Source organism: Staurois parvus, unplaced genomic scaffold (assembly GCF_062004578.1).
Source record: "Staurois parvus isolate SC_StPar_1 unplaced genomic scaffold, SC_StPar_1.0 ptg001173l, whole genome shotgun sequence".
NCBI lineage: Eukaryota > Metazoa > Chordata > Amphibia > Anura > Ranidae > Staurois > Staurois parvus.
The window spans coordinates 294-71,977 of record NW_028318969.1 but is presented as its reverse complement, the minus strand read 5'-3'; the positions used below and the strand labels follow the sequence as shown (position 1 = coordinate 71,977).

Sequence of the window (71,684 nt, the reverse complement as noted above, 5' to 3'; positions counted from 1 at the left end):
AGAAGCGTAGTCGAGAACAAGCCAAGGTCGGCAATGAGCAGTCGCAGGTTGAGATCAGGCAGAAGCGTAGTCGAGAACAAGTCAAGGTCGGTAATGAGCAGTCGCAGGTTGGGATCAGGCAGAAGCGTAGTCGAGAACAAGTCAAGGTCGGTAATGAGCAGTCGCAGGTTGGGATCAGGCAGAAGCGTGGTCGAGAACGAGCCAAGGTCGGCAATGAGCAGTTGCAAGTTGGGATCAGGCAGAAGCGTGGTCAGTAAACAAGCCAAGGTCGGTAATGGCAGTCGCAGGTTGGGATCAGGCAGAAGCGTAGTTGAGAACAAGTCAAGGTCGGTAATGAGCAGTCGCAGGTTGGGATCAGGCAGAAGCGTAGTCGAGAACAAGCCAAGGTCGGCAATGAGCAGTCGCAGGTTGAGATCAGGCAGAAGCGTAGTTGAGAACAAGTCAAGGTCGGTAATGAGCAGTCGCAGGTTGAGATCAGGCAGAAGCGTAGTCGAGAACAAGCCAAGGTCGGCAATGGGCAGTCGCAGGTTGAGATCAGGCAGAAGCGTAGTCGAGAACAAGCCAAGGTCGGCAATGAGCAGTCGCAGGTTGGGATCAGGAAGAAGCGTAGTCGAGAACAAGCCAAGGTCGGCAATGAGCAGTCGCAGGTTGAGATCAGGAAGAAGCGTAGTCGAGAACAAGCCAAGGTCGGCAATGAGCAGTCGCAGGTTGAGATCAGGCAGAAGCGTAGTCAAGAACAAGCCAAGGTCGGTAATGGCAGTCGCAGGTTGGGATCAGGCAGAAGCATAGTCAAGAACAAGCCAAGGTCGGCAATGGGCAGTCGCAGGTTGAGATCAGGCAGAAGTGTAGTCGAGAACAAGTCAAGGTCGGTAATGAGCAGTCGCAGGTTGGGATCAGGCAGAAGCGTAGTCGAGAACAAGTCAAGGTCGGTAATGAGCAGTCGCAGGTTGGGATCAGGCAGAAGCGTGGTCGAGAACGAGCCAAGGTCGGCAATGAGCAGTTGCAAGTTGGGATCAGGCAGAAGCGTGGTCAGTAAACAAGCCAAGGTCGGTAATGGCAGTCGCAGGTTGGGATCAGGCAGAAGCGTAGTTGAGAACAAGCCAAGGTCGGTAATGAGCAGTCGCAGGTTGGGATCAGGCAGAAGCGTAGTCGAGAACAAGTCAAGGTCGGTAATGAGCAGTCGCAGGTTGGGATCAGGCAGAAGCGTAGTCGAGAACAAGCCAAGGTCGGCAATGAGCAGTCGCAGGTTGAGATCAGGCAGAAGCGTAGTCGAGAACAAGTCAAGGTCGGTAATGAGCAGTCGCAGGTTGAGATCAGGTAGAAGCGTAGTCGAGAACAAGCCAAGGTCGGAAATGAGCAGTCGCAGGTTGAGATCAGGAAGAAGCGTAGTCGAGAACAAGCCAAGGTCGGCAATGAGCAGTCGCAGGTTGAGATCAGGCAGAAGCGTAGTCGAGAACAAGCCAAGGTCGGCAATGGGCAGTCGCAGGTTGAGATCAGGCAGAAGCGTAGTCGAGAACAAGTCAAGGTCGGTAATGAGCAGTCGCAGGTTGGGATCAGGCAGAAGCGTAGTCGAGAACAAGTCAAGGTCGGTAATGAGCAGTCGCAGGTTGGGATCAGGCAGAAGCGTAGTCGAGAACGAGCCAAGGTCGGCAATGAGCAGTTGCAAGTTGGGATCAGGCAGAAGCGTGGTCAGTAAACAAGCCAAGGTCGGTAATGGCAGTCGCAGGTTGGGATCAGGCAGAAGCGTAGTCGAGAACAAGCCAAGGTCGGCAATGAGCAGTCGCAGGTTGCGATCAGGAAGAAGCGTAGTCGAGAACAAGCCAAGGTCGGCAATGAGCAGTCGCAGGTTGGGATCAGGCAGAAGCGTAGTCGAGAACAAGCCAAGGTCGGCAATGAGCAGTCGCAGGTTGGATCAGGCAGAAGCGTAGTCGAGAACAAGCCAAGGTCGGCAATGAGCAGTCGCAGGTTGCGATCAGGCAGAAGCGTAGTCGAGAACAAGCCAAGGGTCAATAACGAGTGCTAGCAAAATATGGATAACAACAGAGAAGGCAAGGAGCACGATACTGGCTGGAGAGCACAATAATCTGGCAAACAGGAAGTGCAGAGACATGGCTTGTATCAGGAAGTTCATGGGAGGAGCAAGGGGTTCAAGGTTCATGACAAACAAGGTCCAGGTAGGATCATCCAAATAATTGTCAGGGAGCTGTCCAGCGTTCCAGGTGGCTCAGCAAGAAGAAACATTGCCTCTCACTGCAGAAGGCCCAGGTTCAGACTCAGACCCTGACAGTACTCCCCTCCTCACAGAACATCTTAGGACCAGGCTTGTGGGGAATTCTTTGTGGTGGAATTTGTGGTGGAATTCTTTTGTTAATCTAGGAGCATGAACCGCAGAAGGCCCAGGTTCGGACCCAGGCTCTGACAGTACTCCCCTCCTCACAGGACATTCCCTGGATGTCTTAGGACCAGGCTTGTGGGGAAACCTCTGGTAGAATTCTCTGGTTAATCTAGGAGCATGAACCGCAGAAGGCCCAGGTTCAGACCCAGGCTCTGACAGTACTCCCCTCCTCACAGGACGTCCCTTGGATGTCTTAGGACCAGGCTTGTGGGGAAACCTCTGGTAGAATTCTCTGGTTAATCTAGGAGCATGAACCGCAGAAGGCCCAGGTTCAGACCCAGGCTCTGACAGTACTCCCCTCCTCACAGGACGTCCCTTGGATGTCTTAGGACCAGGCTTGTGGGGAAACCTCTGGTAGAATTCTCTGGTTAATCTAGGAGCATGAACCGCAGAAGGCCCAGGTTCAGACCCAGGCTCTGACAGTACTCCCCTCCTCACAGGACATTCCCTGGATGTCTTAGGACCAGGCTTCTGGGGAAACCTCTGGTAGAATTCTCTGGTTAATCTAAGAGCATGAACCGCAGAAGGCCCAGGTTCAGACCCAGGCTCTGACAGTACTCCCCTCCTCACAGGACGTCCCTTGGATGTCTTAGGACCAGGCTTGTGGGGAAACCTCTGGTAGAATTCTCTGGTTAATCTAGGAGCATGAACCGCAGAAGGCCCAGGTTCAGACCCAGGCTCTGACAGTACTCCCCTCCTCACAGGACGTCCCTTGGATGTCTTAGGACCAGGCTTGTGGGGAAACCTCTGGTAGAATTCTCTGGTTAATCTAGGAGCATGAACCGCAGAAGGCCCAGGTTCAGACCCAGGCTCTGACAGTACTCCCCTCCTCACAGGACGTCCCTTGGATGTCTTAGGACCAGGCTTGTGGGGAAACCTCTGGTAGAATTCTCTGGTTAATCTAGGAGCATGAACCGCAGAAGGCCCAGGTTCAGACCCAGGCTCTGACAGTACTCCCCTCCTCACAGGACGTCCCTTGGATGTCTTAGGACCAGGCTTGTGGGGAAACCTCTGGTAGAATTCTCTGGTTAATCTAGGAGCATGAACCGCAGAAGGCCCAGGTTCGGACCCAGGCTCTGACATCACCCATCTGTCAGGGAAAGGTTTTGGAGGAGAAGGGACAGGCTAGTGATACACCATCCTGCATTGGAAACCTCTTCATTAGGCTCAGACTGGCCATGTCGCATTCCACCCTTGTAGACAGATGCTATTGATCCATCAGAATCTGCTCTATTGTACTAGTTGCACAGAACTGTCAGTGTTTTCCCAGCTTGGTGCCTTCCCACTAGGTTGTTTGTGTATTTGGGACATTCCTTCAATACAACGTCGCTATTCACAATCGGGCTGGTGCCACACCACCCTGCAACCACCCACAAGCCAACAGACATTTACAGCCTGGCAACACGTCCTAATGTGCGGAAAATCAGTTGCAACCATTTTTTTTGTAATGCAATGCACTGAGATGCACTACCATGGATCTCACAGTTGGTACCATTGGGTGCCATTTTAAATCTCCTGTCATCTCCATCATGTGATAATGGTTAAGGTTAGGGCAATTGAGCCCCAACTTCACCCTCAAGGCGTGCGTGCTCACCGCTTCTTCTTCTGCCATTCAGCCCAGAGGAAGCACCATCCCGTTGCTGCTCTTGCTTCTGCAGCACTTTGTAGATCATAGGGTCTTCAGTATCATTCCACTGATTGCCTTCAATGGCTTGGCCACCTCCAGCCAACAGTGAGCCTCATCGGTGCTAGTTGCTTTGGTTTGCGATTATGCAAGGTCTTGCCTCGCTTCGGGTCTAGTTGTTTTCCACCATGTGGTGTAACATGTCTTTCCAGAGACACACACAGAGGACAGTCCCGGTGTTATTATAGGGTCATCAAAGTCTTCTATAGCTCTGCCCACCCGTGTCCCCAGGGCCCCTTAGGAGCATTTTAGACCTTTTTTGGGGGCCTACTGCAATTAATAGGCTCACTGGGCATCTAAGCGTACTACCAAGGGCGGACTGACCATTTGGAAACTCGGGTACTGCCTGAGGGCCCGGGGTCAGTAGGGGGGCCCCATGAGATGCCCCTGGTACCTTTTTCATAGGCTTTTTTGAATTTGGGCAAGGACACAGGGGCCCCATGATCCCCTATTGCCTGAGGGGGCCCCATGAGATGCCCCTGGTACCTTTTTCATAGGCTTTTTTGAGTTTGGGCAAGGACACAGGGGCCCCATGATCCCCTATTGCCCAGGGGGCCCCATGAGTTGTCAGTCCGCCCCTGCATACTACTGAGTCTGACGTTGGCCCTACTGAGACTCTATCTCTACGTTGGCCCTACTGAGACTCTATCTGTACGTTGGCCCTACTGAGACTCTATCTCTACGTTGGCCCTACTGAGACTCTATCTCTACGTTGGCCCCACTGAGACTCTATCTCTACGTTGGCCCTACTGAGACTCTATCTCTACGTTGGCCCTACTGAGACTCTATCTGTACGTTGGCCCTACTGAGACTCTATATGTACGTTGGCCCTACTGAGACTCTATCTCTACGTTGGCCCTACTGAGACTCTATCTCTATGTTGGCCCTACTGAGACTCTATCTCTACGTTGGCCCTACTGAGACTCTATCTCTACGTTGGCCCTACTGAGACTCTATCTGTACGTTGGCCCTACTGAGACTCTATCTCTACGTTGGCCCTACTGAGACTCTATCTGTACGTTGGCCCTACTGAGACTCTATCTGTACGTTGGCCCTACTGAGACTCTATCTCTACGTTGGCCCTACTGAGACTCTATCTGTACGTTGGCCCTACTGAGACTCTATCTGTACGTTGGCCCTACTGAGACTCTATCTGTACGTTGGCCCTACTGAGACTCTATCTCTACGTTGGCCCTACTGAGACTCTATCTGTACGTTGGCCCTACTGAGACTCTATCTGTACGTTGGCCCTACTGAGACTCTATCTCTACGTTGGCCCTACTGAGACTCTATCTGTACGTTGGCCCTACTGAGACTCTATCTCTACGTTGGCCCTACTGAGACTCTATCTCTACGTTGGCCCTACTGAGGCTCTATCTCTACGTTGGCCCTACTGAGACTCTATCTCTACGTTGGCCCTACTGAGACTCTATCGGTGCCAGAGGTCCTATTGCCATCTCTAATTCAGATTCGGAGACCTCATAGTCTACTCTTGAAGAGCTTTTGAGCAAATTCCATATGACTCCATATGTTGTAGAACATCCTGCCCTGCGTTTGGAGAATCAGCCTGCTGTTGTAGGCCTTGGGTCCCTTAGATCTCTTATGACTGCAAACACCTTCTCCATCGGGGCTGGGACAAGGTGATGGTGGTGGGGAAGGGGGGAAAAGAGGGGCAGCTGCCCCGGACACTGTGGTCCTCATGTGAGGAGGGGGCTCAATGTTCAGAGTTCATGTTGCTTCGTCTCCATCACTACTCCTATCACCTTAGTGCTGGAAGTGGCAAACCAAATCCAGAGAGGAGGAGAGAGAAGGAAGGAGGTGCGGGCTGTGTTACCCTAACCCCCAGCTCCCCCCTCCCATCAGTGCAGCGCTCCTGGATTCAGGGGGGTAACAAAGGAATACAGATTGGGACAGCGCAGGGTTCCGTTACCCACCCCGTCCTGGCAGCAGAAAATGTGAGTAAGGGGGTGGGTAAGCAAACCCTAAAAGGTTCTGATCTGACAGCAAGTGGCATCACCAGCGTGGGTTCCCAGTGCTGCGATCCCCCCGCCATTGCAGCAATCGGCATCACCCTGAGGGAGATTTGGGGTTGGGGGGGGGATCTGTGCTAGGAAGAGGGATTGGGTGGGGGGAAAGGATGTGTGTGTTGAGGAGGGGTTTGAGGGAAGAGGATTTGTGCTAGGAGAGTAAACTTGAGGGGAGTTTTTGTACTGGGGGGTTTTGGGGTGGGGGTGTAATAGGTGGGGTTGTGGTGGGAGAGGGGATTTGAGGGAGGGGGGATTGTGTCAAGAGTGGTGTTTTTGTTGGGGGGGGGTTATGCCTAGAGGTGTGATTGAGGGGGGATTGGTGCTGGGAGGGAAGATTGGAGTTAGGATTACTGCCAGGAGGGGAGATTTTGGAGGGGGACAGTATTTTAGCTGGGAGGGGTATTGGGGAGGGGCACAGATTTGTACTGAGAGAGGGTATTTCAGTGGGGGGGGGGGATTTGTATTGGGAGAAGGGATTTGAGGAAGGGAGAATTGTTCTGTTTTTGGGGGGGTTGTGCCTGGAGGTGTGATTGAGTGGGGATTGGTGCTGGGAGGGAAGATTGGGGGTGAGATTACTGCTAGGAGGGGAGATTTGGAGGGGAGGGGTTGTGCACAGAGAGGAAATATGATGGGGGAGAGGATTTGTGCTAGGAGGAGTATGGGGGGGCAAAGATTTGTACTGGGAGAGGGTATTTGAGGGAGGGGCTGTGTCAAGAGTGGTATTTATATTTGGGGGGGTTGTGCCTGGAGGTGTAATCGAGGGGGGATTGGTGCTGGCAGGGAAGATTGGGGTGGGATTACTGCTAAAAGGGGAGATTTTGAAGGGGGAGAGTATTTTAGCTGGAAGGAGTATTGGGGGGGGCAAAGATTTGTACTGAGAGAGGGTATTTCAGTGGGGGTGGGAATTTGTATTGGGAGAGGGGATTTGAGGGAGGGGGGGACTGTGTCAAGAGTGGTATTTATTTTTGGGAGGGTTGTTCCAGGAGGTGTAATCGAGGGGGGATTGGTGCTGGCAGGGAAGATTGGGGTGGGATTACTGCTATGAGGGGAGATTTGGAGGAGGGGGGGTTGTGCTGGGGGAGGGGGATTTGTGCACAGAGAGGAAATATGAGGGGGAGAGGACTATTGCTAGGAGGAGTCATTTTGGAGGGGGGCAGTATTTTAGCTGGGAGGGGTATTGGGGAGGGGCACAGATTTGTACTGAGAGAGGATATTTCAGTGGGGGAGGGGGATTTGTATTGGGAGAAGGGATTTGAGGAAGGGAGAATTGTGCTGTTTTTGGGGGGGTTGTGCCTGGAGGTGTGATTGAGTGGGGATTGGTGCTGGGAGGGAAGATTGGAGGTGAGATTACTGCTAGGAGGGGAAATTTTGAGGGGAGGGGTTGTGCACAGAGAGGAAATATGATGGGGGAGAGGATTTGTGCTAGGAGGAGTATGGGGGGGGCAAAGATTTGTACTGGGAGAGGGTATTTGAGGGAGGGGCTGTGTCAAGAGTGGTATTTATATTTGGGGGGGTTGTGCCTGGAGGTGTAATCGAGGGGGGATTGGTGCTGGCAGGGAAGATTGGGGTGGGATTACTGCTAAAAGGGGAGATTTTGAAGGGGGAGAGTATTTTAGCTGGAAGGAGTATTGGGGGGGCAAAGATTTGTACTGAGAGAGGGTATTTCAGTGGGGGTGGGAATTTGTATTGGGAGAGGGGATTTGAGGGAGGGGGGGACTGTGTCAAGAGTGGTATTTATTTTTGGGGGGGTTGTGCCGGGAGGTGTAATCGAGGGGGGATTGGTGCTGGCAGGGAAGATTGGGGTGGGATTACTGCTATGAGGGGAGATTTGGAGGAGGGGGGGTTGTGCTGGGGGAGGGGGATTTGTGCACAGAGAGGAAATATGAGGGGGAGAGGATTATTGCTAGGAGGAGTCATTTTGGAGGGGGGCAGTATTTTAGCTGGGAGGGGTATTGGGCGGGGGGGCACAGATTTTTACTGGGAGAGGGGATTTCAATGGGGGGGGGGTTGGTATTGAGAGAGGGATATTTTTGTATGTAGAGAATGTATCCTCCGGGGGCACGGTACAGATTAGTGCTCAATTTTTGAGCATCATGTGACAGCAAAAATCCTCCCCCCCCAAAAAAATGGGGGGGACTTTTGCTGTCAAATGATGCTCACAAATCATCGGGGGGGGGAGGGCGCTGTTTGGCCCCAGAAGCTGGAGGGCCCCGTCCCGGCACTATTCCCAATACGGCATGAAATCCTCTCTCCAAGGACAGCGACCGGCCTGGGTTCGTCCTGACGGTAGGAAGACCCGCCCCCTTTTTTTCACTCGTTCCCCCAACTTTCATCCCATGTTACCCCCATATGTTCCATCTCCAGCCATCGGGCGGCGCTCTTACAGATCCCAGAGCCTCAGAGGTCAGCCGTCGTGCTAATACGTGACCTGAGATATCCCGCCCCTCCTCTCCTATAATTCGATGAATCCAATCGCCAGCCAATGGGGCGGTTCTCGGTTCGGTGTCCCCGCCCTTCTTGGATCATTTCATTCTTCAAAACCAAAAAAAAAACATTTCCTAGAAAAATCCAGACTTGTTCTTTAACATTCAGCGCTCTCCGACGATCGAGGAGGCGGGGGGGAGGGGGGGCGGGGGGGTCGTCCTCGGTGTCTTCGGATCCCTTTCCGTTTTACGGGAACATATTTCAGCCGAATTATCGGGCCGAGTTTATAAAAGTTCATCGCTCCCGATTTTGTCGCTGTATTTATCGGTCGTCTGGTACCGGCGCTTTATGGGCCGTCTGATGGTCCCCACATGGCCCTATCGGTGGTCGGATAATCCGGAGGAGGACATCTGGAAGATACAATGTCACAGGTCCTCCTTCTCCGTCCTCCTGGGCTGTAGCGCCATCTTCCGGCCACAACGAGGATTTCAGGACATGCAGCAGGACTGGAAGATGGGCACGGCGGAAAAATCGGTTTTGCTTCGGATCCGTTCGTTAAGTTGATTGTTTTGCTTCGTCCTATTCAATACGTTAGAATGTTACGTTTTCAGAACTCGTTTAGTCTATTTAGATTTGATTCGATTCAAATTCGACTCCGATTTGAATTTCAAAAGACGGCTCATCCTAACTTGCTCCTTCGAATTTTGGTAGACGGCTATATTCGTCTCAACTAGAGATGAGCGAATTATTCAAAAATTCGATTCGGCTGATTCGCCGAATTTGCGGCAGAAATTCGATTCGATGCGAATTTATTCGCCGCGAATTTAACTTATTAAAAGGGTTTCTAGGCTTCAGAGAGCCTTTATATTAGTGCAGAACACTGTACCTTTAATGTAAATGCCCTTGGAGTCTGCTGGGGAAGAGAAATAATACTGTCAGTCAGTATGACATGCAGATGAGTGCCGTCCATCTTAGAATCACCGCACACTTCACTCATTTGGGCAGTCACGGGGCACGACGAAGAAGAAGAAGAATGAAAAGAAGAATGAAAAGAAGAAGAATGAAAAGAAGAAGAAGAAGAATGAAAAGAAGAAGAATGAAAAGAAGAAGAAGAAGAATGAAAAGAAGAAGAAGAATGAAAAGAAGAAGAAGAAGAATGAAAAGAAGAAGAAGAATGAAAAGAAGAATGAGAAGAAGAATGAAAAGAAGAAAGAGAAGAATGAAAAGAAGAATGAAAAGAAGAAGAAGAATGAAAAGAAGAAGAAGAAGAAGAATGAAAAGAAGAAAAAGAAGAAGAAGAATGAAAAGAAGAAGAAGAAGAAGAATGAAAAGAAGAAGAAGAAGAATGAAAAGAAGAAGAAGAAGAAGAATGAAAAGAAGAAGAAGAAGAATGAAAAGAAGAATGAAAAGAAGAAGAAGAAGAATGAAAAGAAGAAGAAGAAGAAGAATGAAAAGAAGAATGAAAAGAAGAAGAAGAAGAATGAAAAGAAGAAGAAGAAGAATGAAAAGAAGAATGAAAAGAAGAAGAAGAAGAATGAAAAGAAGAAGAAGAAGAATGAAAAGAAGAATGAAAAGAAGAAGAAGAATGAAAAGAAGAATGAAAATAAGAAGAAGAAGAATGAAAAGAAGAAGAAGAAGAATGAAAAGAAGAATGAAAAGAAGAAGAAGAATGAAAAGAAGAAGAAGAATGAAAAGAAGAAGAATGAAAAGAAGAAGAATGAAAAGAAGAATTAAAAGAAGAATGAGAAGAATGAAAAGAAGAATGAAAAGAAGAAGAAGAAGAATGAAAAGAAGAAGAAGAAGAATGAAAAGAAGAATGAAAAGAAGAAGAAGAAGAATGAAAAGAAGAAGAATGAAAAGAAGAATGAAAAGAAGAAGAAGAAGAATGAAAAGAAGAAGAAGAAGAATGAAAAGAAGAATGAAAAGAAGAAGTAGAAGAATGAAAAGAAGAAGAAGAATGAAAAGAAGAATGAAAAGAAGAAGAAGAAGAATGAAAAGAAGAAGAAGAATGAAAAGAAGAATGAAAAGAAGAAGAAGAAGAATGAAAAGAAGAAGAAGAATGAAAAGAAGAAGAATTCCATTCCAGCAAAAAGTGTATCTGCAGAGAGCTCCGCTATTTCTGACAGTTCTCTGACAGTTCCTTCACATTTACAGCGGTTGAAACATTGTATCTATTTATTTCCGAATAAAAACATCTGTATCCTAAATGGAAACAAATAGATACAATGTTTCAACCGCTGTAAATGTGAAGGAACTGTCAGAGAACTGTCAGAAATAGCGGAGCTCTCTGCAGGGACACTTTTGCCGGCTGATCGGGGAAAATTCGATTCGTGCATCCGAAGTTTGCTAAAATTCGGATTCGATGCGAATCGAATTTTTCCTAATATTCGAAACAAATTCCACTTCGCCAAGTTCGATTCGCTCATCTCTAGTCTCAACACGTTCCTTTGAATTTTGGAAGACTTATTATATTCGTCTTATCGTCTTCATTCGAATTTCGGAAGATGTCTATATTGATCCTACCATGTTCCTTCGAGTTTTGGATGACGGCTATATTCGTCTTAATGTGTTCTTTCTAACTTTGGAAGACTTATTAGATTCGTCTTAGAGTCTTCATTCGAATTTCGGCAGATGTCTATTTTCACCTTAACTTGTTCATTCAAATTTCAGAAGGCTATATTCGGCTTGATGAGCTCTTTCGAATTGCAAAGGACGGATACATTTGTCTTAGCGTGTCGATTCGAATTTTGGAAGACAGCTATATTCAGCTTAATGTCTCCTCGGTCCTCCTGGGCTGCAGCGCCATCTTCCGGCCACACTGAGGATTCCAGGACATGCAGCGGGACTGGAAGATATTTATACAGATGGGCACGGAGGAAATATTGGTTTTGCTTCGGATCCATTCGTTAAGTTGATCATTTTGTTTCATCCTATTCAATACTTTAGAATGTTACGTTTTCAGAACTCGTTTAGTCTATTTGGATTTGATGCGATTCAAATTCAATTCCGATTTGAATTTCAAATCGGCTATATTCATTGTGACGTGCTCTGTCGAGTTTCGGAAGACGGCTATATTCGTCTTAACGTATTCATTCGAATTTCGGATGATGTCTATATTCACCTTACTGTGTTCCCTCGGATTTCGGAAGACGGCTATATTCGTCTTAATGTGTTCTTTCTAACTTTGGAACTCTTATTATATTCGCCTTAACATGTTCATTCGAATTTCGGGAGAAGGCTATATTCGTTTTAACATTTTCCTTAGAATTTTGGAACACGGCTTAACTAGAGATGAGCGAATCGAACTTGGCGAAGTGGAATTCGTTTCGAATATTAGGAAAAATTCGATTCGCATCGAATCCGAATTTTAGCAAACTTCGGATGCACGAATCGAATTTTCCCCGATCAGCCGGCAAAAGTGTCACTGCAGAGAGCTCCGCTATTTCTGACAGTTCTCTGACAGTTCCTTCACATTTACAGCGGTTGAAACATTGTATCTATTTGTTTCCATTTAGGATACAGATGTTTTTATTCGGAAACAAATAGATACAATGTTTCAACCGCTGTAAATGTGAAGGAACTGTCAGAGAACTGTCAGAAATAGCGGAGCTCTCTGCAGATACACTTTTTGCTGTACTGGAATTCTTCTTCTTTTCATTCTTCTTCTTCTTCTTCTTCTTTTCATTCTTCTTTTCATTCTTCTTCTTCTTCTTTTCATTCTTCTTTTCATTCTTCTTCTTCTTCTTTTCATTCTTCTTCTTCTTCTTTTCATTCTTCTTTTCATTCTTTTTCTTCTTCTTTTCATTCTTTTTCTTCTTCTTTTCATTCTTCTTCTTCTTCTTTTCATTCTTCTTCTTCTTCTTTTCATTCTTCTTTTCATTCTTCTTCTTCTTCTTTTCATTCTTCTTCTTCTTCTTTTCATTCTTCTTCTTCTTCTTTTCATTCTTCTTTTCATTCTTCTCATTCTTCTTTTCATTCTTCTTTTCATTCTTCTTCTTCTTCTTTTCATTCTTCTTCTTCTTCTTTTTATTCTTCTTCTTCTTTTCATTCTTCTTCTTCTTCTTTTCATTCTTCTTTTCATTCTTCTTCTTCTTCTTTTCATTCTTCTTCTTCTTTTCATTCTTCTTCTTCTTCTTTTCATTCTTCTTTTCATTCTTCTTCTTCTTCTTTTCATTCTTCTTTTCATTCCTCTTCTTCTTCTTTTCATTCTTCTTCTTCTTCTTTTCATTCTTCTTTTCATTCTTCTTCTTCTTCTTTTCATTCTTCTTCTTCTTCTTTTCATTCTTCTTTTCATTCTTCTCATTCTTCTTTTCATTCTTCTTTTCATTCTTCTTCTCATTCTTCTTTTCATTCTTCTTCTTCTTTTCATTCTTCTTCTTCTTTTCATTCTTCTTCTTCTTCTTTTCATTCTTCTTTTCATTCTTCTTCTTTTCATTCTTCTTCTTCTTTTCATTCTTCTTCTTCTTCTTTTCATTCTTCTTTTCATTCTTCTTCTTTTCATTCTTCTTCTTCTTCTTTTCATTCTTCTTTTCATTCTTCTTCTTCTTCTTTTCATTCTTCTTCTTCTTCTTTTCATTCTTCTTTTCATTTTTCATTCTTCTTTTCATTCTTCATCTTCTTCTTTTCATTCTTCTCATTCTTCTTTTAATTCTTCTTTTCATTCTTCTTCTCATTCTTCTTTTCATTCTTCTTCTTCTTCTTTTCATTCTTCTTCTTCTTTTCATTCTTCTTCTTCTTCTTTTCATTCTTCTTTTCATTCTTCTTCTTCTTCTTTTCATTCTTCTTCTTTTCATTCTTCTTTTCATTCTTCTTCTTCTTTTCATTCTTCTTCTTCTTCTTCTTCATCATCTTCTTCTTCTTCTTCGTCGTGCCCCGTGACTGCCCAAATGAGTGAAGTGTGCGGTGATTCTAAGATGGACGGCACTCATCTGCATGTCATACTGACTGACAGTATTATTTCTCTTCCCCAGCAGACTCCAAGGGCATTTAAATTAAAGGTACAGTGTTCTGCACTAATATAAAGGCTCTCTGAAGCCTAGAAACCCTTTTAATAAGTTAAATTCGCGGCGAATAAATTCGCATCGAATCAAATTTCTCCCGCAAATTCGGCGAATCAGCCGAATCGAATTTTTGAATAATTCGCTCATCTCTAGTCTTAACACGTTCCTTCGAATTGCGAAGGACGGATACATTTGTCTTAGCATTTTCATTCGAATTTCGGGAGACGGCTATATTCCTCTTAATGTCTTCTCGGTCCTCCTGGGCTGCAGCGCCATCTTCCGGCCACACTGAGGATTCCAGGACATGCAGCAGGACTGGAAGTTATATATAGAGATGGGCACGGCGGAAATATTGGTTTTGCTTCGGATCCGTTCGTTAAGTTGATCATTTTGTTTCATCCTATTCAATACGTTAGAATGTTACGTTTTCAGAACTCGTTTAGTCTATTTGGATTTGATGCGATTCAAATTCAATTCCGATTTGAATTTTTAAAAGACGGCTGTGTTCATTCTAATGTGCTCCTTCGAATTTAGGAGGGCGGCTATATTCGCCTTAACATGTTCCTTCGAATTTTTGGAAGAAGGCTATATTCGTCTTAACGTGTTCTTTCCAGCTTCGGAGCAGTTATTATATTCACCTTAACGTGTTCATTCGAATTTTGGAAGACAGTTTTATTCGCCTTAGTGTCTTCATTTGCATTTCGGAAGATGTCATTCATCTTTATTCGTCTTAACTTGTTCCTTCGAATTTCAGAAGACGGCTATATTCGCCTTAACGTGTTCTTTCTAACTTTGGAGCTCTTATTAGATTCGTCTTATCGTCTTCATTCGAATTCTGGAAGATGTCTATATTCAGCTTAACGTGTTCATTCAAATTTCGGAAGACAACTATATTCGCCTTAATGAGTTCTTGTGAATTGCCATCTTCCGGCCACAACGAGGATTTCAGGACATGCAGCAGGACTGGAAGTTATCTATAGAGATGGGCAGGATGGAAATATTGGTTTTGCTTCGGATCCGTTCGTTAAGTTGATCATTTTGTTTCATCCTATTCAATACGTTAGAATGTTACCGTTTCAGAACTCATTTAGTCTATTTGGATTTGATTCGATTCAAATTCGATTCTGATTTGAATTTCAAATCGGCTATATTCATCCTAACGTACTCCTTCGAATTTCAGAGGCTATATTCACCTTACCGTGTTCCTTCGAATTTTGGAAGACGGGTATATTCCTCTTAATGTGTTTTTTTCTAACTTTGGAAGACTTTATTATATTGGTCTTAGCGTCTTCATTCGAATTTCGGATGATGTCTATAGTCACCTTAACATGTTCCTTCGAATTTCGGAAGACGGCTATATTCGCCTTAATGCATTCATTCGAATTTCAGAAGAAGGCCATATTGACCTTACCGTGTTCCTTCGAATTTTTGGAAGACGGCTATATTAGTGTGTTCTAACTTTGGAAGACTTTATTATATTCGTCTTCGCGTCTTCATTCGAATTTCAGATGATGTCTATATTCACCTTAACGTGTTCGTTTGCATTTCGGAAGACGGCTATATTCGTTTTAATGCATTCCTTCGAATTTTGGAAGACGCCTATATTTGTCTTAACGTGTTAATTCGTCTTAATGTTTTCCTTCGAATTTCTGAAAACAGCTATACTCATCTTAATGCATTCCTTCGAATTGCGAAGGACGGATACATTTGTCTCAGCGTGTTCATTCGAATTCTGGAAGACAGCTATATTCGTCTTAATGTCTCCTCGGTCCTCCTGGGCTGCAGCGCCATCTTCCGGCCACACTGAGGATTCCAGGACATGCAGCAGGACTGGAAGATATTTATACAGATGGGCACGGAGGAAATATTGGTTTTGCTTCGGATCCGTTCGTTAAGTTGATCATTTTGTTTCATCCAAGTCAATACGTTAGAATGTTACGTTTTCAGAACTCGTTTAGACTATTTGGATTTGATTTGATTCAAATTCAATTCCGATTTGAATTTCAAATCGGCTATATTCATTCTGACGTGCTCTGTCGAGTTTCGGAAGGCGGCTATATTCGTCTTAACGTATTCATTCGAATTTCGGATGATGTCTATATTCACCTTACTGTGTTCCCTCGGATTTCGGAAGACGGCTATATTCGTCTTAATGTGTTCTTTCTAACTTTGGAACTCTTATTATATTCGCCTTAACATGTTCATTCGAATTTCGGGAGAAGGCTATATTCGTTTTAACATTTTCCTTAGAATTTTGGAACGCGGCTTTATTCGTCTTAACACGTTCCTTCGAATTGCGAAGGACGGATACATTTGTCTTAGCATTTTCATTCGAATTTCGGGAGATGGCTATATTCAGCTTAATGTCTTCTCGGTCCTCCTGGGCTGCAGCGCCATCTTCCGGCCACACTGAGGATTTCAGGACATGCAGCAGGACTGGAAGTTATATATAGAGATGGGCACGGCGGAAATATTGGTTTTGCTTCGGATCCGTTCGTTGATCATTTTGTTTCATCCTATTCAATACGTTAGAATGTTACGTTTTCAGAACTCATTTACTCTATTTAGATTTGATTCGATTCAAATTCGACTCCGATTTGAATTTCAAAAGACGGCTGTGTTCATTCTAATGTGCTCCTTCGAATTTAGGAGGGCGGCTATATTCGTCTTAAAGCATTGCTTTGAATTTTGGAAGACGGGTATATTCGCCTTAACATGTTCCTTCGAATTTTTGGAAGAAGGCTATATTCGTCTTAACGTGTTCTTTCTAGCTTCGGAGCAGTTATTTTATTCGCCTTAACGCGTTCATTCGAATTTTGGAACACAGTTTTATTCGCCTTAGCGTCTTCATTCGAATTTCGGAAGATGTCTATATTCGTCTTAACTTGTTCCTTCGAGTTGTTGAAGGCGGCTATATTCGTTTTAATGCGTTCCTTCGAATTTCGGAAGACGGCTATATTCGCCTTAACATGCTCATTCGAATTTCAGAAGACGGCTATATTCCTCTTAACGTGTTCATTAGAATGTTACCGTTTCAGAACTCATTTAATCTATTTGGATTTGATTCGATTCAAATTCGATTCTGATTTGAATTTCAAATCGGCTATATTCATCCTAACGTACTCCTTCAAATTTTTGGAAGACGGGTATATTCCTCTTAATGTGTTTTTTCTAACTTTGGAAGACTCTATTATATTGGTCTTAGCGTCTTCATTCGAATTTCGGATGATGTCTATATTCACCTTAACGTGTTCATTCAAATTTCGGAAGACGCCTATATTCGTCTCAACTCGTTCCTTCGAATTTTTGGAAGACGGCTATATTTGCCTTAATGCATTCATTCGAATTTCAGAAGACGGCTATATTGACCTTACCGTGTTCCTTCGAATTTTTGGAAGACGGCTATATTAGTGTGTTCTAACTTTGGAAGACTTTATTATATTCGTCTTTGCGTCTTCATTCGAATTTCAGATGATGTCTATATTCACCTTAACGTGTTGGTTTGCATTTCGGAAGGCGCCTGTATTCGTTTTCATGCATTCCTTCGAATTTTGGAAGACGCCTATATTTGTCTTAACGTGTTAATTCGTCTTAATGTTTTCCTTCGAATTTCTGAAAACAGCTATACTCATCTTAATGCATTCCTTCGAATTGCGAAGGACGGATACATTTGTCTTAGCGTGTTCATTCGAATTCTGGAAGACAGCTATATTCTCGGTCCTCCTGGGCTGCAGCGCCATCTTCCGGCCACACTGAGGATTTCAGGACATGCAGCAGGACTAGAAGTTATTTATAGAGATGGGCACGGCGGAAAAATCGGTTTTGCTTCGGATTAATTTGTTAACTTAATCATTTTGTTTCGTCCTATTCCATATGTTAGACAAAATGAGTTCTGAAAACGAAACATTCTATTTGCATCGGATTTAAATTTGATTCCGATTTGAATTTCCAAAGACTGCTATATTCGTCTTAACATGCTCATTCGAATTTCGGAAGACGGTTATATTCGTCTTAATGTCTTCATTTGAATTGCGGAAGACGGCTGTATTGGTCTTAACGTGTTCATTCGGAATTCGGAAGATGGCTATATTCATTGTAACATCCTCGTTCGAATTTCGGAAGACATCTATATTCGTCTTAATGCGTTCCCTCGAATTTCGGAATACGGCTATATTGGACTTAACATGTTCATTCGGAATTCGAAAAGGCAGCTATGTTCGTCTTAACGTGTTCCTTCGAATTTTGGAAGACAATTATATTCGTCTTAAAGTCTTTGTTCGAATTTTGGAAGACAATTATATTCGTCTTAAAGTCTTTGTTCGAATTTTGGAAGACGACCATATTCGTCTTAACATGTTCCTTCGAATTTTGGAAGACAGTTATATTCGCCTTAAAGTCTTTGTTCGAATTTCAGAAGACGACCATATTCGTCTTAACACGTCCCTTCGAATTTCAGAAGACGACTATATTCGTCCTAACACGTTCCCTCGAATTTTGGAAGACAGTTATATTCGCCTGAAAGTCTTTGTTCGAATTTCAGAAGACGACCATATTCGTCTTAACACGTCCCTTCGAATTTCAGAAGACGACTATATTCGTCCTAACACGTTCCCTCGAATTTTGGAAGACAGTTATGTTCGCCTTCCATATGTTAGACAAAACGAGTTCTGAAAACGAAACATTCTATTTGGATTGGATTTAAATTTGATTCCGATTTGAATTTCCAAAGACTGCAATATTCGTCTTAACATGCTCATTCGAATTTCGGAAGACAGTTATATTCGTCTTAATGTCTTCATTTGAATTGCGGAAGACGGCTGTATTGTTCTTAACGTGTTTCAGAAGACGACTATATTCGTCTTAACACGTCCCTTCGAATTTTGGAAGACAGTTATATTCGTCTTGATTGCATTCCTTCGAATTTCGGAAGATTTATATTATTTATTTATTTCAGGTACTTATAGAGCGCCATCGATTTACGCCGCGCTTAGAAGACGGATATATTGGTCTTGATGCGTTCGTTCGAATTCCAGAAGGCGGCTTTATTTGCATTTACGCGTTCCCATGGGTTTAAGAACGCGATGCAAACGCGGCCAAAACACATGAAAAATGCAACGCGCCACAGAAAAAAAGTAGGAATAATTGTCTAATTTTTTTTAAAATTCATTTTTTTTTTATAATATTTTATTTGTGACATTAACATACGAAAAAAGTGAATAAAGCTGAAAATCCTTCTAATCCTTTTATTTCCATCCACACAAATGCATTGGGAACACGACACATTCTATTCCAAATCACAACATGAAGAAAAATACATCAAATTTGTGTTGTTCCTCTAAAAAAATGGAAGAAAAGTGAATATTAGACGGTTCAAAAAAATGGCCGTGTTTGTATTCTTCTTTACAAACTCCAACATTCACTATATAAACTGAGAAATGTTTGAAGATTTTGCTTTCCTTTGAATGACTTCATGAATATTTGGTTGTAGTCGCACTGTTTCTGAGAACTGCTGTACATCTGTGTTGCATGGAGTCCCCCAACTTCTGGCCCCTGTGATCAGGTATTCCAGCCCAGGATGATTGGACCACATTCCACAGTTCTTCTCGATTTCTTGGTTTGGCCTCAGAAACGGCATTTTTGATGTCACCCCACAAGTTTTCTATTGGATGAAGATCCGGGGATTGGGCTGGCCACTCCATAACGTCCATCTTGTTGGTCTGGAACCAAGATGTTGCACGTTTACTGGTGTGTTTGGGGTCGTTGTCTTGTTGGAACACCCATTTCAAGGGCATTTCCTCTTCAGCATAAGGCAGCATGACCTCTTCAAGTATTCTGATGGATTCAAACTGATCCATGATCCCTGGTATGCGATAAATAGGCCCAACACCGTAGTATGAGAAACATCCCCATATCATGATGCTTGCACCGCCATGCTTCACGGTCTTCACAGTGTCCTGTGGCTTGAATTCAGTGTTTGGGGGTCGTCTGACAAACTGTCTCCGCCCACTAGACCCAAAAAGAACAATCTTACTTCCATCAGTCCACAAAATGTTGCCCCATTTCTCTTTAGGCCGGTCAATGTGCTCTTTGGCAGATTGTAACCTCTTCAGCATGTCTTTTTCCCAACAGTGGGACTTTGCGGGGACTTCTTGCAGATAGCTTGGCTTCACATAGGCGTCTTCTAATTGTAACAGTCCTCACAGGGAACGTCACACCTTCTTTCATCTTCCTGGAGCTGATTGTTGGCTGAGTCCTCACAGGGAACGTCACACCTTCTTTCATCTTCCTGGAGCTGATTGTTGGCTGAGTCCGCCCCATGTTGGCTATTCTTCTATCCATTCCAATGGTAGTTTGTCGCTTTCTTCCGCGTCTTTCAGGTTTTGGTTGCCATTTTAAAGCATTTGCCATCATTTTAGCTGAGCAGCCGATCATTTTCTGCACTTCTTTATATGTTTTCCCCTCCAATCAACTTTTTAACCCCCCTGGCGGTATTCCCGAGTGTAGCTCGGGGTAAAATTTTTATACCAAAAGCGGTAACCCCCCCAAGCTACACTCGGGCTTACCATGCGGCGCTGCTCTGGGGGTCCCTGCAGCACTTACCTTGTCCTTCGCTCCCGCGATGTCCCCCCTGCAGCATCCCCGGCCATCTCCTCCGGCATCCGGCTTCCGTGTTCCGGTCCCTGTGACGTCGGGACGTACGGCAGGAAATTTGAATTTTTTAAAAAATGTCATTTTTGCTGTCATTGCTGTTTCAAACCATTTCACATACATTTTGTCCCGAGTGCTTTGTCCGGCGCCCTGCCTGCATTTTGAATGTTCTTTCTGCCTGGAAACTGAGAAACGTCCATGGCGGCCAAAAAGCGTCCCTTTAGGTCAGACGCGGTTTTAGACCGGCTAGAGAACAGCGATAGTAAATCAGAACCACTTGCAGAATTGAGTGATAATGATTCGTGGGGGAAATTCCTCATCAGACACTGAAAACGATTCTGCGACTGAGCTCAGCGATGGGCCAACTTGGCGCTATATTTCACATTTCAGTGTTTTTGGTGATTATATTATTGAATTACATTTATTATTATTATATTATTATTTTTTATGATTATTTATTAAATTATAATTTATAATTTCGTGTTTCAAATTTTATCCTCCCCGGGATGTTTACTAGACTCTTGTCCGGACAGATTTCAGGGAGTTATTCCTAAAAATTACAGCCTACAATAAAAAAATACATATTTCCATGCAAAAAAATGTACCGCTTTCAGCACAAAAAATCGGAAAGAATCATACCGCCAGGGAGGTTAATCGAGGTACTCTGTTCTTCTGAACAATGTCTGGAACGACCCATTTTCCTCAGAATTTCAGAGAGAAATGCACTGTAACCAGCATGTCCAACATTTGCTGCCTTCCTTCCTTAACCATTAGCCACTCCGGGTGCACGCCATTTGGCGTCCTCCCGCACATGCGCCGTTTGCGCTAATGCAGAGCGGCGCAGCAGCGCAATCTGTCACCAGCCGTGCACCTCGGACACGGCCGATGACAGATCCGAGTACCGGCTCCCGTTGCTGGTACCATGTGACCTGCTGTGACCAATCACAGCAGGTCACATGACAGTTGTATACAATGGATGGCTTCATTCATGCCATCCATTGTATACTAGTGCCTAGCTGTGAATGGTCACAGCGATCACATGCACATGTCATGTGATTAGCTGTGACCAAATCACAGCTAAGCACAAAAAAAAAAAAGCCCTGAATGAATCGATGTCATTCAGGTAAATGCTTGCTTATAGCAAAGTAATTCTTTGCTATAAGCAAATTGTGTAAAAAAAAAAAATACTGATACTGTTACTATGGTAACATTGTACTACTTTGGTCATAGTAAAATATGAAAAAAAAATCTTAAAAAAAATAAAAAAAAATGTAATAAAAAATTAAATATAATAAAAAATAAAAAATAAAAAATATATATATATATTTTTCATACTGTCACCAGTCAGTGTCCCTGTTCACCGCCATGCCAGTTATATGATGACGCTTTACTGCACTGGTGACAGGATGTAAAAAAAAAAATAGTGAAAATAATTTTTTTAATTTTTTCATTTTCCGAAAAATTATGACAAAAAAATACAACTTCAAAAAACTTGCCATTCCTCTTATGAAGTACGTTGGACTGTCTACTCTGCAAAAAGGGGTAATTTGGGGGATATCTGTACTGTTCTGACATTTGGGGGATATCTGTACTGTCCTGACATTTGGGGGATATCTGTACCGTCCTGACATTTGGGGGATATCTGTACTGTCCTGACATTTGGGGGATATCTGTACCGTCCTGACATTTGGGGGGATATCTGTCCTGTCCTGACATTTGGGGGATATCTGTCCTGTCCTGACATTTGGGGGATATCTGTACTGTCCTGACATTTGGGGGATATCTGTACCGTCCTGACATTTGGGGGATATCTGTCCTGTCCTGACATTTGGGGGATATCTGTCCTGTCCTGACATTTGGGGGATATCTGTACTGTCCTGACATTTGGGGGATATCTGTACTGTCCTGACATTTGGGGGATATCTGTACCATCCTGACATTTGGGGGGATATCTGTCCTGTCCTGACATTTGGGGGATATCTGTCCTGTCCTGACATTTGGGGGATATCTGTACTGATCTGACATTTGGGGGATATCTGTACTGTCCTGACATTTGGGGGATATCTGTCCTGTTCTGACATTTGGGGGATATCTGTACCGTCCTGACATTTGGGGGATATCTGTCCTGTTCTGACATTTGGGGGATATCTGTCCTGTCCTGACATTTGGGGGATATCTGTACTGTCCTGACATTTGGGGGATATCTGTACCGTCCTGACATTTGGGGGATATCTGTACTGTCCTGACATTTGGGGGATATCTGTCCTGTCCTGACATTTGGGGGATATCTGTACTGTTCTGACATTCTTGGACCTCAAGAAATTAGATTGGCTGTCAGTACTTCAGGATTGATCAATATTCAGATCTATCCCATAGTTTGTGAACTCTATAACTTTCCTACAAACTAAATAATACATCCTAATTTGGGTTATTTTCCCCAAAGACATGTAGCAGAATACATCTCGGCCTAAATTTATGAAGAACAATTATTAATTTGCAAACTTTTATAACAGAAACAAAGAAAAATTTGTTTTTTTTTCAAAATTTTTGGTCTTTGTTTGTTAATTTAGCAAAAAATAAAAACCCCGGCGGTGATTAAATACCACCAAAAGAAAGCTCTAGTTGTGTGAAGAAAATTATAAAATTTTAGTTTGGGTACAATGTTGTATGACCGCGCAATTGTCATTCAAAGTGTGAGAGCGCTGAAACCTGAAAAATGGCCTGGGGGGGGGGGAAGGGGGAAAATTCCACACGGCTATTATTTTGAACACGCCCCTTTCAATGAGTGATTCAATGACACAGAATCAGCAGCATGCATGTCATGACTGTTGGGTCTGTTGGATTTCTATGACTCTACTACACCTGCTAGGAAATTATTTGCCATGTAGAAATATCATTTCCACCAAAAACAGCGATTGATCCGGTTAGTGATGTCTGACGGCTAGTATTTTCAACACAACTATATATATATATGTATACACAGAGAGAGAGAGTGCAAAATATTTTTAAAAATATACTTTTTTTTTTTAAATATATTCTTCAGATTTTCTTAACATATGACAAAGTCATTTTAACATCTATTTTTACATATATCTGTAAATGCGTTCCAAAAATGTAGATTTGTATTTTTAACCACTTGAGCCCCAGAGGATTTACCCCCCTTAATGACCACGCCTTTTTTTGCTGTTTGGCGCTGCACTAATTCAATTGCGCGGTCATGCAACGCTGCACCCAAATGAAATTTACGTCCTTTTTTTCACACAAATAGAGCTTTCTTTCGGTGGTATTTGATCACCTGTGCGCTTTTTATTTTTTGCGCTATAAACAAAAAAAAACACGAAAATTTTGAAAAAAAAACAATATTTTCTACTTTCAGCTATAAAAAATATATCGTAAACTCAAAGTTAGTCATAAATTTAAGCCAAAATGTATTCTGCTCCATGTTTTTGGTAAAAAAAAATCCCGTGTATTAGCGGGCAAACTGGCGCTATATGGGAGGGGCGCTAACACTATCGGAAGTCGCCAGCGACACTGATACAGTGATGAGTAAAAATCTGTTCACTGTAATCAGTGACACTGGTGACAGGGCAGTGAAGGGGTCAACTGGGGGGGGAGATTAAGGGGTTAAATGGGATTACTGGTGTACTGGCGGCAAACTGGCGCTATCTGGGAGGGGCGCTAACACTATCGGAAGTCACCAGCGACACTGATACAGTGATCAGTAAAAATTGGTTCACTGATCAGTGACACTGGTGACAGGGCAGTGAAGGGGTTAACTGGATCGAATCCTGTCACCGCGGGTCGGCGGGAGCGCGCGCGCGCCCCCTACCTGCGAATGTGTCGGGAGCGCGGAGCACGTTTTAAAACGTGCTTTTGCGCTCCACTGCCGCCCTGCACACGTATATACACAGTGGCAGGGCGGCAAGCGGTTAAAGACATGCAGGATATTTGAAATGTATTTTTAAAAATAGTTTTCTTATATTTTGTAATAAGAAATATATAATATATATTTATATATATATATATATATATATATATATCTCTATGTTTTCTGCAGTTTTAGGAGATGTACCTACCCTACATGTTTCGTCCAACCTGGGCTTCCTCAGGGGAAGAAATGACTTATCCGCAGTACAGTCTACAATTGTATACACAGAAATCTAGAATCGGATAATTCTAACAAGTATTGATACACAAAACATTTTGTAACTGTCCAGGAGAATATGTATTACCACCAAAATCATGCTGCCGAAGGCATTCAAAACTACAGCGATGGATCTACAGCAACGTTGTGGCCCAAACGTTCGTGTGACTCCAGAGGGTACAAAGAGGGTCACATATCCACCTAAAGCACGAGAGAAGAGCTGCTCGGGACAATCCAGACTATGAGAACAAATACATCCGAGGTCTAAAAACTGCAACATTGTCAGACTGAAGTAAAAGAAACAAAAATGCAACATAGAAAAGTGATAAGATATCGCACAACCGCGTCACCCACAGAAAAGGGACAAACATTCGCGTGGCAGCGAGAGGCGTCCGGCCGGAGAGTCCCATGACCTCCCCCACCCCAACACGAGCAACAGAAGGTGAAACAAAGCCCGGCCGTGATCCAGGGATAAAAAGGGAACGTAGTCATGAGACACCCCAGCCGGGCCCCACCCACCAAAGACGAGCAAAATCTAATAAAGCATCCAACGTAATAACAATACATGAACAATAACAGCCAGTGTACGACCCTCAGCGAGGGCCGTATTTTATGACACCGTCAGCGAGGGCCGTATTGTATGACGCCGTCAGCGAGGGCCGTATTGTATGACGCCGTCAGCGAGGGCCGTATTGTATGACACCGTCAGCGAGGGCTGTATTGTATGACGCCGTCAGCGAGGGCTGTATTGTATGACGCCGTCAGCGAGGGCCGTATTGTGTGACGCCGTCAGCGAGGGCTGTATTGTATGACGCCGTCAGCGAGGGCCGTATTGTGTGACACCGTCAGCGAGGGCCGTATTGTGTGACACCGTCAGCGAGGGCTGTATTTTATGACACCGTCAGCGAGGGCCGTATTGTGTGACGCCGTCAGCGAGGGCTGTATTGTATGACGCCGTCAGCGAGGGCCGTATTGTGTGACACCGTCAGCGAGGGCCGTATTGTGTGACACCGTCAGCGAGGGCTGTATTTTATGACACCGTCAGCGAGGGCCGTATTGTATGACGCCGTCAGCGAGGGCCGTATTGTGTGACGCCGTCAGCGAGGGCCGTATTGTATGACGCCGTCAGCGAGGGCCGTATTGTATGACGCCGTCAGCGAGGGCCGTATTGTGTGACGCCGTCAGCGAGGGCCGTATTGTATGACGCCGTCAGCGAGGGCCGTATTGTGTGACGCCGTCAGCGAGGGCCGTATTGTATGACGCCGTCAGCGAGGGCCGTATTGTGTGACGCCGTCAGCGAGGGCCGTATTGTATGACGCCGTCAGCGAGGGCCGTATTGTATGACGCCGTCAGCGAGGGCCGTATTGTATGACGCCGTCAGCGAGGGCCGTATTGTATGACGCCGTCAGCGAGGGCCGTATTGTATGACGCCGTCAGCGAGGGCCGTATTGTGTGACGCCGTCAGCGAGGGCCGTATTGTATGACGCCGTCAGCGAGGGCCGTATTGTATGACGCCGTCAGCGAGGGCCGTATTGTATGACGCCGTCAGCGAGGGCCGTATTGTATGACACCGTCAGCGAGGGCCGTATTGTGTGACGCCGTCAGTGAGGGCTGTATTGTATGACACCGTCAGCGAGGGCTGTATTGTATGACGCCGTCAGCGAGGGCTGTATTGTACGACCCTCAGTGAGGGCTGTATTGTATGACACCGTCAGTGAGGACTGTATTGTATGACGCCGTCAGCGAGGGCTGTATTGTATGACGCCGTCAGCGAGGGCCGTATTGTATGACGCCGTCAGCGAGGGCTGTATTGTATGACGCCGTCAGCGAGGGCCGTATTGTGTGATGCCGTCAGCGAGGGCCGTATTGTATGACGCCGTCAGCGAGGGCTGTATTGTATGACGCCGTCAGCGAGGGCTGTATTGTACGACCCTCAGTGAGGGCTGTATTGTATGACACCGTCAGCGAGGGCTGTATTGTATGACGCCGTCAGCGAGGGCCGTATTGTATGACGCCGTCAGCGAGGGCCGTATTGTATGACACCGTCAGCGAGGGCTGTATTGTATGACACCGTCAGTAAGGGCTGTATTGTATGACACCGTCAGTAAGGGCTGTATTGTATGACACCGTCAGTAAGGGCTGTATTGTATGACACCGTCAGTAAGGGCTGTAGTATATGAGACCGTCCTGCCAGATGTAGTCATGCAAGGCACTGCAGGATAGACTGGAGGGGAAATAGGGGCCGGGAAAGGAGTGGAGGGGTGAGGGGGTGTATAGAGGGGTGTGAAGGAGTGTAGAGAGATGCAGAGTAGAGGGGTGTAGAGAGGTGTGCAGGGGTGTGGAGGGGTATGGGAGGGGGGGTTGGAAAGGAGTGGAGGTGTGTAGAGGGGTGCAGAGGGTTGTAGAGGGGCGTGGAGGTGTGTGGAAAGCAGTAGAGGGGCGTGGAGGGGCGTGGGGAGGTATAGAGGGGGGGTTGGAAAGGGGTGGAGGTGTGTAGAGGGGTTTAGAAGGGTGTGGAAAGCAGTAGAGGGGTGTGAAGTGGTGTGGAGGGGTATGGGGGGGGGGTTGGAAAGGAGTGGAGGTGTGTGGAAAGCAGTAGAGGGGTCCAGGGGCGGACTGACCATTTGGAAACTCGGGCACTGCCTGAGGGCCCGGGGTCAGTAGGGGGCCCCATAAGATGCCCCTGGTACCTTTTTCATAGGCTTTTTTGAGTTTGGGCAAGGACACAGGGGCCCCATGATCCCCTATTGCCCGGGGGCCCCATGAGTTGTCAGTCCGCCCCTGGAGGGGTGTGAAGTGGGGTTGTGGGGGAGGGGGGGGGGGGTGTGGGGTTAAAACTGGATATAAATACGGTGGACCACCAGCTAAGTCCGGCACACAGTGAAGCCCACAATCGAGCATTTTCAGCCATGGCAGCCTCTGTGTTGCTCTCTCCGGCTCACACCTGCACTGCTCTCTGGAAACCCCATGGCAGCCTCTGTGTTGCTCTCTCCGGCTCACACCTGCACTGCTCTCTGGAAACCATTCCTCGGTGGACTGCAAAGCACTCCAAAGGGGGGGAGATTTACTAAAACTGGAGGGTGCAAAATCTGGTGCAGCTCTGCATGGCAGCCAATCAGCTTCTAACCTCATCTTGTTAAAAAAAAAAAAAAAAAAACCTGGAAGCTGATTGGCTCCCATGCAGAGCTGCACCAGATTTTGCACCCTCCAGTTTTAGTAAATCTCCCCCCCCCCCCCCCCCTTGCCTTCATTCCTTTCAAAAAACAGGAAAATCATCCTCTGTAAAATCTCCCCCAATGACTTTGCTAAGCCTGGAGGGGGTCACGGGTGGCTAAGTGGTTAGCACTTCACTGTAACAGCCCCAGGGTCATCAGTTTGAATCCCAACCATGGCACTACTTGCACGGTCTCCCTGTGCCTGTGTGAGTTTCCTCCAGGTTTCCTCCCACACACCAAAGACATGCTGGTAGGTTAAATGGCTCCTGTCTAAACTGGCCCTAGTATGTGAGTGAGTGGCTTTAGATTGTAAGCTCCTTGGCGGCAGGGACTGATGTACATCATATACGTACATTGCCTGCATTATATAAGTACCAGGAATAATAAACAGCAGACATGGGGAAGACTGTGCTAACTAGCACTAAACAGGATGGGAGGGTAGAAGGAAAAAACTGAATCAAATTAGTAAACAAGTTGTAGTGTTCCCAAACTGCCACTAGATGTCAGCATGCTACAGAAAAAAAATTATACCCTCATGCAGCTCAATACAAGACATAAAAAAATGCAGGAAAGTGGGACAGAACAAGTCAACGCCCCTCCCCCCCACTGAAACTGGGGGGGGGAGGGAGTCATCTGATTCTTTCGGCCGTATTCCATCCAACTCTGGTTCTGTTGTCACATGGGAGATGTTCAGATGTCACGTCCGAGTCTACAGTTACATCAGTCACGTTACAGATGTGCGCGACGCGCGGAGAACCAAACCAGAGAATCCGGCGAGATAAAAACTTCTAACAGGAAAAAACGGTGGTACCACACTGCCCCCACATGGCCGCTCTGTGATGTGCGCCCCCCCCTTGCTTCCAGCTCTGAAAACCGGGCCGATTCGGACCCTTTTGGTTTACGCAGGTTGCGTTTTTTTTTTCTTGTTGCTAGGCAGATTTTAAAAGCAAAACGCATCAAAAAAGCTTCACAAGCACAATCCACGCTTTTCTTCAGCATTCCCATTGAAGTCTATAGAACCCAAAAAAACACAAGGTTTTGCGTTCAAAAAAGTCGTCCCCCCCCCCCCCCCGGTCACATCAAACCTGACGTGCGACTTCACTGTAACTCGCACGATTTCAAAGTCGGGTGACTTGCGGATTTCATGTGCGATTTGCAAGACATCGGACGCAGATATCTATGTAAATCGCACCAAAAGTAGCGCATGGACTACTGTAGAGATCAGTGTGGATCCAACCTAGTCAGAACCGCGCCGAAATGACCGCTGTGATTGTGGACATTAGGGTGCGACTTGGAATGAGATTTGCAAATCGCATGCCAATTCTCATCCAGTTCCCATCAGCACTTGCAGTTCCGGTGCGTTCCTAGAAAAGGCGGCATTTTTCCTGCACAGAACTGTACTGGAACGCAGCAAAATGCATCAAAAACGTACTGGAACACAACAAAAAAGCGTCAAAAACATGCGTGCAAAAATGCATCTGGACTGCGTTTCTATAGTGTGAACCGCCCCTGAAACATTACATATACACTATATTGCCAGACATATTGGACCCGTCCTCCCAATCATGTGATTCAGGTGTTCCAATCCCCTCCATGTCATGTGATTCAGGTGCTCCAATCCCCTCCATATCATGTGATTCAGGTGTTCCAATCCCCTCCCAATCATGTGATTCAGGTGTTCCAATCCCCTCCATGTCATGTGATTCAGGTGCTCCAATCCCCTCCATATCATGTGATTCAGGTGTTCCAATCCCCTCCCAATCATGTGATTCAGGTGTTCCAATCCCCTCCATGTCATGTGATTCAGGTGCTCCAATCCCCTCCATATCATGTGATTCAGATGTTCCAATCCCCTCCCAATCATGTGATTCAGGTGCTCCAATCCCCTCCCAATCATGTGATTCAGGTGCTACAATCCCCTCCATATCATGTGATTCAGGTGTTCCAATCCCCTCCCAATCATGTGATTCAGGTGATCCAATCCCCTCCCAATCATATGATTCAGGTGTTCCCATCCCCTCCATATCATGTGATTCAGGTGTTCCAATCCCCTCCCAATCATGTGATTCAGGTGTTCCAATCCCCTCCATGTCATGTGATTCAGGTGCTCCAATCCCCTCCCAATCATGTGATTCAGGTGCTCCAATCCCCTCCCAATCATGTGATTCAGGTGCTACAATCCCCTCCCAATCATGTGATTCAGGTGCTCCAATCCCCTCCATATCATATGATTCAGGTGTTCCCATCCCCTCCATATCATGTGATTCAGGTGTTCCAATCCCCTCCATGTCATGTGATTCAGGTGCTCCAATCCCCTCCATATCATGTGATTCAGGTGTTCCAATCCCCTCCCAATCATGTGATTCAGGTGTTCCAATCCCCTCCCAATCATGTGATTCAGGTGCTACAATCCCCTCCATATCATGTGATTCAGGTGTTCCAATCCCCTCCCAATCATGTGATTCAGGTGATCCAATCCCCTCCCAATCATGTGATTCAGGTGCTCCAATCCCCTCCATATCATATGATTCAGGTGTTCCCATCCCCTCCATATCATGTGATTCAGGTGTTCCAATCCCCTTCCAATCATGTGATTCAGGTGTTCCAATCCCCTCCATGTCATGTGATTCAGGTGCTCCAATCCCCTCCCAATCATGTGATTCAGGTGCTCCAATCCCCTCCCAATCATGTGATTCAGGTGCTACAATCCCCTCCCAATCATGTGATTCAGGTGCTCCAATCCCCTCCATATCATATGATTCAGGTGTTCCCATCCCCTCCATATCATGTGATTCAGGTGTTCCAATCCCCTCCCAATCATGTGATTCAGGTGTTCCAATCCCCTCCCAATCATTTGATTCAGGTGTTCCAATCCCCCTCCATATCATGTGATTCAGGTGCTCCAATCCCCTCCATGGACACAGGTGTATACAATCAGCCCCTAGGCATGCAGACGGCTTCTACAAACATTGGTGAAAGAATGGGTCGCTCTCAGGAGCTCAGTGACTCCAAGCGTGGTCCCGTGATAGGTGGCCACCTGGGCAATAAGTCCATCCGTGACATTTCCTGGCTACTAAATATTCCACGCTCAACTGTTAGTGGGATTATAACAAAGTGGAAGCCACTGGGAACAACAGCCACTCAGTCACCAAGTGGTAGGCCACGTCACATGACAGGGCGGGGTCAGTGCATGCTGAAGCGCACAGTGCGCAGAAGTCACCAACTGTCTGCAGAGTCAATAGCTAAAGACCTCCAAACTTGGTGTGGCCTTCAGATGAGCCCAACAACAGTGCGTAGAGAGCTTCATGGAATGGGTTTCCATGGCCAAGCAGCTGCATCCAAGCCTTCCATCACCAAGTGCAATGCAAAGCGTCGGATGCCGTGGTGTAAAGCACGCCGCCACTGGACTCTAGAGCAGAGGAGACGTGTTCTCTGGAGGGACCAATCACACTTCTCTGTCTGGCAATCCGATGGACGTGTCTGGGTTTGGTGGTGGCCAGGAGAACGGTACTTGCCTGACTGCATTGTGCCAAGTGTAAAGTTTGGTGGAGGGGGGATTATGGTGTGGGGTTGTTTTTCAGGGGTTGGGCTTGGCCTCCTAGTTCCAGTGAAGGGAACTCTTAAGGCAACATTTTGGACAATTTCATGCTCTCAACTTTGTGGGAGGAGTTTGGGGATGGCCCCTTCCTGTTCCAACATGACTGCCCCCCAGTGCACAAAGCAATGTCCATAAAGACATGGAGGAGCCAGTTTGGGGTGGAGGAACTTGACTGTCCTGCACAGAGTCCTGACCTCAACCCCATAGAACACCTTTGGGATGAATTAGAGCGGAGACTGTGAGCCAGGCCCCCTCCCCCGACATCAGTGCCTGACCTGACAAATGTGCTTCTGGAAGAATGGTCCAACCTTCCCATAGACACCCTCCTAAACCTTGTGGACGGCCTTCCCAGAAGAGTTGAAGCCGTTATAGCTGCAAAGGGCCAACTCAATATTGAACCCTACGGACTAAGACTGGGGGGCCATTAAAGGTCATGTGCGTGGAAAGGGTGGGGCCAACTCAATATTGAACCCTACGGACTAAGACTGGGAGGCCATTAAAGGTCATGTGCGTGGAAAGGGCGGGACCAACTCAATATTGAACCCTACGGACTAAGACTGGGGGGCCATTAAAGGTCATGTGCGTGGAAAGGGTGGGGCCAACTCAATATTGAACTCTACGGACTAAGACTGGGGGGCCATTAAAGGTCATGTGCGTGGAAAGGGTGGGGCCAACTCAATACTGAACCCTACGGACTAAGACTGGGGGGCCATTAAAGGTCATGTGTGTGGAAAGGGTGGGGCCAACTCAATACTGAACCCTACGGACTAAGACTGGGAGGCCATTAAAGGTCATGTGTGTGGAAAGGGTGGGGCCAACTCAATACTGAACCCTACGGACTAAGACTGGGGGGCCATTAAAGGTCATGTGTGTGGAAAGGGCGGGGCCAACTCAATATTGAACCCTACGGACTAAGACTGGGGGGGCCATTAAAGGTCATGTGTGTGGAAAGGGCGGGGCCAACTCAATATTGAACCCTACGGACTAAGACTGGGGGGGCCATTAAAGGTCATGTGTGTGGAAAGGGTGGGGCCAACTCAATATTGAACCCTACGGACTAAGACTGGGGGGCCATTAAAGGTCATATGTGTGGAAAGGGCGGGGCCAACTCAATATTGAACCCTACGGACTAAGACTGGGGGGGCCATTAAAGGTCATGTGTGTGGAAAGGGTGGGGCCAACTCAATATTGAACTCTACGGACTAAGACTGGGGGGCCATTAAAGGTCATGTGTGTGGAAAGGGCGGGGCCAACCCAATATTGAACCCTACGGACTAAGACTGGGGGGGCCATTAAAGGTCATGTGTGTGGAAAGGGCGGGGCCAACTCAATACTGAACCCTACGGACTAAGACTGGGAGGCCATTAAAGGTCATGTGTGTGGAAAGGCAGGAGACCAATACTTGGGGCAATATGGTGTATATATAGGGGGGCGGGGACAATACTTGGGGCAATATAGTGTGTATCATGTTTGGGGGTTCTAAGTCATTTTCTAGCAAAAAAAATACAGATTTTTTTTAATGTAAAGACAAGAGAAGAGTCCGGGTCTTCCAGTGTGAGATGGAGGACCAGATGGGACCATACATGATGTAAATGTTGCCTTCCTGACCCAAAAATAACTCTTTATAGTAAGTTGTTTTTTTTTTGTTTCCAGAATTGAAATCTCTGCCATCTCTGTATTCCTCTGATTATGAAATTCTCCGGTTCTCCGGGTTTTCCGCAGGAAAGAACAACACAGCAAAGTTCTTGGTTCCCGGCCCGTCTGAGTCATTCTGGAGGAACATAAACTCAGTTTTTGGCCCAACGGCCTCGTGTTGCTTTGAAAATGAAAACAAAGTTTTATTTCTGTGCAAATACATATGGAAGCAACACGCCAGGTCATGCCGGGGGGGTGGTTATGCCGGGGAAGGGAGGCCAACCCTCCATTGTGGTCCCTACACTAATATATGGAAGGGCCAGGGCTTCAATGAACACTCTACGGCCTCTAGATTAGGCCCACCTGTTCAATGGCTCGGTAACACAAACTGCTAATCAGCCAATCACGTGGCAGCAACTCGATGCATTTAGGCATCTAGATGTGGTGAAGACGACTTACTGAAGTTCAAGTCGAGCATCAGAATGGGGAAGAAAGGGGATTGAAGTGATTTCAGTGTTGTGGATGGCTTTATATGTCATTGTTAGAGTTCTGAATTGTATCCGTTGGGCAACTGGGAGCCAGCGGAAGGATTGGCAGAGAGGGGTGGAGGACACTGAGTGGAGGCCAGTGGAGGGAATGACAGAGGGGGGTGGAGGACACTGAGTGGAGGTCAGTGGAAGGATTGGCAGAGAGGGGTGGAGGACACTGAGTGGAGGCCAATGGATGGATTGGCAGAGAGGGGTGGAGGACACTGAGTGGAGGCCAGTGGAGGGATTGGCAGAGAGGGGTGGAGGACACTGAGTGGAGGCCAGTGGAGGGATTGGCAGAGAGGGGTGGAGGACACTGAATGGAGGTCAGTGGAGGGATTGGCAGAGAGGGGTGGAGGACACTGAGTGGAGGCCAGTGGAGGGTTTGGCAGAGAAGGGTGGAGCACACTGAGTGGAGGCCAGTGGAGGGATTGGCAGAGAGGGGTGGCAGATATGGAGCTGTTAGTAAGGCGGATGAGTCTGGCAGCAGCATGCATGATAGACTGAAGAGGGGATAGCCTGCGATGAGGTCGGCCAATGAGGAGGGAGTTACAATAGTCAAGGCGAGATATAACAAGGGAGTGAATAAGTTGCTTAGTGGTTTCCGAGGTTAGGAACGGGCGTATCTTGGAGGTGTTGCGGAGGTTGGAGATGTTGGGGAGGTGAAGTCTATAAGATTTGGACAGTGATTGGATTTGGGGCTGGAAGGACAGATGGGAGTCTAGGATTGCACCGAGTACCTGGCATGGGGGGAGGGACTATATATTTATATTTTTTTTTTTTATTATTACTTTTTAAGCTAAGACTGATCAAAGTACAAAAATATGCAAAAAAAAATCCTTGCTTGTCTTTAAAAATAAAAAAGATCCCTTTATTATTATTATTATTTATTTATTGTATATTATTGTGTATTATTGTGTATTATTGTATATTATTTTGTATTATTTTGTATTATTTTGTATTATTTTGTATTATTTTGTAATCTTCAGTAATAAGTTATTATGGGATGGATACTGAAGGGGTTAATCATTTTACAAGCCAGTCCCAGTTCTTCCTCGGGTGGGGAGTCGCTCCGGCACGTGGTCCCGGTTCAGCGTCGAAGTTTCGTCATGGTTATGGATTGTGAAATTCAGATCTTTCCCTTAAAAAAAAACCCAAAACTGCAACGTGTGAGATTGTGTGGTTGTGTAACTCTGTGATTTCTCCTTCATACTCAGAGATGGAAGATTCCTTCCAGGAAGAGCCGGTGATTGGTATAAATGTGAGTCCCGGAATGTTACCATCAGTCCTAGAGGGGTCACTTGTCCAACATGGGGCTCTCTGCAACGCTGTGGTTCCTGATGGGGCTCACCGCTGGCAGTATGGCCGCACCCCTACTGCGATGGAGCGATGATGACGCCGCTGTCATGGCGCTGTACAGCGCTGATTACTACAACAAGGTCTCCAGAGAAGACGTCCTCTATGGGCTCCTGGAGAACGACACGGAATACATCACTGTGAGTGGACGATTTTTATTCCGCTTTTGTATCCGGGGTAATAGAGGCTGTATGGATATCATAGAAAATGGCGATGGGTTACGTTGTGATCAGACGGGGATAGAGAGATACAAAGTAACATTGTTTATAAACATCGATCAGACGGGAGATGGAGAGATACAAAGTAACATTGTTTATAAACATCGATCAGACGGGAGATGGAGAGATACAAAGTAACATTGTTTATAAACATCGATCAGACGGGAGATAGATACAAAGTAACATTGTTTATAAACATCGATCAGACGGGAGATGGAGAGATACAAAGTAACATTGTTTATAAACATCGATCAGACGGGAGATAGATACAAAGTAACATTGTTTATAAACATCGATCAGACGGGAGATAGAGAGATACAAGGTAACATTGTTTATAAACATCGATCAGACGGGAGATGGAGAGATACAAAGTAACATTGTTTATAAACATCGATCAGACGGGAGATGGAGAGATACAAAGTAACATTGTTTATAAACATCGATCAGACGGGAGATGGAGAGATACAAAGTAACATTGTTTATAAACATCGATCAGACGGGAGATAGAGAGATACAAAGTAACATTGTTTATAAACATCGATCAGACGGGAGATAGAGAGATACAAGGTAACATTGTTTATAAACATCGATCAGACGGGAGATAGAGAGATACAAAGTAACATTGTTTATAAACATCGATCAGACGGGAGATGGAGAGATACAAAGTAACATTGTTTATAAACATCGATCAGACGGGAGATGGAGAGATACAAAGTAACATTGTTTATAAACATCGATCAGACGGGGGATGGAGAGATACAAAGTAACATTGTTTATAAACATCGATCAGACGGGGGATAGAGATACAAAGTAACATTGTTTATAAACATCGATCAGACGGGGGATAGATCGCTACAACTGTCACATCTTTGAACAGATTTAAGTGGAATCAGTGACCTCACATCAAAGCAAAGCCGCCTGCAGTGCCACCAGCCGGTCAGATTTGGTATTGCAGCCCGACCATGTACTTCAGCAGCGAACAAGGCCAGCGCTGTGGGAGGCGGGGTCATTATCCCCACCACACGTTATTGGTTGGGAAGGATCCTAGACAGTTCCAGACTAAACCGGAGAACTCTTTATGTTTTTCAGGATGAGAAATCTCGCTTTCACCAACTTTCATTCTCAATACAAGAAACCGGGTGCCAGAAAAGTGACAAGACGCCGACCGACGGCTGCGCATTCAAGGAGGGCGGCGTAAGTAACTGCTTCTGATTTTAGAAGGTCGAATTTTCCGTTTGGTCGGGGGGGGGGGGGGGTAGGAAGGAAAGCTGACCTCCAGGCAGATATAAAAGACACAAATGAATGTGATCATTAATGCGCCATTACAAGTATTTTTATTAAAGTTGATGAATTTGACTTGGTGTCAGTCAAGAAGCACGCTGATAGAAGGAGGGAGCAGAGTGAGAGATATCAGCCTGCTGCTTCTCCTTTCACTGCCCAGTTGGGGGAGGGACAGTGGTGTCCCTGGGCAAGTGCGGGGGGGTGTGCCCTGCACCGGGTGACACCGGACCCGCTCCACGAAAAGGTAAGTTGTAAGCAAGCCAACGATCCCTGCAGAATGGATCGGATCTGCAGATTGAGCATAATGGATTGGAGTAGAAACCAGGGGCAGACTGATAATTCATGGGGCCCCCGGGCAATAGGGGATCATGGGGCCCCTGTGTCCTTGCCCAAACTCAAAAAAGCCTATGAAAAAGGTACCAGGGGCATCTCATGGGGCCCCCTTCTAACCCCGGGCCCTCGGGCAGGGCAGTTTCCAGATGGTCAGTCCGCCCAATATGCTCCCCAATCCGCAGATCCGATCCATCCTGCGGGGATCGTCCATGTATGGGGACTCAGGGACTGCCCTGAGGGAATCCCCCCTGATCCATACCAGGCCTTTAGATCTGGTAGGAAGGCTAGGAGGGACCCCACAGTAAAAAATGAATTTTAAAAACAAAGTGCAGGGGGGTTCCCCCAAAAAGCCTTTTAGGCCTAGTAGGACTTTTACGGGGAACCCCACCCTCAAAAAATGGGGGGGGGGGGGAAGCATGGGATCCTCCCTAAATTCCTACCAGACCCTTGATTGGAGTACAAGCCTGGCAGGCCAGGAAAGGGGGGGGTGATCAAGCTCCCCCCCCCCCCCCCCTTGGCTCACCAGGCCACGTGCCCCCGGCATGCCGATGGGGACAAGGGCCTCTTCCACACACCCCTGGCCCGGTGATTGTGGGAGTCTGCGGGCAGGGGGGGCTCATTTGCATCAGGGTACCCCTTTAAATAAGGGGACACCCTGATGCTGCAATCTCCCCATTGAGCCCCACCCACGTACATGCACATACACCGATGTAGGAAATTGTTGGACTACATGTTACATATCTCCACACACGCTGGAGCGAGAGCAATCATTCTAGAGTCGTTGTTTATGGAGAACTCTACACGGATGACCTGTAAAAGCTTTCATATCGCCACCTATAGACAACTTGGGGTACTGACGTTTCACAGGCGCGCTCCGTTTTATGGCTTGACATGTTGGGTATCAATTTACTCGGCGCCACCTCATCTTTTATATTATATTTTACCAAGAATTGAGTATCGTGTTGAGCAGGGGCGGACTGACCATTTGGAAACTCGGGCACTGCGATAGGTGGGGTTTGTGGATTGTTTAATGCCGTGTGGTTGCATCCCATTGTTCTGTTGTGTGTCTTGCTTGGGAGCAAACTATTATGGGATGTATGTGTTTGTGTATTGGCTTGGTGGGGGGTGTTTCCGGCAGCCCTCCCTCCTGATGGGACTGTCTGCTGATGTGTCTCTTGTTAGTAAAGGTAGATTGCCCTGCCCTGTGTCATTATGCAGGGAGAGGGGGTTGCTCCCTTGACAGGGGCGGACAGACCATTTGGAAACTCGGACACTGCCCGAGGGCCCGGGGTCAGTAGGGGGCCCCATGAGATGCCCCTGGTACCTTTTTCATAGGCTTTTTTGAGTTTGGGCAAGGACACAGGGGCCCCATGATCCCCTCTTGCCCGGGGGCCCCATGAGTTGTCAGTCTGCCCCTGGTGTTGAGTTTATGTACCCTGAAAGTACCTTCAGTGCATATTTAACATTGAACTACCCCCATTGGGGGGTGTAACTTCATCTTCAGGCCTGAAATAATTATGTAACAAATTCCTGATACTTTCCGATTTGGGACCGATAGGGATTGTCATTCCCGGCTTGTAACGTGTCATTCTGTGTTGTCAGGTTGTCAAGTCCTGCACATCAGACTTCTTCGAGGACGACGACCGGGACATGGTTGTGGTGACCTGCCAGAACCAAGACGGCCATCGAGAAGTACGTGAGATCCGTCTGCTGCTGTGTGATAATAACTGTCTCCATTGCTGAGCGTTTGGTTTGGATCAACTCCATTCCAGGTTCATCAAAACGAAAGGGAGTGCAAAGTCCAACGGTTCAGTTTCCCAAGAAAGCAGCCACAGCCTGAGTAGAAAAGCCTGTCCCCTGTCAGCAAGCTGCACAGAAGGATCTTAGCTCTTTGTATGAAAGTAGTGGTCTCTCTGCAGAGGTCCTGGACCCAGCTGCACATTCGGTCTAAATAAACTCAATACATTCGAGGTTCATCAAAACGAAAGGGAGTGCAAAGTCCAACGGCTCAGTTTCCCAAGAAAGCAGCCACAGCATTAGTAGAAAAGCCTGTCCCGTGTCAGCAAGCTGCAGAGAAGGACCATTGCTCTTTGTATGAAAGTAGTGGTCTCTCTGCAGAGGTCCTGGACCCAGCTGAGCATTTGGTTTTAATCAACTCAATACATTCAAGGTTCATCGAAATGAAAGGGAGTGCAAAGTCCTGAGTAGAAAAGCCTGTCCCCTGTCAGCAAGCTGCAGTGAAGGACCATTGCTCTCTGTGTGAAAGCAGCGATCTCTCTGCAGAGGTCCTGGTCCCAGCTGAGCATTTGCTTTAAATCAACTCAATCCAGGTTCATCAAAACGAAAGGGAGTGAAAAGTCCAACAGTTCAGTTTCCCAAGAAAGCAGCCACAGCATTAGTAGAAAAGTCTGTGCCCTGTCAGCAAGCTGCAGAGAAGGACCATTACTCTTTTTATGAAAGCAGCGGTCCCTCTGCAGAGGCCCTGGACCCAGCTGAGCATTTGTTTTTAATCAACTCAATACATTCGAGGTTCATCAAAACGAAAGGGAGTGCAAAGTCCAACGGCTCAGTTTCCCAAGAAAGCAGCCACAGCATTAGTAGAAAAGCCTGTCCCGTCAGCAAGCTGCAGAGAAGGACCATTGCTCTTTGTATGAAAGTAGTGGTCTCTCTGCAGAGGTCCTGGACCCAGCTGAGCATTTGGTTTTAATCAACTCAATACATTCGAGGTTCATCGAAATGAAAGGGAGTGCAAAGTCCTGAGTAGAAAAGCCTGTCCCCTGTCAGCAAGCTGCAGTGAAGGACCATTGCTCTCTGTGTGAAAGCAGCGATCTCTCTGCAGAGGTCCTGGACCCAGCTGAGCATTTGCTTTAAATCAACTCAATCCAGGTTCATCAAAACGAAAGGGAGTGCAAAGTCCAACAGTTCAGTTTCCCAAGAAAGCAGCCACAGCATTAGTAGAAAAGTCTGTGCCCTGTCAGCAAGCTGCAGAGAAGGACCATTACTCTTTTTATGAAAGCAGCGGTCCCTCTGCAGAGGCCCTGGACCCAGCTGAGCATTTGTTTTTAATCAACTCAATACATTCGAGGTTCATCAAAACGAAAGGGAGTGCAAAGTCCAACGGCTCAGTTTCCCAAGAAAGCAGCCACAGCATTAGTAGAAAAGCCTGTCCTGTCAGCAAGCTGCAGTGAAGGATCATTGCTCTTTGTATGAAAGCAGCGGTCTCTCTGCAGAGGTCCTGGACCCAGCTGCACATTCGGTTTAAATGAACTCAATACATTCCAGGTTCATCAAAATGAAAGGGAGTGCAAAGTCCAACAGTTCAGTTTCCCAAGCAAGCAGCCACAGCCTGAGTAGAAAAGCCTGTCCCCTGTCAGCAAGCTGCACAGAAGGACCATTGCTCTCTGTGTGAAAGCAGCGGTCTCTCTGCAGAGGTCCAATGCGCCCCTTACAGGGTAGTGTGTGTTTTGCTAATTGCGGGGCTGAAGGTCTGACTCATCAGGGGGACCTCTTCAGAGGGTCATTGCTTCTGCACAGGGTCCCTTTCTGCAGCTTGCTGGCAGGGGACAGGCTTTTCTATGCCAGCTGGGGCTGCTTTGTAAGGGCTTGTGTTATTTTCCGGTATTAGGAACACACATCAAATGCGGGTCAGCAAACTTCCATTGACTTTGACCTTGGCACCCCCCAACACAGAGCCAATGATGCGTTTTTACTGCCCCCCCCACTGAATGTTCCCTCTTAAGCGGCAAAGACTGAGGCCAGGGGTATACAAATGCTGCTTTGCAGCTGCAGCAACAATCATACCCCCTTGTCGAGTCCAGCGGGCTCCACCCACAGTTGTGGTGCAGCTTTTAGGGGGTGACAGCAAATGGTTAGGAGGCAGCATATCGCCTCCTCACCGTCTGTAAAATCTCTCCAAATGTGGATTGCTTTTCAGAGGAGCGACACTGCTTGCCACTAGTGTAAAGGGGCCCTAAAGCCCAAATCTGGGGTCACGGTCCCAGTGCCCCTCCCCCGCCCCTTGTGGTCCTCCCCATTGGCAGCATACAATGCCCTTAAGTGTTTTTGTTTTCAGACTCTGCAGGCCAGCGATGTGATGCCCCAGCGGGGGGGCTTTTTCTCCAGTAGTGGGTTGTAAGAGGGGCTACTGGCTAGTAATGGCGCAAGAACACAAGTCCCCGTCCCTGCTCTTCTCCTGCAAGAACACTGCCCCTCCAGCTGAGCCGAACCCTCCCCCATATTGTGCCCCACTCCATGCTGTAGGCCTCCACATTTCCGGCCGTTCCCAAGCAAGGAATGTCCACGAATACTATTGCTGCACTTTTACTGATGGCACAGTCACATCTAATCAACATACATTCCAGAGTCACTCCATGTTACATTGTCAATCACTATTAATGGACGGTCCGCAGCAGTCACATGTGAAAGCATATGCAGCACTTTAAGCAGTCATCTCCCTCAAACAGTTTCTCTTTTCCTCTCTTTAATATGCACAGGACTGTGACCCCTGTAGACACCTCCTCCATAGGAATACCTCCCCCAGGACCCTCCAAAGGGAATAGCCTCACTCAGGGAACTCTTGGCCTGGCCGAAAAGGCCTTTTGCAATCTGCCCTAGCCCCCCCCCACCCCCATAAGGGTCAGAAAGTCTACAGTCGCCTCTCCTAGGATGCAGGTCTATTCTTTCCCAGCCTACCGCCCTGTACAGGGCCTCCACGTGCTGGCTACATCTGTGCTGGTGAGGGGCGCCTATGCCCCAAGTGTACTATGGCTCCTCCCATCCTGGGCACTGACTCACCCATGACATCACTGCAGGAGGGGCCTACCTAAAAGGGGCCTAACACCTGATGACACTGCAGGAACTAGTTGCTGTTCTGGCACAGAGCATCCTAGTGGCAGACTAGCTAACTGCACCTTCCTACAGGATGGTCCTCAATGTCAAAAGCCCCCACCCCAGCACCTGTACACTGTGAATGGCGTGCACCGTAGGCAATGCTTCCCCAAGGGGTGGAGCCATGACATCACTGCTGGAGGATCCTACCTAAGAGGGGCCTAACACCTGATGACACTGCAGTAACCAGACACTGTTCTGGCACAGAGCCACCTAGTGGCAGACTAGTTAACTGCATCTTCCTACAGGGTGGTCCTCAATGTCAATAGCCCCCCGCCCCAGCACCAGTACACTGTGAATGGAGTGCACTGTGGCGATACTTTCTCAAGGGGTGGGGCCATGACATCACTGCTGGAGGAGCTTACCTAGAAGGGGCCTAACACCTGATGACACTGCAGTATCCAGACACTGTTCTGCCACAGAGCCCCCTAGTGGCAGACTAGCTAACTGCACCTTCCTACAGGGTGGTCTTCAATGATGTCAATAGCCCCCCACCCCAGCACACTCTGAATGGAGTGCACTGTGGCGATGCTTCCCCAAGGGGTGGGGCCATGACATCACTGCAGGAGGTCCCTAACTAAAAGGGGCCTAACACCGGATGACACTGCAGGAACTAGTTGCTGTTCTGGCACAGAGCATCCTAGTGGCAGACTAGCTAACTGCACCTTCCTACAGGATGGTCCTCAATGTCAAAAGCCCCCACCCCAGCACCTGTACACTGTGAATGGCGTGCACCGTAGGCAATGCTTCCCCAAGGGGTGGAGCCATGACATCACTGCTGGAGGATCCTACCTAAGAGGGGCCTAACACCTGATGACACTGCAGTAACCAGACACTGTTCTGGCACAGAGCCACCTAGTGGCAGACTAGTTAACTGCATCTTCCTACAGGGTGGTCCTCAATGTCAATAGCCCCCCGCCCCAGCACCAGTACACTGTGAATGGAGTGCACTGTGGCGATACTTTCTCAAGGGGTGGGGCCATGACATCACTGCTGGAGGAGCTTACCTAGAAGGGGCCTAACACCTGATGACACTGCAGTATCCAGACACTGTTCTGCCACAGAGCCCCCTAGTGGCAGACTAGCTAACTGCACCTTCCTACAGGGTGGTCTTCAATGATGTCAATAGCCCCCCACCCCAGCACACTCTGAATGGAGTGCACTGTGGCGATGCTTCCCCAAGGGGTGGGGCCATGACATCACTGCAGGAGGTCCCTAACTAAAAGGGGCCTAACACCGGATGAAACTGCAGGAACTAGTTGCTGTTCTGGCACAGAGCCGCCTAGTGGCAGACTAGCTAACTGCACCTTCCCACAGGGTGGTTCTCAATGTCAATAGCCCCCCGCCCCAGCACCAGTACACTGTGAATGGCGTGCACTGTGGCAATGCTTCCCCAAGGGGCGGGGCCATGACTCCCTGCACTCAGTGTTTCCTTAGTTCCTCCTCCCAGTTTGAGTGATGCTGGGCGTCATGCCACCTAGAAGACTGAGGGCATCTAGTGGTGAAGAAGAGGTACTGCAGCGGACAGCTGCGGCTCGCAGGGGACTACAACAGCCTGTCTAAGGGACTCATTTAGGAAAGTCGGTCTTTCACGTAACCTTTAAAATTCCCCCAAAAAACTTCAATTACCTCGTAACTAAACCTTCATATTTTGTTTTCTCAGCACTCAAGAGTGAGAAGATCACGAGGCGGTCGAGGAGGTGGTGGCGGCCGAGGGGGAAGGGGTGGTAGCGGCGGACGCGGTGGAAGAGGAGGTGGAAGATCTGGATCTGGCTCTTCCATCGCGGGAGTCGGGAGCCGCGGAGGTGGCGGCCGCCATGCCTAAAACCTTCCCAATCATTGCGAGATTTCTGTAAATAGACGACTTCATTAAAATTCTCTCTTTTCTCCAGTCTGTTCATCTAGAATTATTCAAATAAATTACCACTGGTCAAGGGCGGACTGACAACTCATGGGGCCCCCGGGCAATAGGGGAATCATGGGGCCCCTATGTCCTTGCCCACACTCAAAGCACACCCAAAAAAGCCTATAAAAAGGTACCAGGGGCGTTTTGTGGGGCCCCCTACTGACCCCGGGCCCTCGGGTAGTGACCGAGTGCTCGAATGGTCAGTCCACCCCTGCCGCTGGCAGACCTGGCAATGGGGGAAGAGGTGGGAAGGTGATAGTGGCCCTCAGGGACCCAGACTCTGAAGGGGCCACATCTGGGACTAGCTAGCATTACAATGGGGGCGGTTGGCTATAGCAGTAAAGGAAGAGAATGTTCGCTGAGCCTAATCCATAAGGTGAGGCTGCGTTCGCTTTGACTACCCAATCGTGTGCACCGAAAAACAAACAGCATGGTTACTTGCATGTGATTGGATGATTGAAGTCATCACAGCTTCACCTCGCTTTCTATCAAGTCATCGCTTTGCCAATAAAAATTTACAACAGGGACCCCCCCCCCCCCCAAAAAAAAAAAAAATAAGATGGATTGATTTAAAACATTTGGGCCCATTCACACCATCAATGGATACAATGAGGATACAATGGGCACAATGAGGATACAATGAGGATACAATGGGCACAATGAGTACACTATGGATACAATGAGGATACAATGGGCACAATGAGGATACAATGAGGATACAATGGATACAATGAGGATACAATGAGGATACAATGGGCACAATGAGGATACAATGAGGATACAATGGATACAATGAGGATACAATGAGTATACAATGGGCACAATGAGTACACTATGGATACAATGAGGATACAATGAGGATACAATGGGCACAATGAGGATACAATGAGGATACAATGGGCACAATGAGGATACAATGAGGATACAATGGGCACAATGAGGATACAATGAGGATACAATGGATACAATGAGGATACAATGAGGATACAATGGGCACAATGAGGATACAATGGATACAATGAGGATACAATGAGGATACAATGGGCACAATGAGGATCCAATGAGGATCCAATGGGCACAATGAGGATACAATGGATACAATGAGGATACAATGAGGATCCAATGGGCACAATGAGGATACAATGGATACAATGAGGATACAATGGGTACAATGAGGATACAATGAGTATACAATGGGCACAATGAGTATACAATGGGTATAATGAGGATACAATGGGTATAATGAGGATACAATGAGTATACAATGGATACAATGAGTATACAATGGGCACAATGAGTATACAATGAGTATACAATGGGCACAATGAGTATACAATGGGCACAATGAGTATACAATGAGTATACAATGGATACAATGAGTATACAATGGGCACAATGAGTATACAATGAGTATACAATGGATACAATGAGTATACAATGGGCACAATGAGTAGTCCAATGAGTATACAATGGGCACAATGAGTATACAATGAGTATACAATGGGCACAATGAGTATACAATGGATACAATGAGGATACAATGGGTACAATGAGGATACAATGAGTATACAATGGGCACAATGAGTATACAATGGGTATAATGAGGATACAATGGGTATAATGAGGATACAATGAGTATACAATGGATACAATGAGTATACAATGGGCACAATGAGTATACAATGAGTATACAATGGGCACAATGAGTATACAATGGGCACAATGAGTATACAATGAGTATACAATGGATACAATGAGTATACAATGGGCACAATGAGTATACAATGAGTATACAATGGATACAATGAGTATACAATGGGCACAATGAGTAGTCCAATGAGTATACAATGGGCACAATGAGTATACAATGAGTATACAATGGATACAATGAGTATACAATGGGCACAATGAGTATACAATGGATACAATGAGAATTCCAATGAGTATACAATGGGCACAATGAGTATACAATGGATACAATGGGCACAATGAGTATACAATGATTGGATTGGGATGTCTCTTTGCTGGACCTAACTGGGCAAAGAGACATCCCCGTCCAGTAAAGAGACATCCCCATTCAGCAAAGAGACATTCCCAACCAGCAAAGTGAGCTCCTGCACAGCAAAGAGACAGCCACATCCAGCAAAGAGACAGCCCAGTCCAGCAAAGAGACAGCCCAGTCCAGCAAAGAGCCCACCCAGCAAAGAGACAGCCTGTCCAGCAAAGAGGTAGCCCATTAAGCAAAGAGATAACCCAACCAGCAAAGAGACAGCCCATCCAGCAAAGAGACAGCCCATCCAGCAAAGAGGCAGCTCATCTAGCAAAGAGACAGCTCATTTAGCAAAGAGATAGCTGTCCGGCAATGAGACAGCTCGCCCATCAAAGAGACAGCTCATCCAGCAAAGAGACAGCCCATCCAGCAAAGAGTCAGCCGTCCAGCAAAGAGACAGCTCATCCAGCAAAGAGACAGCCCATCCAGCAAAGAGACAGCTCAACCAGCAAAGAGACAGCTCAACCAGCAAAGAGACAGCCGGTCCAGCAAAAAGACAGCCCAATTCACTGCCGATACAGAGCTGTAATAGTGTGCCAGCCAGTGAAGGAGGTTCTGAAGGGCCCCCAGCACACTGGTATATAACCTTTCAAGCAGACTCTGCAATAAATAGGGATATTTAGTTCACACATATTGCAATACATGCTTAAGCTGCCAACTGCGTCAAAGTAATCCCTCTATGGCCAGTCCTACTCTGCTCTGCCTACGAAAATGCTACTGTGGAAGCAATGTTATATATTGTATCATTATATACATCCTATTATACATTGTATCATTATATACATCCTATTATACATTGTATCATTATATACATTCCATTATACATTGTATCATTATATACATTCCATTATACATTGTATCATTATATACATCCTATTATACGTTGTATCATTATATACATTATATTATACGTTGTATCATTATATACATCCTATTATACATTGTATCATTATATACATCCTATTATACATTGTATCATTACATACATCCTATTATACATTGTATCATTGTCAGGGATGCGGGTGTGACCAGAAGTGTGTGGACTGACACAGGGAAACGTAGGCTCAGATATGGTAAATAATATAATTTATTAAAGACTAACAATACAAACATAAACGCAGCGCACCAAACCCCAAGCTAACACAAATACATACAACAAGGTGAAACAAACCCAAACCTAAACTGATACAGATACACAGGTACATACACATATAGAGCACAACGTAGTCAGGCAGGCCGGGTGGATAACTATCGGGCAGGTAGGTACAGGAGGAGCAGGCGGAGAGAATGGTCAGGGTCACAAGCCAGGGATCAAACAGGAGAAGTCAGCAGAGGTCAGGATCAGGCAGGGTCGGCAACAAGTCAGGCAGGAACAGGAACAGGAATGCAGGTTACAAGATACAGGGGCCCATGGAAAAACACACACCAAGGCACAGACTGCAGGTCTGGCCATCCCTTAAATACACCACCTGCAATCAGCCCCAGGTGATGGCTAATTGCCGAAGTGATCCTCTGGTTGTTGAGAGCACCCGCTGGCCAGCCCTGGTACTGCAGCCCACAAGGCAGGTGAGTCCCACCACTATTGGCAAGTCCATTCCTGACAGTACCCCCCCCCTCAAGGAGCGGCCCCAGGACGCTCCAAACAGTCCTAGCTGGGCAAAATGTTCCACCGCCCGCGTCCGGTGACTGGCGGGATATCAAAGACTGGCACATCGGGCTGGGCACCGGACGGAGGCACTGCGGGCTGGGCACCGGACGGAGGCACATCAGGCTGGACGGAGCAGCGGGCCCTGGGCCACCAGGCCGAGCAGCGGGCATCGGGCCACCAGGTGGAGCAGCAGGCACCGGGCCACCAGGCAGGGCAGCAGGCACCGGGCCACCAGATGGAGCAGCGGGCATCGGGCCCCCAGGCAGGGCAGCCGGCACCGGGCCACCAGGCGGAGCAGCAGGCACTGGGCCACCAGGCGGAGCAGCAGGCACCGGGCCACCAGGCGGAGCGGCGGGCTCCGGGCAACCAGGCAGGACAGCAGGCACTGGGCCCCCAGGCGGAGCGGCGGGCACCGGGCCACCAGGCGGAGCGGCAGGCACCGGGCCACCAGGCAGGGTGGCGGGCACCGGGCAACCAGGCGGAGGGGCGGGCACCGGGCCCCCAGGCGGAGGGGCGGGCACCGGGCCACCAGGCGGAGGGGCGGGCACCGGGCCACCAGGCGGAGGGGCGGGCACCGGGCCACCAGGCTGAGGGGCGGGCACCGGGCCCCCAGGCACAGCGGCGGGCACCGGGCCCCCAGACAGGGAGGCAGGCACCGGGCCCCTAGATGGTGCGGCAGGCACCGGGCCATCTGGCTCGACAGCGGGCATCGGGTCACCAGGTACAACAGCGGGCACCGGGTCATCAGACATTGGATCGTCTTGCTCGACCGCGGGCACCAGGTCATCTGGCTCAACAGTGGGCATCGGGTCACCAGGCACGACAACGGGCATCGGGTCACCAGGCATCAGGTCATCTGGCTCGACAGCGGGCACCGAGTCATCTGGCAAGGCAGTGGGCACCGAGTCACCAGGCATGACAGCTGGCTCTGAGTCAACTGGCACGACAGCGGGCATCGGGTCACCAGGTATGACAGCAGGCACTGGGTCATCAGGCATTGGATCGTCTGGCTCGACAGCGGGCATCGAGTCATCAGGCACGACAGCGGGCATCGGGTCACCAGGCATGACAGCGGGCACTGGGTCATCAGACATTGGATCGTCTGGCAAGACTGCTGGCACCAAGTCATCTGGCAAGACCGCGGGCCCCCGAGTCACCAGGCACAACAGCGGGCTCTGAGTCAACCGGCCTGACAGCGGGCTCCAAGTCAACTGGCGGAACAGCGGGCATCGAGTCGTCTGGCAAGACAGCGGGCACCGAGTCGTCTGGCAAGACCGCGGGCACCGAGTCGTCTGGCAAGACCGCGGGCACCGAGTCATCTGGCAAGACCGCGGGCTCCGAGTCGTCTGGCAAGACCGCGGGCTCCGAGTCGTCTGGCAAGACCGCGGGCTCCGAGTCGTCTGGCAAGACCGCGGGCTCCGAGTCGTCTGGCGGAACAGCGGGCACCGAGTCGTCTGGCAAGACTGCGGGCACCGAGTCGTCTGGCAAGACTGCGGGCACCGAGTCGTCTGGCATAATAGGATCATCAGGCTGGATTAGTTCATCAGGCTGGGTAAGGACATCAGGCTGGGTAGAGACATCAGGCTGGGTAGAGACATCAGGCTGGGTAGAGACATCAGGCTGGGTAGAGACATCAGGCTGAATTGTGGGCGCCGAGGCACCAGGCTGCACCACGGAAGGCGGGTTCTCAGATGGCAGGCTGACCGGTTTGGATACTGGCAGGATGGTATTGGTTGGAAAGAATTTTCGCCTTTTCCTGGTTTTAGTTACCGGAGCACTGTAAGTAAGCGCAGGTTTGTAAACGGATGGAGCAGCTGAAGACAGAGAAGAGCTGGAGGATGGAACAGAGGAGGGAGCAGTTGCCACAGAGGACTTCTTTACAGGGTTAAAGGCAGGATAGGTGCAGCGAGTGGGAGCAGGGAACTGGTATGTGGTAGTTAGCAGAGTATACTGGGCAGTCACTGGGGGTGCTGTCGGGGATGCAGGAAGAGTGCCTTGAGTGGAGGAATGACGTTGTAAGCTGACTGAGGCTGGGTGCAACAAGTCTGTCCATGTCTGCAGTATGGGTTGAACAAAGCTGAGCTTACACAAAGCCTGTCTGACCAATGACTGCACTGCGTTTATACAATCTCTTAGTGTCTGTGGTGAACATGCAGAATAACGCTCCAGAAAGTAACCCACATCATCCTCTAATAACCACACCAGGGACTCTACCTGGTCTGCACTAAATGGCGGCACAAAGTCATCCCTGCATTCGGGGGAACCAGATGAAACCAACTCAGCACAAACCTCAATCAATGGCTGCACCTCAGAGAACTCTGTGCCCTGATCTACTAGAACATGAGCGATCCGTATACATTCTAGCAGTTCATCCCGGGGATACTCCTTCAGAGTTTGATAAGCATACTCCCTGTCATCAAACACTAGCAGAGATAAATACACAACCTCATCCAGATCCATCCTTCCCAGCAACAAGCCAAGATGGCTTCCCTGTGCAGCCACTTCTGGTCAGGATTGGCCTTGGTGTATTGTCAGGGATGCGGGTGTGACCAGAGGTGTGTGACTGACGCAGGGAAACGTAGGCTCAGATATAGTAAATAATATAATTTATTGAGACTAACAATACAAATATAAACGCAGCGCACCAAACCCCAAGCTAACACAAATACATACAACAAGGTGAAACAAACCCAAACCTAAACTGATATAGATACACAGGTACATACACATATAGAGCACAACGTAGTCAGGCAGGCCGGGTCGATAACTATCGGGCAGGTAGGTACAGGAGGAGCAGGTGGCGAGTAGTCAGGGTCACAAGCCAGGGATCAAACAGGAGAAGTCAGCAGAGGTCAGGATCAGACAGGGTCGGCAACAAGTTAGGCAGGAACAGGAATGCAGGTTACAAGATACAGGGGCCCATGGAAAAACACACACCAAGGCACAGACTGTAGGTCTGGCCATCCCTTAAATACACCACCTGCAATCAGCCCCAGGTGATGGCTAATTGCTGAAGTGAACCTCTGGTTGTTGAGAGCACCCGCTGGCCAGCCCTGGTACTGCAGCCCACAAGGCAGGTGAGTCCCACCACTATTGGCAAGTCCATTCCTGACAGCTCCCCTGCTGATGTTGAATGTTCGCCCCTCACACAGAAATGATCGGTCTAACAATGGAATGTTCGCCCCTCACACAGAAATGATCGGTCTAACAATGGAATGTTCGCCCCTCACACAGAAATGATCGGTCTAACAATGGAATGTTCACCCCTCACACAGAAATGATCGGTCTAACAATGGAATGTTCGCCCCTCACACAGAAATGATCGGTCTAACAATGGAATGTTCGGTGTAACACTGAGAGACAGAATACAACAACAAATTCAGCAGAAATGCGTCTAACAAATGATGACGGATCTGCATGTTCATGAGGGAAAGAAGGATTTGATCCCCTTCACAAAACATGACTTAGTACTTGGTGGCAAATCCCTTGTCACAGAGGTCAGATGTTTCCTGGAGTTGGCCCCCAGGTTCGCACACATCTCAGGAGGGATTTTGGCCCACTCCTCTTGGCAGATCCTCTCCAAGTCATTAAGGTTTGGTGGCTGACGTTTGGCAACTCGAACTTTCAGCTCCCTCCACAGATTTTCCATCGGATGAAGGTCTGGAGACTGGCTAGGCCACTCCAGGACCTTAATGTGCTTCTTCTTGAGCCGCTCCTTTGTTGCCTTGGCCGTGTGTTTTGGGTCATTGTCATGCTGGAACACCCATCCACCACCCATTTTCAATGCCCCGGCTGAGGGAAGAAGGTTCTCACCCAAGATTTGAGGGTACATTGCCCTGTCCATCGTCCCATTGATGCGGTGCAGTTGTCCTGTCCCCTTAGCAGAAACCCCCCCCAAAGCAGAATGTTTCCACCACCATGTTTCACAGTTGGGATGATGTTCTTGGGGTCATAGGCAGCATTTCTCCTCCTCCAAACACGGCGAGTTGAGTTGATGCCAAAGAGCTGGATTTTGGTCTCCTCTGACCACAACACTTCCCACCAGTCCTCCTCTGCATCATTCAGATGTTCAGTGGCAGACTTCAGACGGGCCTGGACATGGGCTTTCTTGAGCAGAGGGACCTTGCGGGCACTGCAGGATTTCAGTCCTTGTCGGCGTAGTGTGTTACCAATTGTTTTCTTGGTGACTGTGGTCCCAGCTGCCTGGAGATCATTGACAAGATCCTCACGTGTAGTTCTGGGATGATTCCTCACTGTTCTCATGATCATTGACACCCCACGAGGTGAGATCTTGCATGGTGCACCAGACCTAGGGAGACTGACACTTGTTTTGTGTTTCTTCCATTTGTGAATGATTGCACCAACTGTTGTCACCTTCTCACCAAGCTGCTTGGCCATAGTTTGGTAGCCCAGTCCAGCCTTGTGTAGGTCTACCATCTTGTCCCTGACATCCTTGGACAGCTCTTTGGTCTTTGCCATGGTGGAGAGTTTGGAATCTGATGGTTTGATGGCTCCTGTGGACAGGTGTCTATTATACAGGTAACACAATGAGATTAGCAGCACTCCCTTTAAGAGACTGCTTCTAATCTCAGCTTGTTACCTGTATGAAAGACACCTGGGAGCCAGAAATCCTGCTGAATGATAGGGGATCAAATCCTTCTTTCCCTCATGAACATGCAGATCCGTCATCATTTGTTAGACGCATTTCTGCTGAATTTGTTGTTGTATTCTGTCTCTCAGTGTTACAGCGAACATTCCATTGTTAGACCGATCATTTCTGTGTGAGGGGTGAACATTCCATTGTTAGACCGATCGTTTCTGTGTGAGGGGCGAACATTCCATTGTTAGACCGATCGTTTCTGTGTGAGGGGCGAACATTCCATTGTTAGACCGATCGTTTCTGTGTGAGGGGCGAACATTCCATTGTTAGACCGATCGTTTCTGTGTGAGGGGCGAACATTCCATTGTTAGACCGATCATTTCTGTGTGAGGGGCGAACATTCCATTGTTAGACCGATCATTTCTGTGTGAGGGGCGAACATTCACCATCAGAGGGGAGCAAATACGCATTTCCTTCACTGTAAAATAAAATGTGATAAAATGTAATAATATGTATGTAAGAATAGTATCCTGTGGCTGATAATGTGAGATTCGGTCTGGCGAGGGGTTAACGATCGTTTGCCGGAATCGGGGAGATTGTGTAAGGAACTTCCTCTGCCGCAATCTCGGGCCGGCTGATGATGTGGAAATCTGGACCAGGATTTCATTTTATAATAGAAAGTTGTCTCATCTTCCAGAAAGGCAGGGAGACGGGGGAGGGGGGAGACGGGGGGGGTGACACATTATAAAGGGGAGATCACAGTGAAGGGACCATCACGTCCTTTGAGGGAAGATGAAGATCTGGCAGTGTGTGCTATGGCTCTCTGCAGTCACATTGGAGCTGGCTCACTCCCAGTCTCCGGATCGGGATGGATGGATCGGAGCGGCCCTGGATCTCTACAACCAGAGGGAAGGTGGAGAGTTCCTCTTTAGACTCCTGTCTGAGCTCCCCGCCCCCGTCATGGAGGTACAGTATGGAGGGTTCGTTCAGGACCACGACATGGCGGTATAGAGCAGATAAAGCAGAAATCGGCCCATTGTGTTGCCGAGTAATCGGCAGTAGAAAAGTGGGAGACAGGGGGGGCGGGGCTCTGGACAGAACGCAGAGAATTCCTGCATTTGGTGTCACATAAGAATGATATTGATGAAGCTTTGTGTGTACGATCGACTTATAGCCGAACTCTGGGGGGGGGTGACATGATACAATCATACATACGATCGTGCACTTTTGTGACTTCGAGTTTCTCCCTCTTATGCCGGCCATAGACGGGTCGAACGTCGGCCGATTTTTTGAAAAAGAAAAATCGGTCGTTCGTTCGTCCAAAGTTACCACCAATGGAAAAAAAAGAAATCGCCCAACAAAATCATAAAGTTCACCCCATAACTTCTGTCCCTTGCAGGTCAAGGGAAATTCGACCGATTTTTTTTGCCTGAAAATCGGACCTAAGAATAACCGGTCGAATTTCCCTCTATTAGTGGGTCACCGGTCGATTTTTGTGGCTCCTCCCCTTTTCGGTGATCAAGTGTGTTGGAAAATTTGGGAAAAACTATCGATTTACGACTCAATGACGGTCGAATTGTACAATCGTTTTTCCGAAAAAGAATATGCGCAATAAGGCCGGCCATATATGGGTCAAAATTCAACCGATTTTTTGTCTGAAAGTTGGACCTAAGAATAATCGGGCAATTTTCGCTCTGTTAGTGGGGTCACCGGCCGATTGTCGTGGCTCCTCCCCTTTTCCTGTGATCGGGTGTGTTGGAAAATGTGTGAAAAAAACCGATTTTCAACTCAATGACGGTCAAATCGCACGATCGTTTTTCCGAAAAGAATATGTGCCGAGAGCTGGAAGGAACAGAAGTCTCGCTTGTTATATGGGGGGAAGTTTAGGACTCGGTCGGACGATTTTCAAAATCATTGATGGCGCCGGATTACCGAGCGAACGGCGTTTCCGATTTTTGGACGAAAAATCGTTCAAAATTCGACCCATATACGGCCGGCATTAGGCAGACATGTGGATATAACTCTTCCATGCAGCAGTAGGGCAGGTGGGGCCCCTCAGAACCGTCACCGAGCTGTCGCAGCCAATCACAGCACCGCATCATTGGGAGCTCCACCTACCAGCCCTCACGGCGCATTGAACGTTCCGGCTCCTGTGGGTGTGTAGGGGTTCCATGGACTTTGAGGACCAGTTCACACTCCATGCGGTTCAGTCACTTTTTTTCCTGCATCGAGCTTACAATCTAGGAGGGAGGGGACCAGGGGCGGACTGACCGTTTGGAAACTCGGGCACTGCCCGAGGGCCCGGGGTCAGTAGGGGGCCCCATGAGATGCCCCTGGTACCTTTTTCATAGGCTTTTTTGAGTTTAGGCAAGGACACAGGGGCCCCATGATCCCCTATTGCCCGGGGGCCCCATGAGTTGTCAGTCCGTTCCTGGAGAGGGTAGAGGTACAGGAGGAAGTGGCTGTGGGGGATGGAATAGAGTGAGGAGTGGAGGAGATTGGCTGTTAGGTGAGGGTGGGGTAGGCTTCCCTGAAGAGGTGGATTTTCAGGGTGCGCCTAAAGGTGAGGAGGGTAGGTGACAGTCTGATGGATTGGGGTAGGGAATTCCAGAGGATGGGGGAAGTCCTGGAGAAGTCCTGGAGTCGGGCATGGGAGGAGACCAGAGAGCTAGAGAGTAGGAGGTCCTGTGAGGAGCGGAGGGCACGGGTAGGGTAGTATTTGGGTATCAGGTTGGTGAGGTAGTTTGGGGCGGCGTTGTGAATGGCTCTGTAGGTCAGAGTTAGTAATTTGAATTTGATGCGTTGGGCAATCGGGAGCCAGTGGAGGGATTGGCAGAGAGGGGTGGAGGACACTGAGTGGAGGCCAGTGGAGGGATTGGCAGAGAGGGGTGGAGGACACTGAGTGGAGGCCAGTGGAGGGATTGGCAGAGAGGGGTGGAGGACACTGAGTGGAGGTCAGTGGAGGGATTGGCAGAGGGGGGAGATAGCTGTGGGGGATGGAGTGGTAGGAAGAGTGGAGGAGGTCGGCAAGTTAGCAGGGGGCGGGGTAGGCTTCCCTGAAGAGATGGGTTTTCAGGGTGCGCCTAAAGGAGAGGAGAGTAGGTGATAATCTGATGGATTGGGGCAGGGAGTTCCAGAGGATGGGGGACACCTTGGAGAAGTCCTGGAGGCGGGCATGGGAGGAGGAGACCAAGGAACTAGAGAGAAGGAGGTCTTGTGAGGAGCGGAGAGTGCGTGTTGGGCGGTACTTGGATATTAGGTCAGTGATGTAGTTCGGGGCAGTATGGTGGACGGCTTTGTACGTCAGTGTTAGGATTTTGAATTTGATCCGTTGGGCAATCGGAGGCCAGTGGAGGGATTGGCAGAGGGGGGTGGAGGACACTGAATGGAGGCCAGTGGAGGGATTGGCAGAGAGGGGTGGAGGACACTGAGTGGAGGCCAGTGGAGGGATTGGCAGAGGGGGGTGGAGGACACTGAATGGAGGCCAGTGGAGGGATTGGCAGAGGGGGTGGAGGACACTGAGTGGAGGTCAGTGGAGGGAATGACAGAGGGGGGTGGAGGCCAGTGGAGGGATTGGCAGAGGGGGATGGAAGCCAGTGGAGGGATTGGCAGAGAGGGGTGGAGGACACTGAGTGGAGGCCAGTGGAGGGATTGGCAGAGGGGGGTGGAGGACACTGAGTGGAGGCCAGTGGAGGGATTGGCAGAGGGGGGTGGCGGATACGGAGCGTTTGGAAAGGTGAATGAGTCTGGCTGCCGTATTCAGGATGGACTGAAGCGGGGATAGCCAGCGGCGAGGCAGGCCAGTGAGGAGGGAGTTGCAGTAGTCGAGTCGTGATATGATGAGGGAGTAGATGAGCTGTTTAGTGGTTTCTGGGGTTAGGAACACGCGGATTTTGGCGATGTTGCGGAGGTGGAGTCTGCATGTTGCGGAGGTGGAGTCTGCATGTTGCGGAGGTGGAGTCTGCATGTTGCGGAGGGGGAGTCTGCATGAGTTTGTTAGTGATTGGACTTGGGGCTGGAAGGATAGGTTGGAGTCCAGAATGACACCAAGTACTCTGGCCTGCGGGGCGGGTTTGATGGTGGCGTTGTTGGACATGATGGAGAAGTCAATGGGGGGTGGTGTCCGGGCTGGGGGGGAAGAAAAGAAACTCTGTTTTGGAGAGGTTCAGTTTAAGGAAGTGGAGCGACATCCAGTCTGATATGTCGCTCAGTAGGTGTGTGATTCGGGCTGAGACTGAGGGGGTGAGGTGGGGGGTTGAGAGATAGATTTGTGTGTCGTCGGCATAGAGGTGGTAGTTGAAGCCGTGAGAGTGTATGAGTTGGCCAAGGGAGGAGGTGTAGATGGAGAAGAGAAGGGGCCCGAGGACAGAGCCTTGGGGGACCCCAACAGAGAGGGGGAGTGAGGGGGAGGTGGTAGCATTATAGGTAACGCTGAAGGAGCGTTGGGATAGATAGGATGAAAGCCAGGAAAGGGCGGAGTCTCTGATGCCAAGGGAGTTTAGTAAGGAGGAGGGGGTGGTGGACTGTGTCGAAGGCCGCAGAGAGGTCGAGGAGTAGGAGCACCGAGTGCAAAAGAGGAGGTTAAGTGGAGGAGATGGGATGTAGCTGGGTTGTTGATGTTGACAGGGATGTTGAAGTCTCCAAGGATGATGGTGGGTAGCTCAGAGGAGAGGAAGAAGGGTAACCAGGCGGAGAAGTCGTCAAGGAAGAGGGACACGGGACCGGGAGGCCGATAGATTACAGCAATCCTCAGGGGGGTTGGGGAGAATATTCAGATGCAGTGGGCCTCCAAGGAGGAGAAGGATAGAGTGGGGGGGGGGGGTTTGGGAGGACTTGGAAGGTGCTCAGTGGCGACAGGAGCAGACCAACTCCACCACCTTTTCGACCGTTGGGTCTGGGTGAATGGGACCAGACGAGACCTCCATAGGAGAGTGCTGCAGGGGAGGTGGAGTCAGTGGCTTGGATCCAGGTTTCGGTGATCGCTAGGAGGTTGAGGGAGCAGGAAACAAAGAGGTCGTGGATGGCGGTGAGTTTGTTGAAAACCGATCGCGCGTTCAGGAGTGCACACGAAAATGGGAGGGGGGTGGTTTTAGGGAGCAGAAGGAAAGGTATTAGATTGAGGGGGTTGCGGCAGGTCGTGGAAGTGGGAGGGTGCCTTGTGGGTGAGCGAGGTGGTGGAGGGCCAGGGTTCGGGGAGATGTCCCCCGCGGGTAGGAGAAGGAGGGTGAGAAAGGTGGCATGGGAGCGGGATGAGCAGGAACGTGTAAGTCTACCAGTGGAGGTGTTGGGGTCGGTGGGAGAGTGGAGTATTAGGAGGAGGTGGTGGGTGCCGTAGAGTGGAGAAGGAAGCAGTGAGGGCGCAATATACAGTTGTTTGGGAGGAGCAGAGGAATAGAGAGAAGAGATTTTGGGAATGGAGGAGAGGAGTATGAGGAGGAGGAGCGGGGAGGCATTTTAGGGAGGTACACAGAGTGGTGGACAGGTGTGGTGGGAGGCTTGGTTGCAGATAGTCTAGCGTGCAGTGGCGCATCTCGTCGCTGTGTCTTCCGGTAGCTAGAGTTCTCGTGCCTAGGCTCAGGATGGGTTGAGTTCGGTTCGATAGGTTGAGTTCGGTTCGATAGGTTGTGGCTGAGGGTAGTCAAGCTGCAGGTTCCAGTTTGGGTAAGTCCTAGTTTGAGGGATGAGGTTTGGTTTGAAGAGAAGATGGGTGGACGTCAGCAGCGGAGGTGTTTTCCAGGTGGTGGAGATGAGGTGTAGAGAAGCTTGAGGGGTGGGCATCAGCTGTGGGTGATGGGTGTAGTAGGGCTGGGGGATCGCAGAATCAGCAGTCGGGCCTTCTCCTGCACTGTACTCCTGGGGTCATCAGATGGGCTTCAGGTCTGGGCAGGGTTGCATTGTGGGAGGGGATGGTGGACCTCATCAGGCCGAGATCATCTGCTGGGCTCAGTAGTGTGGAAAACACTCACTTCAGGTCACTCTTACGGGTGTGGATGGGGATGTGCGGGTGAAGCTCCTTTAGGCCCGAAGCAGGTTCCCTTTGGGTTGTCGGGGGGGGGGGGGTCGTGGTAGGCCGCAGCAGGCCCTGCCAGGCCAGGTGCTTTGATATTGAGGTAGGCCCCGGCCTAGGTGGTGAGGGTCCCTTGTTGCTTCATGGTAGAGTTGGGGGGACCACCGGTGCCCTCTCCCTGCCCTCAAACTACCCGGGTGGTAGGGTTGTGAGGTGGCGGCAGAGCGGTGCCGTTGGCCTGCTGGTTTGTGTGGCTTTGGGCCCAGCTGTGGTGGCGTGTTGCCTGGATGCGGGCCCGCAGCGGGCGGTGGGAGGCAGCAGAGTTGGGGGCTGGGGAGGCTAATGCGGTTGCCCGTTTTCATGTGTCCTTAGTGGCTAGTGGTTGGTAGGTGCCCCTGTTGTCTTGTGTCCCTGGTGGCTAGTGGTTGGTAGGTGCCCCTGTTGTCTTGTGTCCCTGGTAGCTAGTGGTTGGTAGGTGCCCCTGTTGTCTTGTGTCCCTGGTGGCTAGTGGTTGGTAGGTGCCCTTGTTGTCTTGTGTCCCTGGTGGCTAGTGGTTGGTAGGTGCCCTTGTTGTCTTGTGTCCCTGGTGGCTAGTGGTTGGTAGGTGCCCTTGTTGTCTTGTGTCCCTGGTGGCTAGTGGTTGGTAGCAAGTGTCAGTGGCTGGGCCCTGCGGGACGGGCGCCGCTGCAGTGGAGGCAGGGCTGGAGCGGTGGGGAGGCTCGGGCGGACGCTCCTCCTTGGTGCCGGACAAACCTTGGGCAGTGGCGGGCCTCGGCTCGCAGTGCGTTGGTGGCTGGAGGTGGGGCGCCGGGGTGATGAGGGACCAGCGCCGTGTTGCAGGGCTACGTGGGGGACCAGGCAGGAGGGCAGGATCGTCCGCTGCCACGAGGACAGGTCTCCCCTCCAGGTAAGGGGGTAGGGGAGATCCCTGGCAGCTGTGCTGCGGGGATGGCAGGCAGGAGCGCGTTGCAGGGCCTCGTGGGGGACCAGGCAGGAGCGCGTTGCAGGGCCACGTGGGGGACCAGGCAGGAGCGCGTTGCAGGGCCACGTGGGGGACCAGGCAGGAGCGCGTTGCAGGGCCACGTTGGGGGACCAGGCAGGAGCACATTGCAGGGCCACGTGGGGGACCAGGCAGGAGAGCGTTGCAGGACCACGTGGGGGACCAGGCAGGAGCGCGTTGCAGGGCCACGTGGGGGACCAGGCAGCAGCGCGTTGCAGGGCCACGTGGGGGACCAGGCAGGAGAGCGTTGCAGGACCACGTGGGGGACCAGGCAGGAGCGCGTTGCAGGACCACGTGGGGGACCAGGCAGGAGCGCGTTGCAGGGCCCACGTGGGGGACCAGGCAGGAGCGCGTGTGCAGGGCCACGTGGAGGACCAGGCAGGAGCGCATTGCAGGGCCACGTGGGGGACTAGGCAGGAGCGCGTTGCAGGGCCACGTGGAGGACCAGCAGGAGCGCGGTTGCAGGGCCACGTTGGGGACCAGGCAGGAGCGCGTTGCAGGACCACGTGGGGGACCAGGCAGGAACGCGTTGCAGGGCCACATGGGGGGACCAGGCAGGAGCGCGTTGCAGGACCACGTGGGGGACCAGACAGGAGCGCGTTGCAGGGCCACGTGGGGGACCAGGCAGGAGCACGTTGCAGGATCACGTGGGGGACCAGGCAGGAGCGCGTTGCAGGGCCATGTGGGGGACCAGGCAGGAGCGCGTTGTAGGGCCACGTGGGGGACCAGGCAGGAGGGCAGGATCGTCCGCTGCCACGAGGACAGGTCTCCCCTCCAGGTAAGGGAATAGGGGAGATCCCTGGCGGCTGAGCTCCTGTGGATGGCAAGCGGGAGCGCGGAGGCGACCAGAGCTGAGAGTTATGCAGCTGCTCCAGTCGCCATATTGGATTCTCAGTGCTTGCAGTTCTGGATACAGAAAAAAAAAAGAACAGGCGGCATTTTTCCTGCACAGAAGTGCCCTGGAGCGCAGAAATGCGCATCACATACGCACCGGAATGCATAAAAAACGCACTGGAACACACATGTCCCTATTTAGTTCACATCAGCGCTCACAGTTCCGGTTGCAGAAAAAAAAAAAGTAGATACGGCGGCATTTTTCCTGCACAGAACTGCACTGGAACGCGGTAAAACGCATACAAATGCACTGAAGTACACATGTTCCTATTTAGGGCCCGTTCACACTCCATGCGTTTCAGTTGCTTTTTTTCTGCATCCAAAACGCACAGAAAGTCGGTGATCTGGATGTCGGTGTCATAGATCACATCAGTGCCGGCAGTTCCGGTGCGTTCCGGTTGCAGGAAAAAAAAATAGAACGGGCGGCATTTGTCCTGCACAGAACTGTACTGGAGCGCGATAAAATGCATAAAAAACGCACAAGTCCCGATTTAGTTCACATCAGCACTTGCAGTTCCAGTGCGTTCCGGGTGCAGAAAAAAAAAAAAACAACAAGCGGCATTTTTCCTGCACAGAAGTGCGCTGGAACGCGGTAAAACGCACCAGAACACGCATGTCCCCAGGTTCACAGTGATGTGGTGTGGAATTTGCTTCGGTTTCTATGTGATTTCTGCACCTCATCATAATCACACCCCCCTGCATACGAACCGCTGCGGGTGTGCATTGTAAGTTAGCGACACCCCGAAATCGCTGCGATGTGCAGAATCGGTGAACACTCATGCAATCCGACTAATAAAGGTTCCTGCACTTTTTCTGTGCGGATTCGGTGCGAGGCATACAAAATGTACGTCTGACGCTGCACCGCACACAAATCGCATGTGATCGGCAGAGGAATGTGGTGCGGTTCCTGTATGAATCACATGCGATATGCTGCACCGCATGAGTGTGAACCCGGGCTGAAATTGAAGATAAAGAGGGGAAAAAATGAACTGCAGTGTATCAAAAAACGCACCAAAATGCGTAAAAAATGCACCGAAACATGTCAAAATGCACCGAAATGCGTAAAAAATGCACCAAAACGTGTCCAAAATGCACCAAAACACGTTGAAAATGCATCGAAACGCATATAAAATGCACTGAACCATGTCAAAAGTGCACCAAAATGCATAAAAAAAAGCACCAAAATACATAAAAAATGCATAAAAAATGCACCTAATCACGGAAAAAATGCACTGAAACACGTCAAAAATGTACTAAAACTTTTCAAAAATGCACCAAAATGCACCGAAACGTCATAAATGTGTCAAAAATGCACTGAAACGCAGCAAAAATGCACTGAATTGTCAAAAATGCACCAAAATGTGTCAAAAATGCACTGAAACGTGGCAAAAATGCACCGAATTGTCAAAAATGCACCGAAACGCGTAAAAAATGCACCTAACCGTGCCAAAAATGCACCGAAATGCGTAAAAAAATGTACCAAATTGTGTCAAAAGTGCACCAAAACGCATCAAAAATGCACCGAAACGTCAAAAATGCACCAAAATGCGTCAAAAATGCACCAAAATGGCATGAAGAACGCACATGCAGAAATGCATCCCGGAACACATTTGGACTGCGTTTCTATGGCGTGACCCGCCCCTTACCTCAGGATCACACCTACGTGATTTCCACTGCGTTTTGAAGAAACGCACAGCGGTCCATTTCACATGATTTCCTATGGAACGAGTTCACACCTTTGCGTTTTCACCCCGCTGCGTTTTTCGGAAAGGGGCGGGGACTTTTTTTGAACGCAAAAAGTTGCATTTTAGTTTCTACAGACTTGGAAACGCAGAAAAACAGGTATTGTGTTCTTGATGCGTTTTGCATTTTAAATCTGCCTAGCAACAAGAAAAAAAATTAAAAAAAATGAAAGTAACGCAAAACGCGTGAAAAACGCGGCAAAAATGTGTTGAGAAACGCGACGCAGAAACGGCTGAAATGCAACCTGCATCAGTGTGAACCGAGCCGAACGCAGGCCGTACTCGCCGCAAATTCCCAACGATTTTTTGTACGAAAATTTGACCTGAGAATAATCAGCCGATTTTCGCTCTATAACACAGGGGAGGTGTTCTGTAGTTCTGTCCTCGGGTGACAACGCTGCTCCTCCATGGATACAGTGCGGGTTTCCGTTGTCACCCTAGGTTAGGACTGCAGAACACATCCCCCTCTTTTCATCTCCATAACTCCTGGGAGGTGTTCTGTAGTTCTGTCCTCGGGTTACCGTTGTGACTTTGTCTGTTTTTTCCGCAGGAGGAGGGAGACTCTCCAGCCATCACTTTCCTAATAAAGGAGACGGACTGCCCCAAATCCGAGGAGAACCACCTGGAGCCATGTGACTACCGGGAGGGCGGGGTGAGAGGGCGGGGTGAGGGGGCGGGGTGAGGGGCCGGACTTCTCATCATTCATGACCAATGAGGACTCGGGGGGCACCTTCACCTCTGAAACCCGATCCACCGTGGATCTCTTTTCAGAGGAGCCGCAGGTGTGAATGAGCTCCTTGGGGGGTCGATAACAAATCAGAGTCGATAGACTGACCGGACGAAACACGCAGGGGCTGGAATGTCTGGTTCTGTGTGCGTCCATCCGTCTTCCCTGCAGCGTGCGGTCGGGTCGGAGCAGGAGAGTCCGATGCGGTCCGACGTGCAGAATGTTTTAAAAAAAAAATGGATTTGATTTGTTTATTCGTTTTCGGCCGGGTTCAAAATTTTCCAATGGATTCGAAGTATTCGAATAGAAAATATTGAATGGATCCCGATGCCTTGTGAGGAACGGCCGGTGCTATTCTATTCCTAATTCAGAAGATGGTTCTGTTCTATTCTATTCTTTTTTAAATTCGCATTTCAGAAGACAGTTTTGTTTTGTTTTATTCTATTCTTTTATTTTCTACTCTATTCTATTCTTTTCAAATTTCCGGAGACGGCTTTATTAACCACTTCCCGACCGGCCGTTGTATATAAACGGCCGGACGGTGGCACTGCAGGGTCGGGTGTCCGTCAATAAACGGCCTCCCCGCACCCTGCTTGTGCGCGCTCCCTGGGAGCGCGCAGCACCGCGATCCGGTGCCCGCTGTGTCCTCCGGACACAGTGAAACACCGATCGTCGGACGGGACCTCTGTACGAGGTCCCGATCATGTGATCACTGATTGGCCAATCAGTGATCACATGCAAAGTAGTAAGCAAGATGTCACTTGTGACATCATTGCTTACTACGTGTGAAATCTGTGAATGATCACAGAGGTCACATGGTACAGGGCTATTCACACCAGCCTTGTACCATGTGACAGGATGTGACCAATCACAGCTCTCACAGTTCTTCTCAATGAGTGCAAGAATGCAGACAGAGAGAAAGAGAAATGATTGCTTTTACATCCTATATGGGTGTAAAAGCAATGTGTTAAAAAAAAAAAAAATCTTCATCACCCCCCACAAGTAGTACAGTGTCACCATGGTGACACTGTACTGCTAGGGTGACAGTATGTAAAAAATAAAAATAAAAATAAAAAATAATATAAAAAAATAAAATAAAAATGTAAAAAAAAAATGTTTAAAAATTATAATTTTTGCTTATAAACTAATTTGGATTTTTTTTTTTTTTTTTTACTAAAAAGATAACGGAATAAATTTTGGCTAAGATTTATTATGAAATATTATTTATTTGCAAAATTTTATTAAAAAAAACACTTTTTTTCAAAATTTTTGGACATTTCATTTACATAGCAAAAAAAATACAAATCCCAGCGGTGAATAAATACCACCAAAATAAAGCTTTATCTATCTCAAAAAAATGGTAAAAAATTCATTTGGGTACAGTGTTGCATGACCGCGCAATTGTCATTCAAAGTGTGATAGCGCTAAAAGCTGAAAATTGCCCTGGTCAGGAAGGGGGGGAAAGTGTCTGCTCTGGAAGTGGTTAATTCTTCTCTATTTTCTTTCTAATCTATTCTATTCCTTTATTTTCTGTTCATTTCTATTTTATTCTTTCTGGAAATGCAATTTCGGAAAACAGCTGTATTTTATTCCTTTCTATTCTTTTTTTTTTTTACTCTATTCTATTCTACTCTCTTTTTATTACCCTTTTTCTATTCTTTTATTTTCTATTCTATTCTGTTTTATTCTTTTCACGTTTCTAGAGACGGCTTTATTTATTCTATTCTATCCACTTGCCCTCCAGAGGATTTACCCCCCTTAATGACCACGCCTCTTTTTGCTACTCGGCGCTGCACTAGTTCAACTGACAATTGCGCGGTCATGCAACGCTGCACCCAAACGAAATTTAAGTCCTTTTTTTCACACAAATAGAGCTTTCTTTCGGTGGTATTTGATCACCTGTGCGCTTTTTATTTTTCACGCTATAAACAAAAAAAGGCCAAAAATTTTGAAGAAAAACAATATTTTTTACTTTCAGCTATAAAAAATATATAGTAAACTCAAAGTTGGTTATAAATTTAGGCCAAAATGTCTCCCGCTCCATGTTTTTGGTAAAAAAAACCCAAATACGTGTATATTGATTGCTTTGTGTGAAGTTATAGCGTCTACAAACTATGGGATAGATACTGCAATTTACGCCATTTTTCTGCTATACAGCGCTGCGCTAGTTTAATGGACAATTGCACGGTCATGCAATACGGTACATAAATGAAATTTACATACTTTTTTTTTTCACACAAATTGAGCTTTCTTTTGGTGGTATTTGATCGCCTGTGCGGTTTTTATTTTTTGCGCTATAGAAAAAAAGGCTGACAATTTTGAGGAAAAAAAAACAATAATTTGGACTTTTTGCTATAAAACATGTCCAGTATAAAAAAATGCAAAAATCAAATTTAGTCATAAATTTCTGCCAAAATGCATTCTGCGACGTCTTTGCTAAAAATACCCCAAAACGTGTAAATTAATTGGTTTACATGAAAGTTATAGCGTTTACAAATGGCGGGAAAGATACTGGGATTTTTAGGGGTTTTTTATACTAATAATGGCGGCGATCAGCGAATTATGGTGGGACTGCGGCGGACATTCTGACACTGGGGGGGGGGGGGGAACTGACTTGGGGTCATTGACATCCCCAGTGACACCAATACAGTGATCAGTGCAAAAAAAAAAACACTGACACTGTACTAATGGTACTGGGGAGGAAGGGGTTAACTTTATTTTGCAGGGAAGAGTTATAGGAGTGAGGGGGAGTGTTTTACTAGGGGGCGGGGTGTGTGAGGGGAGTGTTTTACTAGGGGGCGGGGTGTGTGAGGGGAGTGTTTTACTAGGGGGCGGGGTGTGTGAGGGGAGTGTTTTACTAGGGGGCGGGGTGTGTGAGGGGAGTGTTTTACTAGGGGGCGGGGTGTGTGAGGGGAGTGTTTTACTAGGGGGCGGGGTGTGTGAGGGGAGTGTTTTACTAGGGGGCGGGGTGTGTGAGGGGAGTGTTTTACTAGGGGGCGGGGTGTGTGAGGGGAGTGTTTTACTAGGGGGCGGGATGTGTGAGGGGAGTGTTTTACTAGGGGGCGGGGTGTGTGAGGGGAGTGTTTTACTAGGGGGCGGGGTGTGTGAGGGGAGTGTTTTACTAGGGGGCGGGATGTGTGAGGGGAGTGTTTTACTAGGGGGCGGGATGTGTGAGGGGAGTGTTTTACTAGGGGGCGGGGTGTGTGAGGGGAGTGTTTTACTAGGGGGCGGGGCGGGGTGTGTACTGGACGGGACAAGGCTGAGAGAGAAACTGTTCTTTCTCGATCAGCTCATCCTCGAGCTGACAGGGAAGTGACAGACAGCACAGCTACTGCAGCTGTGCTCTCTGTCACTGTTTGCCGCCGATCGCCAGGACATAGCCGCTAAGGAGCGGCTGTGACCCGGCGACTGACATCTGCAGCGGTGATTGGCGGGACAGATAGGGCGGCGGCGCGCCTCGCGCGCGCCTCCTATTTGTTTACAGAACAGACGTCTTAAAGCGTGGTTTTGCCTGCGAGTGCCGCCCTGCCGCCGTATATGTACAGTGGCTGGGCGGCAAGTGGCTATTCTAATTTTTCTCTAATCTATTCTATTTCTTTATTTTCTATTCTTTTCTGTTCTATTCTTTTTTGAAATTTGAATTTCAGAAGACAGCTATATTCTATTCTATTTTTTTTCCTATCCTATTCTGTTTTATTTTCTATTCTATTTCTTTATTTTGTACTCTATTCTGTTTTATTCTATTCTTTTCAAATTTCCAGAGACTGCTTTAATAATTCTTTATTTTCTTTCTAATCTATTCTATTCTTTTATTTTCAATTCTATTCTGTTTTATTCTTTTCAAGTTTCTAGAGACGGCTTTATTTATTCTATTGTATTCTCATTTTTTTCTAATCTATTCTATTCCTTTATTTTCTGTTCTTTTCTATTTTATTTTTTCTGGAAATCGTATTGTATTTTATTTTATTCCTTTCCATTTTTTTTTTTTTTACTCTATTCTATTCTACTCTCTTTTTATTACCCTTTTTCTATTCTTTTATTTTCTATTCTGTTTCCATTCTCTTTTTTCCTACCCTATTCTGTTCTTTTATTTTCTATTCTATTCTGTTCCTTTATTTTCTATTCTATTCTGTTTTATTCTATTCTTTTCAAGTTTTTAGAGACGGCTTTATTCTATTCTAATTTTTTTCTAATCTATTCTATTCCTTTATTTTCTATTCTTTTCTGTTCTATTCTTTTTTTAAATTTGAATTTCAGAAAACAGCTATATTCTATTCAATTTTTTTCCTATCCTATTCTGTTTCTTTATTTTGTACTCTATTCTGTTTTATTCTATTCTTTTCAAATTTTCAGAGAAGGCTTTATTTATTCTCTATTTTTTTCTAATCTATTCTATTTTATTCTTTTCTATTCTACTCTCTTTTTAATTTTTACTTTTTCTCTTCTTTTATTTTCTATTCTATTCTGTTTTATTCTTTTCAGATTTCCAGAGATGGCTTTATTAATTCTTTATTTTTTTTCTAATCTATTCTATTCCTTTATTTTCTGTTCTTTTCTATTTCATTCTTTCTGGAAATCGAATTTCGGAAGACAGCTGTATTTTATTTTATTCCTTTCTATTCTTTTTTTTACTCTATTCTACTCTCTTTTTTATTACTTTTTTCTATTATTTTATTTTCTATTCTATTCTATTCTAAAATTAGAATTTCAGAAGACAGCTATATTCTACTCTTTTTTCCTACCCTATTTTGTTCTTTTATTTTATATTCTATTCTGTTTCTTTATTTTCTATTCTATTCTGTTTTATTCTATTCTTTTCAAATTTCTGGGGACAGCTTTATTTATGCTATTCAATTCAAATGATTTTCTAATCTATTCTATTTCTTTATTTTCTGTTCTCTTCTATTCTATTTTTTTTTTAAATTTGCATTTCAGAAGGCAGCTATATTTTAATTTATTCTTTTCTATTATTTTTTTTTATTCTATTCTACTCTTTAATTTTCTATTCTATTTTATTCTTCCATTTTCTATTCTATTATTTTCTATTTTTTTCTATTCTATTTTATTCTCATCTATGCTTTTAGAAATTTGAATTACGGAAGACAGCTGTATTTTATTTCATTCTTTTCTATTCTTATTTTTTTATTCTATGCCTTTTTATTCTATTCTATTTTATTTGCTATTCTATTCTATTTTATTCTTCTATTTTCTGTTTTAATTTTTTCTATTCTTTTTTTCCTATTCTGTTTCATTCTACCCTGTTGTATTTTATTCTCTTCTATGCTTTTCAATATTGAAATTACAGAAGACAGTTTTATTCTTTCTATTCTATTTTAATTTTTCTATTCTTTTCTTTTCAAAATGCGAATTTCAGAAGCCGAAATTTTAGGAAGAGGGCTCTTCATTCTATTCTACCCTTTTCTTTTCTGTTTTATTTTTTATTGCTTTATTTTCCATTCTTTTATTCTATTGTTTATTATCAATCCTGTTTTATTCTATTCTTTTCAAAATTTGAATTTCGGAAGATGACTACATTCATTCTATTCTTTTCTTTTTTTATTCTATTCTTTTATTTTCTATTCTATTGTTATATTTTCTATTCTGTTTTATTCTATTCTTTTTGAAATTTGAATTTTGGAAGATGGCTATATTCATTCTATTCTATTTTATTTTTTTCTATTATATTCTGTTGTTTTCTATTATATTCCTATATTTTCTATTTTATTTTCTATTCTATTCTGTTTTATTCAATTCTGTTCAAAATTTTAATTTCTGAAGACAGCTATATTCTATTTTATTATATTCAAATCTATTCTATTTTGTTCTATTCCTTTTTTTCTATTTTATTCTTTTTTTTTTTTTTCTATTCTTTTGTTCTATTTTTATTCTTTTATGAAAAGAATCGTCTTTTCAAACTTCAATTTTCAGAAGATGGCTGTATATTAACACTAATACACACAGTCTTTGAGAGAAAATCAGCAAAACGTTTACATTTTGAATTTGTTTTCGAATTCGGTTATGCTTTTCAATTTGTCTCGAAGTTGATTCGAATTCAGCTAATTCTTTTTTTTTTTTTACGAAATTTAGTTTTTTTATTTCGGATTTCGTTTAAATTCATTACTATTGTCATTCGGATGCATCCGAATCTCCAGAGAATGAAAAATTACCCCCGAATTTCAGTTTGAAATGACAAGAACCGCACAGGCCTAGATTCCGTCCTCGGATCTTCCTCTGCGGTTCTGTTGGATCTTCTCACCGATTGCTGTTCTTGTACATTCATCACCGCGCCAAATCTGACAGATCCGTGTGTCTGCTGTCTGCAGGAGGTGAAGGTCTGCGCTCTGTACCGCGAGGAAGAGGACGTGAAGTGCGCCAGCCTGTCCGAGGTAAAGGAGAAACCGACCGTGCAGCTCATCAGTTCATAGGAAAGAGGAAATATATTTTACATTTATATATAATATAATAAAACAGAATATACATTTATATATAATATACTTTTCTATATACTTTTATATATATTATATAGAAAAGTATATTGTATTATATAGAAATGTATATTCTGTTTTATTATATTATGTTATATTATTTATAAATGTATATTCTGTTTTATTATATTATATATAAATCTATGTTATGTTTTATTATAACATACATTTATATATATAATATATTAAAACAGAATATACATTTATAAATAATATAACATAATATAATAAAACATAATATAGATTTATAAATAATATAACATAATATAATAAAACAGAATATAGATTTATATATAATATAATATACTTTTTGATATATATAAATGTATATTCTGTTTTATTATATTATGTTATATTATTTATAAATCTATATTATGTTTTATTATATTATGTTATATTATTTATAAATGTATATTCTGTTTTAATATATTATATTATATATATAAATGTATGTTATAATAAAACAGAATATACATTTATAAATAACACAATATATTAAAACATAATATACATTTATATAGAATATACTTTTCTATATACAATATAATATCATAAAACAGAATATACATTTATATATAATACAATATACTTTTCTATATAATATATTATATAGAAAAGTATATAGAAAAGTATATTATATATAAATGTATATTCGGTTTTATGATATTATATTATGTATAAATGTATCATAAGTTATAATAAAGCATAATATACATTTCTATATAATATACTTTTCTATATACATTTATATACAATATAATATCATAAAACAGAATATACATTTATATATATCGAAAAGTATATTATATTATATTTAAATGTGTATTTTGTTTTATTATATTATGTTATATATATATAAATGTATGTTATAATAAAACAGAATATACATTTCCATATAATAATATATAAGTAAAGTTGCCTTTTCTTGAACCGCCTCTCCCGTGTGTTTGGCGTCGTGGTGCGTGGAAATGATTGTTGCTTTTTCCTCGTGTTCAGAATTCCCGTACGAAGCGATCTACTAAAAATGGAAAGTGCAACTTCTTCTGCAAAGTGAAAAAGAAGCTGAAATCTGTGGGATCCAAAAACCTCATCGGGTCAGCGCAGCCGTATGGAACATTTCGCGTGTAAATGATATTTCACTGCAGCATCGGAGCGATACGAGCGCAAAGCTGACCGCCAACCCCTCCCCCGCCTTGTCTCTGCTTCATTGCAAACATCTTCCATCATGGATACATTGTATATCTGTGTGTATCGGATGATCTGGAGATGACGCTTTATATTTACTTCCAACAATTCAGCAAACTAATAAAATTATATTCTGCAGTCTGTGCCATGATTTATTTCAGTCTCTGTACCAGAGGAGCTTACACTCTAATGTCCCCTCCCCCGCAGTCCCATCAGTCTCTGTACCAGAGGAGCTTATACTCTAATGTCCCCTCCCCCGCAGTCCCATCAGTCTCTGTACCAGAGGAGCTTACGCTCAAATGTCCCCTCCCCCCGCAGTCACATCAGTTTCTGTACCAGAGGAGCTTACGCTCTAATGTCCCCTCCCCCACAGTCCCATCAGTCTCTGTACCAGAGGAGCTTACACTCTAATGTCCCCTCCCCCACAGTCCCATCAGTCTCTGTACAGAAGAGCTTACACTCTAATGTCCCCTCCCTCCCCCCCCGCAGTCACATCAGTCTCTGTTCCAGAGGAGCTTACGCTCTAATGTCCCCTCCCCCGCAGTCCCATCAGTCTCTGTGCCAGAGGAGCTTACGCTCGAATGCCCCCTCCCCCGCAGTCCCATCAGTCTCTGTGCCAGAGGAGCTTACACTCTAATGCCCCCTCCCCCGCAGTCCCATCAGTCTCTGTGCCAGAGGAGCTTACACTCCAATGTCCCCTCCCCCGCAGTCCCATCAGTCTCTGTGCCAGAGGAGCTTACGCTCGAATGCCCCCTCCCCCGCAGTCCCTGTACCAGAGGGGCTTACACTCTAATGTCCCCTCTCCCACAGTCACATCAGTCTCTGTACCAGAGGAGCTTACACTCTAATGTCCCCTCCCCCACAGTCACATCAGTCTCTGTACCAGAGGAGCTTACACTCTAATGTCCCCTCCCCCGCAGTCACATACTATTATTATACATTTCTATAGCTCTGACATATACTGCGGCGCTGTACAGAGAACACTGAGCCAGTCGCAGGTCAGGTGCAATACTTTGGCCAATCACAGCACAATTGGGCGGAGCTAGCAGTGACGCGGCAGTCGCCTTCTATCAAGGTATCGGCCCCCGTGCTTCTTTGAGCCTTGTACCTCTGTCACCACATTCAGGGGGACTCAGACCAGAGCCGGGAGGGAAGCCTTCTCATCTGCTCCGCCTCCACCCAAGGTACGTAACATGTCGGCTACATACAGCGTAGCGCACCGGGTTCCGAGTTCGAGCCGAGACTTCCAGTCTTAGCCCCGGAACACAACAGAGTCTATCACAGCGGCGCTCAGCCATTCAGAGTCGGTGATGTATTCTATCAATGAATACAAAGCTTCCTCTGATTGGCTGAGCCAGAAGCTGTGACATCATCAGCCCGCCTCTCTAACTCAGCCAATCGGAAGAAGCTTCACAGGTTAGTGGGGGACGAAGTTCGTTTGGGCCAAACTATGCAAAGTGTAGCAAAAGGTGGAGATTAGCTTCGAGTATAGTTAGGATTCGACTTCTATTTCCAGGTCCATTCCTGAAGAGGAGACGAGGAGGGCGCAGTCTGAGTGTAGTACACTCCATAGTGGGGGAAAGACAACTGGCAACTCACATAAACAGCTTCATCAGGATCATGGGGGCCACTGCTGGAGACCCTCAGCACAGCAGGGTGCCAAAGTCCAGGAAGAATACTGGGTAGATCTGAGGGAGAAAACCTGTAGGGCCAATAAACCATCAGAGGGCGCCAGGCTAAGTGTAGCAGATAAACAGGCAACTCACTGAACTCGGAAGAAATGGCGTTTTTCATCTATATCCAGTTAGAGATGGGCTCATGCATGTGGGGAGCAGGGGCGGAGTGACAACTCATGGGGCCCCCGGGAAATAGGGGATCATGGGGCCCGTGTCCTCGCCCACACTCAAACCACACCCAAAAAAGCCTATGAAAGGTACCAGGGGCATCTCATGGGGTCCCCTACTAACCCTGGGCCCTCGGGCAATGCCCGAGTTCCCAAATGGTCAGTCCGCCCCTGGTGGGGAGCCCTGCCATCATTATATACTACTGCACTTAGTCTGGCGCCCTC

The 71,684-nt window shown here is 47.0% G+C and overlaps 2 protein-coding genes across 2 annotated transcripts; both read left to right on the top strand.

Moving 5' to 3' along the window:
• The first annotated feature begins 34,503 nt into the window (after positions 1 to 34,503).
• LOC149438976 (protegrin-5-like) lies at positions 34,504 to 43,263 on the top strand. The gene is made up of 4 exons (XM_089659614.1): positions 34,504 to 34,793; positions 35,961 to 36,065; positions 38,088 to 38,177; positions 43,036 to 43,263. Exons 1-4 carry the CDS (start codon positions 34,608 to 34,610, stop codon positions 43,195 to 43,197), a joined length of 543 nt encoding a protein of 180 aa, XP_089515740.1. The 5' UTR covers positions 34,504 to 34,607; the 3' UTR covers positions 43,198 to 43,263.
• A 9,068-nt stretch (positions 43,264 to 52,331) lies between these two features.
• LOC149438975 (cathelicidin antimicrobial peptide-like) lies at positions 52,332 to 69,754 on the top strand. The gene is made up of 4 exons (XM_089659617.1): positions 52,332 to 52,542; positions 61,770 to 61,871; positions 68,270 to 68,332; positions 69,428 to 69,754. The coding sequence occupies exons 1-4, from the start codon at positions 52,369 to 52,371 to the stop codon at positions 69,557 to 69,559; spliced, it is 471 nt and encodes a 156-aa protein (XP_089515743.1). The 5' UTR covers positions 52,332 to 52,368; the 3' UTR covers positions 69,560 to 69,754.
• Positions 69,755 to 71,684: the final 1,930 nt, after the last annotated feature.

Bases quoted from the DNA above. Each gene is read 5' to 3' on its own strand.
- LOC149438976 (XM_089659614.1), top strand. From the start codon at position 34,608: ATGGGGCTCTCTGCAACGCTGTGGTTCCTGATGGGGCTCACCGCTGGC. The intron at 36,066-38,087 runs GTAAGTAACTGC...CTGTGTTGTCAG, and splicing joins GCGCATTCAAGGAGGGCGGC to GTTGTCAAGTCCTGCACATC. The intron at 38,178-43,035 runs GTACGTGAGATC...TTGTTTTCTCAG, and splicing joins ACCAAGACGGCCATCGAGAA to CACTCAAGAGTGAGAAGATC.
- LOC149438975 (XM_089659617.1), top strand. From the start codon at position 52,369: ATGAAGATCTGGCAGTGTGTGCTATGGCTCTCTGCAGTCACATTGGAG. The intron at 52,543-61,769 runs GTACAGTATGGA...TTTTTTCCGCAG, and splicing joins TCCCCGCCCCCGTCATGGAG to GAGGAGGGAGACTCTCCAGC. The intron at 61,872-68,269 runs GTGAGAGGGCGG...TGCTGTCTGCAG, and splicing joins GTGACTACCGGGAGGGCGGG to GAGGTGAAGGTCTGCGCTCT.